At 48.1% G+C, this 71,752-nt stretch overlaps 1 protein-coding gene and 1 non-coding gene across 2 annotated transcripts; one reads left to right on the top strand and one right to left on the bottom strand.

Moving 5' to 3' along the window:
* Window positions 1-38,053: 38,053 nt before the first annotated feature.
* Window positions 38,054-46,465, top strand: CXCL14 (C-X-C motif chemokine ligand 14). Its single transcript, XM_019964954.2, has 4 exons — window positions 38,054-38,349; window positions 38,524-38,629; window positions 42,255-42,368; window positions 45,288-46,465. The coding sequence occupies exons 1-4, from the start codon at window positions 38,286-38,288 to the stop codon at window positions 45,301-45,303; spliced, it is 300 nt and encodes a 99-aa protein (XP_019820513.1). The 5' UTR covers window positions 38,054-38,285; the 3' UTR covers window positions 45,304-46,465.
* Window positions 46,466-52,848: 6,383 nt separating this feature from the next.
* TRNAA-AGC (transfer RNA alanine (anticodon AGC)) lies at window positions 52,849-52,920 on the bottom strand. The gene has a single exon. It is a non-coding gene; the product is annotated as a tRNA-Ala (tRNA).
* Between the last annotated feature and the right edge of the window lie 18,832 nt (window positions 52,921-71,752).

Raw genomic sequence — 71,752 nt, 5'->3', positions numbered from 1 at the left:
TGCACGGAAATGAGTTGATCTCCTTTGACAGAGGATCAGCTATATTTACAATTCTATTTAGAACATGATAAGTAGGTCATGATTAAGCTTTATCTCTGATACCTACTTTTTCCCCATTGATAATTCATGTGCTACAGTGCAGAAATAAAAAATAAGAAAAAGAAAGGAGCTGGAGAACATGCTAACCCAAGCTGAGGAATCTGGTGAATGCTTTGGAGAAGCAGCCCCTCTGAAGGCAGCCACCAGGCATGAGAAGAAGAAGGAGACAAGCCAACTCAGTGGACACATGGAAGTCCTGGGGTCCAGGTGAAGTCCAGGAATGGTCAAGTCAGGACACATGATGCAGAGAGGGGGTGAGAGGAGCGCAGAGGGAACAGAAGAGAATTACGGGTTTCACCAGCAAGGAATTCTGCTCTCTTTTCTCACTAGCCACGGTGGTAATTTCATCCATTTTACTGTTCCTCTGAACTATAAAAGTATGCACAGTGCCTGTTAAAAGCAGCTTCACCGGGCCTGGAAAACCTCTCCTTTATGGTTGGGGGGGTTTGTTCAGAGGCCACAAAAACAAAGGCACCTATTTCCAAGGAACTCCCTTGCTGACTTTTTGTTGAGCGCACACCCCAGCAAATTTCCCTTGCCCTGGGAGAGAACACGACCTGTGTACCATGGAAGCAGTGGAATTCAGGGTGTCTGGGAGTCAAAAGAGCTGGGTTCTAGTTCAGGGCTTGCCACTCATAGGCTGGGGACCATCAGCCAAGCCACTGAACTTCTCTGAGCCTTGGATTCTAATCTCCTAAACAAATCTGACTATGCTGCTGGCTCACAAGTGGTGCTGAGGAGGAAAAGAGCCTGCAGGGAGCCCAGATGGCCGCTGGGTGACCTTGAAGGGCTCGGCAGATGTACAGTCATGTCATGTGCTTATTTACAAGATTAAAAATCAGATACGGTTTGTCTGCAGATAAATGTTTCCCAGATATTTTAAATGGAAAGTTGAAAAACAAAGTCAGATCCTACCAAATTATTACAATTTCTGGGAGCTCACATTAACTTTGAGTTTAACCAAGATTAACACATTCCATTGCTTTGTCAAGTCTCTTGTTGTTGTTCAGTCACTAAATTGTGTCCAACTCTTTACGATCCATGGACAGCAGCACACCAGGCTCCTCTGTCCTCCACTATCTCCCAGAGTTTGCTCAAATTCATGTCCATTGAGTTGGTAATGCTATCTAACCCTCTCATTCTGTGCCACTCCCTTCTCCTTTTGCTTTCCATCTTTCCCAGCATCAAAGTCTTGTCCAATGAGTCAGTTCTTCACATCAGGTGGCCAAAGTATTGGAGCTTCAGCCTCAGTCCTTCCAATCAATATTCAGGGTTGATTTCCTTTAGGATTGACTGGTTTGATCTCCTTGCAGTCAGTCCAAGGGACTCTCAAGAGTCTTCTCCAGCACCACAATTCAAAGCATCAGTTTTTCGGCGCTCAGCTTTCTTTATGGTCCACCTCACATCCATACATGACTACTAGAAAAACCATAGCTTTGACTAGATGGACCTTTGTTGGCAAAGTGATGTCTCCGCTTTTTAATATGTCTAGGTTTGTCATAGCTTTCCTTCCAATGAGCAAATATCTTCTAATATTGAGGCTGCAGTCACCATCTGCAGTGATTTGGGAGCCCAGGAAAGGAAAATCTGTCATGTTTCCAGTTTTTCCCCATCTCTTTCCCATGAAGTGATAGGACTGGATGCCACAATCTTTGTTGTTGTTCAGTCACTCAGTTGTGTACAACTCTTTGTGACCCCATGAATGGCAGCAAGCTAGGCTTCCCTGTCCTTCCCTATCTCCCAGAGTTTGCTCAGACCCATGTCCATTGAGTCAGTGATGCCATCCAACCATCTCATCCTCTGTCACCCCCTTCTCCTCCTGCCCTCAATCTTTCTCAGTATCAGGGTCTTTTCCAGTGAGTCAGCTCTTCCTATCAGGTGGCCAAAGTATTGGAGTTTCAGCATGAGTCCTTCCAATAAATATTCAGGGTTGATTTCTTTTAGGATTGACAGGTTTGATCTCCTTGCTATCCAAGGGACTCCCAAGAGTCTTCTCCAGCACCACAATTTGAAAGCATCAATTCTTCAGTGCTCAGCCTTCTTTATGGTCCAACTCTCACATCCATACATGAACTGGAAAAATCATAGCTTTGGCTATATGGACCTTTGTCAGCAAAGTGATATCTTCCCTTTTTAATATGCTCTCTAGGTATGTCATGGCTTTCCTTCCAAGGAGCAAGCGTCTTTTAATTTCACGACTGCAGTCACCACCAGCAGTGATTTTGAGCCCAAGAAAATAAAATATGTCACTGCTTCCACTTTTTCCCCTTCTATTTGCCATGAAGTGATGGGACTAGATGCCAAGATCTTACTTTGTTTTGATATTGAGTTTCAAGCCAGCTTTTTCACTCCCTTCTTTCACCCTCATCAAGAGGCACTTTAGTTTCTCTTTGCTTTTTGCCATTAGAGTGGTATCATCTGCATATCTGAGGTTGCTGATATTTCTCCCAGCAATCTTGATTCCAGCTTGTGATTTATCCAGCCTGGCATTTCCCATAATGTACTCTGCATATAAGTTAAATAAGCAGGGTGACAATATACAGCCTTGACATACTGCTTTCCCAATTTTGAACCAGACTGTTGTTCTATGTCTGGTTCTAACTGATGCTTCTTGACCTGTATACAGGTTTCTCAGGAAGCAAGTAAAGCGGTCTGGTACTTCCACCTCTTTAAGAATTTTTCACAATTAGTTGTGATCCACACAGTCAAAGGCTTTCACATAATCAATGAAGCAGAAGTAGATTTCTTTCTGGAATTCCCTTGCTTTCTCCATGAGCCAATGAATGTTGACAACTTAATCTCTGTTTCAATCGGATATCTGGTTGGCTTTGTCAAGACAGACCTACAAGTCAAACCACAGCCCTTCAGTCCTGAAAATGTGGACATTTTCTGTGGAAGAAAAATGTAAGGCTGATAGACTATGAACCACTGCAAACAAGCAAGTCTCTGCCCAGACACAGGCCCAGGCTTGACTAATTGCACGTCAATACAATTCCAAGAGAAAGATCTTTGAACCCAGTCCACCCTGGATAAAAAGTCTAATTTTTTTTTTCTTTCCTCTGGGGCTGACATTGTTCTTACAGCCCTCTAAAGTGGATTCCTTAGGAAAGAGTCTAACCCACTGTAGGTAATCAATGCACATTTCTTGAACTCAATCTTAAATCTGAAAATAATATCTTATGAAACACTAGCTTCAACCAACAAACTTCTCTTTGACAAACACCCTCCCAAGCCAGGTATCTATCTCCCCAAATTTGCATTTTCTCGGGCAACACAAATATCTCTCTGCTTATTTCTGGTGCTGGAGTAAAATCAGCATCCTTGCCAAGGAGTCATCAAGACAATGCAGAAGAGCCTCACAAGACTTTCCATTGGCTTCAAACTCAGGACAGTTTCCAAGTTTAAGTTCACTACCAGTTTTAAAGATGTGCAATTCAGGACGGTCAAACTGCAAGCAAGAAAGTCAGGCAATGACAGCGAAAATGTTAAATGCTCATGCTTCTGGAAATCAAGGGCCAAGGTAAGCTCAACCAAGAGAATCCACTGTTTACATGTACACGTGCAGCATTTCTTCAGGGGATAGGGGCCATCTAGGATGATGAGACCCTAGAAGACCTATGTGCTAGCCATAGACAAGGACATCAACCACACTGTTCCTAAACCTTCCCAGCCAGATCCTCACACTCAGAAGACAAAAAGCCTTTGAATGCTTCCAAACAAGAACTCCCAACCTTTCAGAGGTGCACACTACTCTTACCACTTAGAACTGATTTTATAATGTGAGTGGTGCTGTGGGGGAGGGGGGAGGGGTAGAGCCTAGCATGGAGGAGTAGCCTTTGTTTTGTAATTTTAATAGGATTTTTTGGTTTAATTTTGAAGTAATTGATGTTCATTGCACAAAATAGTGAAGAGAGAATGCTATTTAAAAAAAAAAAGAAAAACCATCTTAATTCCCATGACAGAGATAATTATTATGAACATTTATATAAAAGCATAAATATATAAATAAAATTAGAAGCAAATATACATAATTTTGCATCCTGCAGTTCCCACCTAAAATTACTCAAAAGCCTTTTCCAGTGGCATTGAATGTTTTTAGTTCATGAACACCCACATAGCACTTACTCTGTACCAGAAACTGTTCTAAGTGCTTCACAAGAATTAATTCATCACAGCAGGCTTTGAGGTGAGAATTATTATTATCTGCATTTGCAGTTGGGGGCCCTGAGGGATCAGAGAGCAGGCAAGTGGCAAAGCCAGAGTTCACCTCTTGCTGTCCAGCTCCAAAGGCAAGCCCTCGACCATCATGCTGAGCTGCCTTTGCGGTCTCTGGAAACCTGACTTCTTGACTCCATAACATTCTGGTTTGGCCTCCCACAAGTGGGGCAGTGCCACCTCAAAGTCCCTTCCAGCCAAGTTCCCTGAAGCAGTCTAAATTACTCTTCTACTGATTGAAGGAAAAGGCAAGGATCCTGAATATCAGGTGCCTCAACTGTTGACTTGCAGGTTGGGGGTGGGACCCACTGGGAAAGGCTATTTATAGCAAACAGGGGAAACAGTGCCAACAAAACACTCCTTTCAAGAACATTAGCTGTGACCCCTGGCCTCCCACACCTCGTTGCCCCCAGGCAATCACTGTTCTCTACTGACTGGCCAGGCAAGTCGCCTGATTTGCCCGAGCCTCATTTTTTATTGCTAAAACAGGGGCACTTATACCTGCCTGACAAGGATGTCTATGAGGCTTAAGAAGACAGATAAACCTGAAGTACCTGGCCCTGGGCCAAGGTTGAGGCTGTTTTGCTTTTGTTTTTAATTTCCCTGTTGATTCTGGTCAATATCCACTCATGCCTTGTCCAATGGGATGGAAAGGACCCAGTCGTCAAACTGGCTGGGATGGACTTCCGGCCCTGCTGCTTCTGATAGCCGTGGGGCTTTGGTTAAGTTTCTTATCAACTTTGAACCTCTGTTTCCTCTTCTGTATGATGAGCATAATAATAGAACCCACCACACAGGGTTACTATGAGGATTAAATGAGACAATGCATGTCAAAGAACTTAGCCTCTAGGAAGGACTCGATAAGTCATGGCCATGTATCATTTCCCACCACGTCTGCTTTCCTCCATACTTACTTCATTTGCCTCTCCACTGAGGTGCAACTGGGAAGGGGACAGAGTAATGGCCCACCGGGCCTCAGTCTATGACATAAGAACCCTCGAGGAACCAGAGTCCCAGGAGAGGTCAGGGACCTGGTCACCCTCCACTTCCTTCTCCCACTTCATGGCTCAGACAACCTAGCCACCATCACGGAGCACCGGTGGGGCTACAGAAGCCTATTCCAGCACCCAGAGAACCGTTAGAATCTTATTCCTAAAGAAACCATCTTCTCTTTTCAGCAAACACTTTTTGGGTGCTCTGACCTGCCAGAGGCTGGAACATGTGTTTCTGAAGCCCCCTTCCTTGGGTCCTAAGTGAAGGATGCAGGAAACTGGCTATTACCACCCAAGCCTACCAGTTTCAGGGGATAAGGCTCCCTGCGGCTCTGAGCTGACCTGCCCCTGAACGCTACCGCACCAGCAACCCCAACTCTAGGGAGGGGAAGTCTGCAGTGATGTGCCAAGACAGGGCTGGGCCTGCTGGGGGGTGGGACTGCCTCTTCTGTATTTCTACTCAGCCCTGAGGATGCAAAAGAGGAATGGGATACTCCTCAAAGCCAGACTGGTAATTGCAGGAGGCATTAACCTTAATTAGGCTAACCATCTGCCTGAAGTCATTCACCTTCAACCTTCAAAAAAGCATCTTTAGGGGAAAAAAAAAAAAACATAGCAGCTGTGGAGCTGGAGGGTGGGGTGGAAGGTTAGGGAGCTGGAGTCTGGAACTCTTCAGAGGAGTCTCAGTTTGCAGAGCTAACCAATGAAATCTAAATCTATGCCCAATATAGACAAAAAGGGAGACTTCTCAGCTGTTAGTCCCCAGTCAGGATCCAGGCCTGGACTACAGGGTTAGGGACTTGTCTGGTCTCCCTCTGAGCCTATGTGACTTGGATCTTGTGCCCTTGCTCCTTCCCACAGTTCCCACAGGTTGACTTCTGCCAGCTGTTTGGCCTCCATAGCAGTGCCTCCTATGAGCCAAGGCTGAATGGATAGACAGTGTTGTCTGATTTTATGTAACTGACCACCTGACAATCAGAAAAAGCTGATTGGAATAGAGCTTTACCCAGGAAACTGCATGCAGGGGGTTGACGGCTACAAAGCTGAGCTGAGAACAAGCAAATCCTTTGCAACTGGAAAAACACAAACACAAACAAAGCATCTCTTAGCAGCTAACTAGAATCCCCAACCGCATAGCTCAAAGCCTTTAGGGAGTAGAGGTGCAAGAAGCCAAACCATTGTGGACACACCCTTTGCTGTGACTGGGATGTGGGGAATGAATCTAGAAGCTGGCTTCACCCCCAGATCTTCTTAAGTCTACCCACCCTCACTAAAAGTCTCACTGAATCAAATCGCATCCAGAATTCATGACAAATGGAATACTGAATGCCTGGATACTTCCTTTGTGATGGTTTAGGGAAGACACAGTGGTGAACGCAATCGTGGGACAATGTTTAGCCTCGAGTCTCCCCAGGCACCTCAGCAGCACACACAGGTATAGTATATGAGGAGCTAGACATCAACAATCCTCTTTTGTCCATCAGAGCTGACTCTGGCTGCTGGAAGGCTCACGCAACTGGCCATGGGCCCTGGCTCTGTGTTCACTCTTTACAAAAGTCAAAGGCAGGAAATTTATTGATCTACGCCAGCCAAGCGGTGGAAGTACTTAATCCTCTGTGCTCCTACTAAGTGGCAGACCCTGGGTCAGGTGACTGACACTGAAGTCACTCGTCACAATAAACCCATGGGGCAGACGTTGTTGACCCAGATTTATAAAAAGACAAAAGCAAGGCCCAGACACATGATGTAACCTCCCAGGGTCACTGAGCAAGCGAGCACATTGGACTCAAACTCAGGTCAAAGCCTGCACACATGACATCTCTGGGGCTTCAGTAGTGTAGCTTCCTCTGGCCTGGCTGGGCCCTTGCTCTGGCAACTGGGTGGAGGCTGACAGACTGGAGGTACCCCTGATCAGTCCCCATGATCCAGCAGGAAAGGGCAAGAGCCCAGTGGAGGTGAGAGCCTGCCAATCAGAGCGACAAGGAAGCTGAAAGCTTGGGGAGGGAGGGCAGTCTCTTTGAAGACGTATAACCTGTTGTCCCCACCAAGAAGAGGAGAAGGAAGAACCACACTTTCTCCCAGGAGTTAGACAAAGTGAAGACAAAACCTTCCAGCACACACAGGCTGCTCGTGGAGAGAGAACATTTCTCTGGAAGGTTCCCAGGCCTGTCCAGGAAGGCAGAGAATGAGCAAAAGCCAGATTCCCGGGGCAGGGCAGCAGGAGGTGCCTCGGGAGACAGCAGCCCTGGGCAGTGACGACCTCTCCCGCGTGCATAAAACACTATGCACGGAGTTTCCCCGTGGTCCCCAGCAGAGCCCTGCAAGGACAGTGGGCAGTGAGATCACCAATGAAGACCTTGTACCTGAAGTCGTTAACTCAGCCCCCCATAGATGGGTGAGCTCAGGCAGCAGTCAGCTCTTTGCTCTTAGTGCCTTCTTCGCAGTTGGTTTTTGACTTTCCATGTATGTGACCAGGGAAGGGATAATTTGTTCATTCATTCAGTCAGTCAACAAATACTTGAGTGCCTCCTATGTACCAGACACTGCGCTCGGTGCTGGGGTTATTATAGTGAAAAAATAGCAGGGGCAGGCACTCCAGGAAGGGTAACAGGAGTGCAGAAGTGGGGGCTACAAAGTGGTAGGAGCAAGCAGAAGGTCAGTGGGGAAGACGGCATGGAGGCATGACTGTGCGCAGGCACCAGCCCGTGAAGGGGAGTAGAGGAGGCTTTCCCCTTCAGCCCAGCCACTCCTCGGGGAGTTCAGCTAGGTCCTGGGGTACACCTCCCCAGGACACCCCAGCACCACTGTCCCTGAGCTGGGGAACCCTCAAATCAACAAACTGACATGCTCAGGGCTTGGGCATGGAGAGCAGAGAAGGCAAGGATGGGGACCCTGCCCACATGGAGAAGGAGGACCACGTTACTCTTCTACTCCCCACAGTGCTCCATGTGGAGTGTCCCAGCCATCGCCATGTCAGCACCAGAGCGGAAAGGCCTTGGATAGGCCTCTTCTACCTTATTACATTAACCTACTTTCAATCAACCAAACACCACACCCAAAGACACAGTTCCCAGCATGAGAAGCTGTAATGAGGCCAGCAGAGGTATCCTTGACAACTCCAGCACAGCACAAGCGCTGAGTGCTATATTGAGCCCCAAGGGGGTTGGCCAAGGGAGAAAGGAGAATAGAGAAATACAAATGGATTTTTTTTCCTTAGATATGTTCTGGCAGGGACAGACAGGAATAGACTTCTCTTTCCAAGGTCATTGCCATGACTTCCCCAAAGTTTCTGAAGTTCCACAAGTTTCCCTGATAGGCAGCCCCATTCTGGACAAGCCTCTGAGTGCTAGAGGCCAGGACTGAGGTTGTGTCCTCTGACTCCTGGCACAAAGACAAGCCACGGGTGGTGCCAAGGAAGATTTGCTGGATAAAATTAACGAGGGCATGGATGCTGGAAGGAAGGAGTGACAAGCAACCTATGAGGCTGGTCTGTGGTCAGGAATTGGGAGGCAGGGGCATGCAGTTAGAGACATGAAAGCACCCTTAATACCAGCAGTGCTGGCTGTGTCCCTCCAGCCTCAGTTTCCCCAGCAGCCCTCCAGCTACTGTGAACCCTGATGAGGGGCAAGGATAGCAGCAGAGCCCAGCCCAGAACCATAGCACCCTGCCTGTGCATGGTAAGGAAGAAGCAGATAAAGGAGCAATAGGTGCTCTGAACATAGCAAACCCCAAAGGCTCCCCACCAGAACCTGGCCAGAAGGGCACACCCCCAGGAGCCATCAGGTCTAGGAATCCAACTCAGGCAGCCTGGGAGGTATGTGCATAGCCATACAATCAGACAGCGGTCCCCAAAATGAGAAGTACACATGATCATCCAGGTGGGAGCCCTCCTGGCTGTCCCCATGCAAGAGGGACCCTTGCTGAGCACATGGTCCCTCTGGAACCATGGTTCTAGGGGAGAATTAACAATAGTTATAGATGGCACTGCAGATGGTGACTGCAGTCATGAAATTAAAAGACACTTGCTTCTTGGAAGAAAAGCTGTGACAAATCTAGACAGCATATTAAAAAGCAGAGACATTACTTTGCTGACAAAGGTCCATCTAGTCAAAGCTATGGTTTTTCCCACGTATGGATGCAAGAGCTGGACCATAAAGAAAGGTGAGTGACAAAGAACTGATTCTTTGAATCATGGTGCTGAATAAGACTCTTGAGAGTCCCTTGGACTACAAGGAGAGCAAACCAGTCAATCCTAAAGGAAATCAACCCTGAGTATTCATTGGAAGGACTGAAGCTAAAGCTTCAATACTTTGGCCACCTGATGGGAAGAACTGACTCATTAGAAAAGACCCTGATGCTGGGAAAGACTGAAGGCAGGAGGAGAAGGGGACGACAGAGGATGAGATGTTGGATGGCATCACCGACTCGATGGACATGAGTTTGAGCAAGCTCCGGGAGTTGGTGATGGACAGGGAAGCCTGGTGTGCTGCAGTCCATGGGGTCAGAAAGATCAGACATGACTGCGTGACTGAACTGAACTGATAGTAACTCTGGGGCTTCCCAGGTGGTGCTAGTGGTGAAAAACCTGCCAATGTAGGAGATATAAAAGATGAGCGTTCAATCCCTGGGTCAAAAAGATCCCCTGGAAGAGGGCATGGCAACCCACTCCAGTAATCTCGCCTGGAGAATCACATGGACAGGGGAGCCTGGCGGGCTACAGTCCATGAGGTTGCAAAGAGTCGGCTATGACTGAAGCGACTTGGCATGCACGCACACACACAGTAACTCCATCATGTGTTCTTGATGGAGCCAGCTTTCCCCACGGGCACCACTTCCCCACGGGCCTCTTGCACAGAGGCTACTCTTTTCTGCGTTGGCAGGTGGCTCCCAGCGGTCTTCACTCCCAGGGCTGCTTCCAGATCAGACCTCCCTGTCAGCGCCCCAGCTCCCATCCATCTGAGACTTCTGCAGTCTCATGCTCCTCTTCCAGCAGAGGTCGTCTGCCTACTCCCTTCACAACTCCTCTTTCACTGGAGACTTGGGTGGGGCCATCCAGGGTGCCTCAGCCTCCATGGGTGCCATTTGCCCTTTGACCTCCTTGTTGCTGGTGGCTTTCACCCACCTCAGCCCCAGCCTCCCACATCCACAGCCACACCCTGTGCCATGTCAAATCCCAGACTCACTGTCTTCCAGGTCACCAACTCAGATACACCTCACCCTTTGCCCTGCAGTCTCAGTATCCTTCACCTATCTGGGGGAGCCCTGACTCTGGAACCACACTTGACCTGAACTCTGACATAGAGCCCACTGGTAAACTCCAACAGTTTCCCAGGGAGCTGCCTGGGGTGCTCCTGTGGTCCCCTAGGTCAACACTCCCCCTCCTAACTGCTCTTCTCCACCCCCCTGCTCTCAAGTTTCCCCCATATCCTGCCCCCTTCCTGCCAGCTGCAGATCTACCCTGACCTCATAGAGAAAATATTCAATTTTTCATTCAACAATTATTGATTTAATATTCAGAACACATGCAAGGCAATGTCCTCAGCACTGGGCAATGAACACAACAGACAAAAACCCCTGTCCTCTTGGAGCTCACAGCCAAGTGAGGGAAATCATATAACAAGGTAGACAAAATTAGTCTTGGACAGGACAGGACAGTACAAGGGCTAAAAGAGAGTACCAGGACTGAGGACAGAGACACGAAGACATACTTCATACCTGCCACCTGGGGAGGCACCTGCGCCCTGCCCATGGCCTCTTGCTCCTGAACTCTGCACCTCTCCCCGCGGCCTGACCTCACCGCAGCCAGTTCCATCCCTGGGCTCTGGCTCCCCACTCTCCCCATCTCTAGGGGGCGCCCTCCCATCAGCAGTTCTGTCTTGCAACTCCTCCAACTCGCTATCCATCCTCTGTCTCCTCTCCTTGAACATGCTCAGGCCCTGCTCACTCACTGAGAAACAAGAGGACACAGCTCTCCTCATAGCCCACTTCTCCACCCTCACCCAGCCTGGTACCCACTCTCCTCCCATCAAAGCTAGGGTACTTCGAAGAGTTGCTTACATTCCCTCGTTGCCCTCTGCCACTTTAACCACTACAAGCTGGCTTTGCCCCATCGCTGCCCTGACATTGCTCTTGCCAAGGTCATGGACCGCTCCTCGTGGCCACTTCTGATCTCTCAGCAGCATTTGCCCAGGAACATCGAGCTCCATAGCAGGAGCACTGTCATAAGAAAGGTGCACGTGGTGATACAGCCCGCACTCTTGAGTCTGACCATCCCAAGCTGGCGGTCCTGCCTCTGCCACTCACTAACTGCTGCTGCTTTAACATCCTCCTCTGCACAACAGGGCTGGCACTTGTGTGGAGCACTCAGTGCTTCCTGGTATATACTGATAAGGGCCATCTCTACATACACAAGATCCCCAAATTCTGGGTTCCCCCTCCAAGGGGCAAGCTGAGGTCTGTATGTCAAAGGAGCAACTCCTTTCATCAGTAACAGGGAAACTGGAACTTTGCTGACAAGACAGCCACTGGGAAACTGCCACTGGGAAACCAGGAGGCAGGACCATTCTGGGGAAGGTGGAAAAGGAAGGGCTCCGAGCAGGCCGCTGGCCAGAAGGAAGAGGGCAGCATGGGAGAGTCCCCCACTGAGATCGACCAGCTCTGCAGAGACTCCCGGGTTACCTTCTCTGCATTCCTTCCTGCTTGCCCACCTACGGAGGACCCCATGGCACTTTCCTTGCTTGTAGTACTGGACCTGCTCTCTTTTTCTCTCACTGTCACTTAGACTTGCTTTCCTCTCTGGCTGTGCATCCCCAGGGCACAGGCCTGGAGTTTACCTAAAGGCCCACCCTCTGCAGCCCCACCAGAGCCTGTTTCTCAGGGACAGCAGGTGTCCAAGGCCACTGCTGAACCAATAAGGGGACAGTTGGAGAAAAAGTCTAGATGGAGTAACAGTGAGGGAAGAGGTTTCTTAACCTCTGGCAGAGAGGTTGAGCCAGCAACAGACCAAGGGAGATGGGGACTGGGGGTGAAAATAAGAAAGTTCTGGTCTTACATCCAAGGAGCTGTCTCCTGGTGAGGTAGCCATCATATCTGATGTTAAAGGGGCAGAGGGCCCCGACAAAGATGTAGGAGTAGGAACATGCACAGGAGGTCATGGGGGACTGCACCAGGAGGCAGCCTCAAGGAAGTCCTGAGGTATGATCCCAGGGGCAGAGTCAGGAAAGATCCCAGGGGCAAAGTCAGGAAGGACATTCCGGGCAGGGGCCACATGGAGAGGCCTGTGCGTGTAAGAGTGCCTGGCATGTTCAGGGAACCACAGGGGCTGCAGGGCTAAATGGAGTGTGGCAGGGCAGATGAGACCAGGAGACCACGAGACTAGAAGGATCAGACAAAAGGAGCCCTGGGCCAGGCCCTGAACATGGGTCCACCTGGAGGCCAGGGAGCCACTCAGGAGCTCAAAGCAGGGGAGTGAGGGACAAGATTTGTGTTTATGAAAGATGTGCATGCTGTCAGGGGCACAAACAGCTTAGGGGGGCAAGCTTGGAATCCTTCTCGGCAGTCACACTCTCCAGCTCAGAGATTCTGATGAAGACTTGACTAGGACTGTGGCAACAAGGTGAAAGGATGGGTAGGACACTGCAGGCACTGTACAGGGCTCCATGGCAGATGGAGGTAAGCACGCTGGGAGTTGAGGAAGAAGTGTACGCTGGAGGGACCCAAGTTCCCAGTGTGGCGGAGTGAGGCATGATGATGCCATTACATGAGCCAGTTCTTCAGGGAGAACCACTGGGTAAGGGAGGTCCTCAAAGAGAAAGGCAAACCTTAGCAACGTCTCACAGAGGCTGATCAACCAGGTGAGCCTTGAAGCCAAGCTGCCTGAGACAGCCATGAGAATAACAATGTCAAATATTCTGAACAATCTCAACAATACTAATGGGTACAAATACTGGATTCTGTGGTCTGGTTCTCTCAAACTCTGTTCACTCTCCTTCTAGCTGGGGAGGTCGGGAAGCTAAAATGCTTCCCCGATTCTTGCAGCTAGGGTTGAGGGTGTCAACTAGGCTGTGCCACCTGGATGCAATCACACCAGATTTGAGAAGCAGAAGGGAGGTGCAGTTCTAGCCTTCCATCACTTTGGGCTGTTTCTATCAGCAAGCAAGATCCTAGAAAATTGGGGGTTCTTGCAGCTGGTTCCAGCGTTCATTTGGCAGCTTCCTGGTTGTCAAGAGGCTACTGTGGTGGCAGTGCATGTGGGCGTGCTAAATTGCTTCAGTCGTGTCCAACTCTTTGCAACCCCCTGGAGGTGGGTTATAGCCTGCCAGGCTCCTCTGTCCATGGGATTCTCCAGGCAAGAATACTGGAGTGGGTTGCCATGCCTTTCCCCAGGAGATCGTCTCAATCCAGGAATCGAACTCACATCCTTTACCTGCGTTGGCAGGTGGGTTCCTTACCACAAGCGCCACCTGGGTGGTGACGCAGCAACAGCGGTTTCCTGATTTCAGCTTCCTGGTACTTGGATCCCAGCCACAACAGTGAATCCTGTGAATCCTGTGCTCTTAACCCCAGTTTCAGAGTCAGGACAGAAGCAGGTGGCCCTGCTCTGGAGCATCAGTTCTGAATTGTCCCAGGAATCCACCCAGAGGCCCATGGGACCCGCTCCTCTGCCCTCCCCTACAATGCTGTTGCTCAAAGTCAGTAACTTGGTTTCCGTTTCTAGTATGGAATGGAGACTGATATATATGTGCCTGGCAGTCCTCTATGGGCGTTAAACACATTAGCTCATTTAATTCTCAAAGTAACCTTCCAAGGTTAAGCACAATCTTGAGCAAGTTGCTTACTCTCTGTGAACTTCAGTTTCCACCACTGCAAACTGCCTTGCTCCGTTGTGATAGAGCATCAAGCTTAGGGCTTTTGTATGCACTGTGGGTGTGCTCAGTTGCTTTAGTCACATCCGACTCTTTGTAACCCTGTGGACTGTAGCCCACCAGGCTCCTCTGTCCATAGGATTTTCCTGGCAAGAATACTGGAGTGGGTTGTCATGCCCTCCTCCAGCTGACATTCCCAACCCAGGGATCAAACCCTCATCTCCTACATCTCCTGAATTGCAGGAGATTCTTTACCACTGAGCCACTGGGGAAGCCCTTTATATGCATTATCCACTAACAACAGATCTATTTTTTTAAAAAGAGAACTGAGTCATAGAGATGCTAAGTCTCATGGAATGTCACACAGCTGGTAAGTGGCAGAGCTGGATCTCAGCTCACTGCCAAGTACACCCCGAACCACCACACTACACGGCAATGATGGACGTGCACCCCCAACCACTACACTACACAGCACTGGTGGAACTACACCCCCAACCACTACACTACAGAGCACTGATGGAACTACACCCCCAACCACCACACTACACGGCACTGATGGAAGCAGATTGACACTGTCTCCTGGAGGCTGCCATGTAGGCATGCCTTTTCAGAGCTTCCAGTGAGCAACGGGAGGAGCTTGACAGAAGGAGACAGGAGACACTTGCTGGGATAGGCACTCTTTCAAAGGGATGGTGCTGTAGATAACAGGGAGGACACTCAGGTGGGTCAATCTATTTAAAAGTTAAAAATGTAGTCACCTTGCTTAGCGGATGATATAGATGAGAAAATTCCCCCTTTGTAAAGTAAAGTATGGGAAAGGTGGTACCTGGAGATTACAGGCAAAGGGGGTTAATGACCACTCACTCCTTGGCAAATTCATAGCTGAGCTTTTCAGGCCATTTCCTTTCCCACATCCATGAGCTCTGGCCTGGTGGACCAGCAAAAAAACACCTGGATTGTGAAGTGAATGGAAGAGATTCAAGATGACTTTGAAGGCTACAGAGGTTAACCCCTTTTGGCCAAACCTAAGGCACCTCAAAGGCCCTCCCTCTGGTTGGGATGGGCGACACAGCTTTGCTGGAGAGCCTTTGCTAATCCTTTTCCTCCCCACAGAGATTTCTTCTTGGCTGCTTAGCCTATGAGTGAATTCATGTGTCTTGTGCATAAGTTCAATAGCTATAATTTTCAGGGAGTTAATTACCTTCATACTTTGATCTGATAGAGTTTCATCTCTATGGTTACCAGCTGAATAGAAACAGTTATCACTAGTCTCTTACGTAAAATATTCTTGGAAGGTACCTCTAGGCTCCAGTCATGGAAATCAAATATACAGAATACTAAGAGTCTCTTATAAAAATTTTTATATGAAATGCCTCTCTACATGAAAAATCAATAAAATCAGAAAATCATTTGGCTATAAATAACAATGCACTGGTCATAGCAAACACCCATTTCCAACCACACAAGAGATGATTCTACACATGGACATCACCAGATGGTCAATACCAAAATCAGATAGATTATATTCTTTGCAGCTGAAGATGGATAAGCTCTAAACAGTCAGCAAAAGCAAGACCACGAGCTGACTGTGGCTCAGATCATGAAGTCCTTATTACAAAATTCAAACTCAAATTGAAGAAAGTGGGGAAAACCATTAGACCATTCACGTATGACCTAAATCAAATTCCTTATGTTTATACAGTGGAAGTGACAAAGAGATTCAAGGGATTACATACGATAAGAGTGCCTGAAGAACTATGGACAGAGGTTATTAACATTGTACAGGGGGCAGTGATCAAAATCATCCCCAAGAAAAACAAATACAAAAAAGCTAACTTGTTGCTTGAGGAGGGCTTATAAATAACTGAGAAAAGAAGAGAAGTGAAAGGCAATGGTAAAAAGGAAAGATATACCCACCTAAATGCAGAGTTCCAAAGAATAGCAAGGAGAGATAAGAAAGTCATCCATCCTAATTGAACAGTACAAAGATACACAGGAAAACAATAGACTGGGCAAGACTAGAGATCTCTTCAAGAAAATTGGAGACACCAAGGGAACATTTCATGCAAAGATGGTCACAATAAAGAACAGAAATGGTATGGACCTAACAGAAGCAGAAGATATTAAGAGGTGGCAAGAATACATAGAAGAACTATACAAAAGAGATTTTCAGTTCAGTTCAGTCACTCAGTTGTGTCTGACTGTGACCCCATGGACTGCAGCATGCCAGGCTTCTCTGTCCATCACCAACTCTTGGAGTTTGTTCAAACTCATGTCCATCGAGTTGGTGATGTCATCCAACTCATCTCATTCTCTGTCGTCCCCTTCTGTTCCTGCCTTCAATCTTTCCCAGCATCAGGGTCTTTTCCAATGAGTCAGTTCTTCGTATCAAGTGGCCAAAGTTCTGGAACTTCAGCTTCAGCATCAGTCCTTCCAATGAATATTCAGGGTTGATTTCTTTTAGGATCAACTGGTTTGATCTCCTTTCTGTCCAAGAGACTCTCAAGAGTCTTCTCCAGCACCACAGTTTGAAAACATCAATTCTTTGGCGCTCAGCCTTCTTTATGGTCCAACTATCACATCCACACATGACTACTGGAAAAACCATAGCTTTGACTAGATGGACCTTTGTCAGTAAAGTAATGTCTCTGCTTTTTAATATGCTGTCTAGGGTTGTCATAGCTTTTCTTCCAAGGAGCAAGGGTCTTTTAATATCATGGCTGCAGTCACTGTCCACAGTGATTTTGGAACCCAAGAAAATAAAATCTGTTACTGTTTCCCCATCGATTTGCCATGAAGTGATGGGACTAGATGCCATGATTTTAGTTTTCTGAATGCTGAGTCTTGACCAACTTTTTCACTCTCCTCTTGCACTTTCATCAAGAGGCCTTTAGTTCCTCTTCGCTTTCTGCCATAAGGGTGGTGTCATCTGCATATCTGAGGTTATTGATATTTCTCCTGGCAGTCTTGATTCCAGCTTGTGCTTCATCCAGCCCAGCATTTCTCATGATGTACTCTGCATATAAGTTAAATCAGCAGGGTGACAATATACAGCCTTGATGTACTCCTTTCCTGATTTGGAACCAGTCTGTTGTTCCACATCCAGTTCTAACTGTTGCTTCTTGACTTGCATACAGATTTCTCAGGAGATAGGTCAGGTGGTCTGGTAGTCCCATCTCTTGAAGAATTTTCCAGTTTGTTGTGATTCACACAGTCAAAGGCTTTGAAGCAGTCAATAAAGTAGAAGTAGATATTTTTCTGGAACTCTCTTGCTTTTTCGATGATCCAACAAATGTTGGCAATTTGATCTCTGGTTTCTCTGCCTTTTCTAAATCTAGTTTGAACATCTGGAAGTTGATGGTTCACATATTGTTGAAGCCTGGCTTGGAGAATTTTGAGCATTACTTTGCTAGCATGTGAGGTAAGTATAATTGTGCAATAGTTTGAACATTCTTTGGCATTGCCTTTCTTTCGGATTGGAATGAAAACTGACCTTTTCCAGTCCTGTGGCCACTGCTGAGTCTTCCAAATTTGCTGGCATATTCAGTGCAGCACTTTCACAGCATCATCTTTTATGATTTGAAATAACTCAGCTGGAATTCCATCACCTCCACCAGCTTTATTCATAGTGATGCTTTCACTATGAATAAAGGCCCACTTGACTTCGCATTCCAGGATGTCTGGCTCTAGGTGAGTGATCACACCAACGTGGTTATCTGGGTCATGAAGATCTTTTTTGTATAGTTCGTCTGTGTATTCTTGCCACCTTTTCTTAATATCTTCTGCTTCTGTTAGGTCCATACCATATCTGTCCTTTATTGTGCCCATCTTTGCATGAAATGTTCCCTTGGTACATCTAATTTTCTTGAAGAGAGCTCTAGTCTTTCCCATTCTGTTGTTTTCCTCTTTCTTTGCATTGATCACTGAGGAAGGCTTTCTTATCTCTCCTTGCTATTCTTTGGAACTCTGCATTCAAATGGGTATATCTTTCTTTTTCTCCTTTGCCTTTAGCATCTCTTCTTTTCTCAGCTATTTGTAAGTTCTCCTCAGACAACCATTTTGACTTTTTGCATTTCTTAATGACCCCGATAACCACAAAGGTGTAATCATTCACAAAGAGCCACACATCCTGGAGTGTGAAGTCAAGTGGGCCTTAGGAAGTATCACTATGAACAAAGCTAGTGGAAGTGATAGTATTCCAGCTGAGCTATTTCAAATCCTAAAAGATGTTGCTGTTAAAGTGTTGCAATCAATATGCCAACAAGTTTGGAAAACTCAGCAGTGGTCACAGGACCAGAAAAGGTCAGTTTTCATTCCAATCCCAAAGAAGGGCAATGCCAAAAAATGTTCAAACTACTGTACAATTGCACTCATTTCACATGCTAGCGAGGTCATGCTTAAAATCCCTCAAGCTAGACTTCAACAGCTTGTGAACCAAGAACTTCCAGATGTACAAGCTAGATTTAGAAAAGGCAGAGGAATCAGAAATCAAATTGCCAACATTTGTTGGATCATAGAAAAAGTAAGAGAATTCCAGAAAAAAAAAAAACATCTACTTCTGCTTCATTGACTATGCTAAAGCCTTTGACTGTATGGATCACAACTAACTGTGGAAAACTCTTAAAGAAATGGGAATACCAGACCACCTGACCTGCTTCCTAAGAAACCTGTATGCAGGTCAAGAAGCAACAGTTAGAACCAGACATGGAACAACAGACTGGTTCCAAATCAGGAAAGGAGTACCTCAAGGCTGTATATTGTCACCCTGCTGATTTAACTTATATGCAGAGTACATCATGAGAAATGCCCAGCTGGCTGAGGTATAAGCTGGAATCAAGACTGCCAGGAGAAATATCAATAACCTCAGATATGCAGATGACACCACCCTTATGGCAGAAAGCAAAGAGGAACTAAAGAGCCTCTTGATGAATGTGCAAGAGGAGAGTGGAAAATGTTGGTCAAGACTCAGCATTCAGAAAACTAAAATCATGGCATCCAGTCCCATCACTTCGTGGCAAATTGATGGGGAAACAATGGAAACAGTAACAGACTTTATTTTCTTGGGCTCCAAAATCACTGTGGACAGTGACTGCAGCCATGATATTAAAAGACCCTTGCTCCTTGGAAGAAAAGCTATGACAACCCTAGACAGCATATTAAAAAGCAGAGACATTACTTTACTGACAAAGGTCCATCTAGTCAAAGCTATGGTTTTTCCAGTAGTCATGTGTGGATGTGATAGTTGGACCATAAAGAAGGCTGAGCGCCAAAGAATTGATGTTTTCAAACTGTGGTGCTGGAGAAGACTCTTGAGAGTCTCTTGGACAGAAAGGAGATCAAACCAGTTGATCCTAAAAGAAATCAACCCTGAATATTCATTGGAAGGACTGATGCTGAAGCTGAAGTTCCAAAACTTTGGCCACCTGATGCAAAGAACTGACTCATTGGAAAAGACCCTGATGCTGGGAAACATAGAAGGTGGAGGAAAAGGGGACAGCAGATGATGAGATGGTTGGATGGCATCACTGACTCAATGGACATGAGCTTGAGCCAGCTCCAGGAGATGGTGAAATATAGGGAAGCCTGGCATGCTGCAGTCCATGGGGTCGCAAAGAGTCAGACACGACTGAGTGACTGAACAACAATAACAAATAATATAAGGATTGTTGAAGCTTACTTTTTGAGCCCTAGCCTCCAGTGAATGCATCAGATCTCCTTAAGCGAGGCAGGTGAGGATAAGAGCCTGGCTGAGACAGGTCGGGGGTGCCCAGAAAATGATATCTTGCACATGATGATGTTCACTCTAGGGGTACCAGAGCAGGGAGACTGCTGCCCCCACACACACTGAGGGACCATTCAGGAAAGCCACCATCTTTGTGCTTACTGATTGCACCTACTAATGCCTGTTAAGTAGATACAACCATGTGGAATGAATGAATGGATGATGATGAAAGTTCTTATGATATAGTGCCAATCACTATATCATGCACTTTACAAGTATTTCCTTATGTAGTCCTCAGAATATCATTATGTGGTAGACACAATTATTGTTACACCAAATTTCAGGATGAGGAAACACAGGCACAGAGAGGTCACAAAACTATTAATAAAAGAAGGACAGCCAGGATTTACACCCAAGCCTGTCTGAATCCAAAGCTCCTGCCTTCTCCACTCCCTCCTGTTCAGACTCTACACAACAGGCCCACGATCGTGAATGTCACAACTGCCCAGCAAAACTCTGAAGTTTGCCACAGGAAACTCCCTAGACGGGTGACCCTGATGGGAAGATGCTCCTGGACACCAGAAACAAATTTCACCACTGGAATTTCTGGGCAGCGGTGTCTACCCATTGGTATCTCTGTGTTTCTGTGTTTCCCTTGGGAGACGTTCCCTCCAGTGTGGGACCCTCAGCAGCTCCAGTCTCCAGGAGCCTATGAGGTTGAGCATGGTCACCAAGTGTTTTGCACATTTCCTTATCTATGAAATGAGTCTAATGATCACCAGGCCTCTTGTCTAACAGGGGAGCAAAGAGGCTCCTCTGATATCACGTATGAATGTGCTCTTCACACTGTAAAGTGCCACCACAAGAGGGATGTGGAGCCACTGCTTGGAGATTAGTGGAGGTGCTGCCAGGCTTTGTATCCACTTGCTCACTTCCTCCAGCCGCTCTGGTGGTGATGCCATCCTCACTGCTGGCTTGCTCTGCTTCTACCCTTCGCCTCCAGGGCCAACCTCTGAGCAGTGGGGCTTAACTCAACCATGACCTCCCTATAGACACAGTTCAGACCCCTCCTGTGTGGCCGGCACTGGGATAAGTGCTATCAACGTTACCTCATACAATCCTCCCAGCCATCCTAGGAGGGTTCTGAACACTCCCGTTTCACAGATCAGGAAACTGAGACCAAAGGAGTTAAGTGACCTGCCCAAAGTCACACAGCTAGGCAGTGAGAGAGCAGGATTTGAACCTGGTGGCGTCCAGCTCCAAAGTCCCAGACCTCCCACTGCATCACGTGGCCTCTTGCTGCAGTCTATACTGCCACAGGGTTTGAGGGTTAGGGATGTGTCAGGTTTCACCAGTCCTCTTGTTCTGGCCAAGTCTCCCCAGCTGAAGTCACTTTCTCCCGAGGGAAATTTAAATAAATAGCAATTCTGCAACTAAATAGATATATATCCCAACAAAGACCAAAATGTAAAAAGAGCTGGCTTTTTAAAATTCAAGTCCTCAGAAACCAAACATGAAGTCATTGTGGCAACTCCTCTGCCTCCTCACCCGCTGAAGTCACAGTATCTGAGAGATTCTAGATGGAGCCCAGTCCTCACTGGTGTCATCCCACCAGGGCAGTGTGCACTCACTCAGTAATTACCCATGAAGCCCCTGCTGTGTGTCAGACATCGTACCAGGGAAACCAGATGGATGCTGTCACTGCAGTCACCAAGCTCACAGTCTGGGCCAGCACAAGCCTAAGGAGGGCTGGTATCTGAAGCTATAAAGCCAGGACTCTGGCATTTCTCCCAGGCCTCAATTCCAAAATGAACACCGGTTTCTACATTAACTATTCTTCACATTTTCAGAACATTTGTTCATCGTTTAGCTTCTTAGTGATTATAACTGAAGCTATAATCAGACTTCAAAGATACACTGATCATATCTTCAAGACCCAAAATCAGGGAACAAGGTCTGACCTATGTTTAAAACAGAGATAGAATATTTGGAGGGAGGACTACCCCTCAAAGCCCTGGATGTCAGGTTCCCACAGAAACAGGTCACTGCGATGGCTTTAGCTCATCACTTAGGCCCTCGAGATGCTGTCTCCATCTGCCTCTTGGGGGAAGCCCTTGGAACTCCGTCTGTGGTGCCGGAAATTGCAGATGCTGCTTAATCAACTGCAAATGCGGCTTAATCAAATGAAATTGCTTCCCCAGATCCATCAAAGCCCCTTTTTTCATTTTCCATTCTGGATGGGATCTGCCAGAGGTTGGAAATGATACACACTTGGTGAGTGCTGAACTGAGGTTAGGACACGTGGGCTGTGACTGAGGTTGACACACGGTCAGAGCACAGCCAGCCAGCTGACGGGAGCCTCTCCAGGAACAGGGCGGTCAGGCGCAAGGGCAGACCAGCATCTTGCTGGTGGCCTGCTGTGTGCTTTACCCTCTGGATGCAGAGACTCTGGCTTCTGGCCCAGGAATAGAGGATGCTGAGGACTGTATCAGCCACGACCAGGAAAGGAGGGAACTGGTGCATCAGAAGAGAAGAGGGAGGAGGGGCCAGCGGAGCTGGATGGAGTAGCTCTTCCTGTAGTACAACCTTGAAGCCTAGACGGCATCCCGAGCCCTTGGACCTGAGCCCTGGGCACCTCACCAGGAGTTCTGCTGCATTCTGGTGGGGAGTTTCCCCCTGGGCTGCAGGGCTGGGCCTCAGTCTCTCTAACACAAGCAGGACTGGGTGGTTTTCAAGGCTCCTTCATGCTGTCACTCTCAGGCCCCAGGAGTTCTCCGCTGGCTCTGAAGAGTTGGGGGGGTGGGTCAGCCAAGGGGGGTTCTTAGCTTAGGATCTGCCCTCACAGAGTCTGAGACCAGGACTTGAGTATGAGTGGTTCATCTAGAAGGAATTCCAGGAAGCAGGCGTGAGGCAGCAGGGAGGGTGAGGCTAAAGAAGAGGTCACCATAGGGTGTATTATCCAGGTCAAAGATAGAGACAATGGGGACTTCATTTTGCTAGAGTCTCTGGAAGCATGGAGAGGATCCCCAGAACCAGGCCTTTGAAAGACAAAGCCAAGCATTTATCTACCGGCTCTCACTCCGCAATGACAGGGATTTGCTTCTAGAGGCATAAACTTCCAGGCTTTCAGGATGTACTGGTGTAAGGGCAATAGTAGTTCCCAGAGGCTTGGAGAAGGTTCTGGGGGAGAAATAAGCAGGACACAAGGAAGACTTGAGGTTGAGTGAGGCAGGGTACTGCCCAGAGCACTTCAAACCAAAGCAGGGAGCCAAGGAAGGCAGCGATGACAAGCAAGTGTGGGCCTTGGTCACCCTCCTTCCCACAGAAGGACCAGCCGTGAACATCTAAGTAATATACAGATCCTGTGCAAGCACCAGGCACACAGCCACAAGCTGCCGCCCCACGCCCGTGCCCTGACTGAGCAGCCCCTTCTCTGCCCTCTGCCTCCCAAGGGGGATGGGAATGCCTGACCTGCAGGGTGTCGTCAGGCTCTCTAATGCTTTGTACTTGCATCACCACCAGGGGAGGCCCTGCCTTCACCCAGATCAGTGCAGTCTAATAGTGGAATCGCAGCCACCTTCAGGTAGGGAGAGCTTTGGTGACAGGCAGCCTTGGCACCTGGACACCCTGGAAGCTCCTCCCTGAGCACCAGATGGTACTCGGGTGGGAGTTGGGAACAGTATATGCTTGTGGCAGCACGTGGGTCTTGGAGTCAAGGAGATGTGAGTCATAGCCCAGTTCTGCCCAGATGCTGAGTGATTTTAGGAAGGCCATTGACTCTTTCCACCAGTGGGGAGCACACTGAACACGGGGCTGGGTTGAGCATTAGAAGAGACAGTGTGTGCGAGGCAGCACTACACAAGGCCTGGCACAGAGCAGGCCTACAGCAAACGCCCCTTGCGGCTGTCGAAGCTTAGAGCACCGGGGTATCCGAATGTGAGGCCTGACAAAGTCAGGCTGCTGTCTTTCCGACAGAGCCTCCCGCCCTCCTTCACAGGATGGAGAGCAGTGCAGCCCCCAGCCCAGGTGCTGGGGTGGGGGTGGGGGTGGGCCAGCAGCAGACCTGGAAATGCTCAAGCTTTACAGTCCCCCAGCAGGGTCTGTGTTCTCCTCCACTAGCTCGGGCCCTCAGCTCTTTCAGAAGTCCTGAGCTTAAGGGAACCAGGTGCCTTCATTAAAAAAGAAAAATCCACAAATAAAGGGCTCCTTTGCATTCTTGGGGGCCCCAAGCAGTTTTACAGCCCCAGACATGGAGCAAAGGCATTCAGGGACTAGGGAGCAGTTCCCAGGCCCCAGCAGGCTGGCCAGAACCCAGGCCCAAGGGCAGGAGTAAAGTAGGAAAGCCCTCCCCTGCTCCTCATCCTCTCCACGGCAGAGCCCTGGCTGCCCATGGGTGGGTGTGGAGGAAGGAGGGGGAGAGGTCCCGCCTGATGAGAGTCAGGCTCATACGACTCTTCTGAGTGAGAGGTCTTATGTGCCCAGGACAACCTTTTCCCTACAGTGGTTTATCTGCCACCCATAGGTGTGGGATGGATATGTGTGAGCCCTGGCTGAGAACACCCCAATTCCCACTGTCCAGATACTCCCAGAAATGCCATTCCTGTCTCTACCTCTGACAAAGCAAATCAGGAGATTTATAATCAGGAGAATCAACAAGCTGGACTGAAAATTCATCTATAAAATGTTCCTTTTTGCAACACATTAACACATTCCCTAATTCAAACTACATAAAAATGTGTTCACCACCAAATACACTGAAAATGGGCAGCTTCGGCAAGACCCAAACACCCATAAGTGTCACTAGTAGTGACCTGAAACCACATTTTTAAATATTTATTTACTTATTTGGCTCACCGGGTCTTAGTTGTGGCACGTGGGATCTTCGTTGCGGTGCACAAACTCTCTGGCTGTGGCTCACAGGCTTAGCTGCTCCCAACATGTGGGATTGAACCCGTGTCCCCCTGCATTGCACGGTGGACTCTTAACCACTGGACCACCAAGGAAGTCCCCAGAAACCAAGTTCTGATAGATCAGTCTTTCAGTGCCTCAGCCCTTCAGCATCTTGGCTTTTGGAGAGCCGACCTGGGGCCTTGCAGGACTGCGCCCAGTGCCGGCTGTACGAAGGAGTCTTCCCAGAGCATGACCATCAGCCCTGGTCCTGCTCCAGACATGTTCCAGCCCAACCCAGCCCCCTGCTCTGGACCTGGGCAAGTGGGGACACAAGGTCTCTTTTCCTGGCACTGCGGGGGATGTGGTTGAGTGAAATGGGGAAGAAAGCCTCGAGAATGCTCCAGACCACTACAGATGAAAACTGGAGAAACGTTTTGAGAACCCCAGATTGAAACCATCAAGTTGGGAACTGTTCATAGTTTAGAAAGTTTTTATTTTACTGCAGGGTCCTTTTAAGACTCCCTGGGCCATTTAAAGTGGGGATTCAATAGGGCAGGGGTGGTTATGAGTTAATGTGTACCACAGAAAAACAAGCATACCCAGACTGTACAGTATGACTGCAATGATGTGGAAGTCTGCCTGGGCTGAGACTGGACTAACTCTTGGTAAAGTGGAAGCTTCCATCGTACCTTTTCTTCTCTTTGGTGCTCCTGTACTGTTTTCAGAATAGTGCAGCTGCTTCGTTTAGGGAGTTTTCTTCTTTTCAGAACCCTCAAACAGATCCAGGCATCAAATTCAACTTTCCAATCAGCGGTAATTACAAGTTCCTGACACCAGCGTTCAAGGCTCTTCTCAACACCTCTACTGCCCGCAATCTCACTTCTTATGCTGCACCATCTCATAGCCACTCCCTGGCTCAACACCTTTTCTGGCCTCCAAGCCTGTGCCACTGCTGTCCTGTCCCTGGGGCCTGTGCTTCCCTCACTCCTTCTCTGCCCAAGTGAAACCTTCTTAACCCTTCAAGGCCCATTTCAAGCCTACCTACTCTACAACAGCTCTCCTGCCCACCTTCTGAATGAGACTGTTACACCATCCTCTCTGAACTCCCAGAACTCGTGTCAGGAGCCCTGTTCCAGAATTCCTCTCAGACTGCTGGCCTTTGGCCCCCTCTGCTGCAGACATCTTGGGAGGCCTCTGCAGCCCCGCTATAGTGCCTGGCACAGAGCGTGTGCCCAGCAAGTGTTTACCTTGATGCTTCCAAAGGACTTGACACATCATAACAAAACATATCCCCCTGCCCCCATCTCAAGCCAAGGAAGATCATTTGGGCACATGCTTTCTACCCCATCCAAAGGGATTTCCATGTATTAGTTACTCTTTCCCTCTACAGGATAAACAAAGTCTTTCTGTCTTATTTCAAATCCATTGTTAAAGAACTGCTCCAAGTGCTGTGTCTTCAGTGGCACAGATTCAGAATAAGTTTGTAAAATGCTTGTGTCGGTCCAGCTGAAGAAGCAGCAACAAGCCCTGTAACCTAGCCTCTGCCTTTTCCCCTGGACTCTGACCCCCTAGCCACACAAGCCTGCCCGGCACCCCCAGGCCTGCGCCCCTGCCAGCTCTCAGTGGGCGGCATCTCCCCATGCACAGGGCCCTTTCCTCTGCGTCTCTAGCCCCAGAGCTCCCGCTGCTGCCTCGCTCCCTCCTGCCGCCTCTCTCCCCAACATCCACATCTGGTTCCCCTTCAGCACAAGTTTCACCACAGACAGATTTTGCACTTCGAGGATTTATGGATCCTGCCGCCCCTCCTTGCTTTTGATATGATTCCATTATGTGCTTAAAATGTGGGCTGTGCTCTTGGCTCCGGGGAGCTGTTTATGACAATTCTTTTACAGCCTTAAATCGCTCACCGTTAAGAACCTGAATGTGTTCAGAAGCAATGGCCAGTTGCTAAGACAGAAAACTGCAATGTGTCTCAGATAATTGCTTCAAGAGTGTTCTTTATACAAGATGAATTAAGGCCAATGTTCACCTGGCAGGTACATCCTCTGAGCAGCGCCTTTGACCTTGTCCTCCTGCATCTGCCTGAGACGCTGATTTAGAAGCAAATTAGGAACAACCCCACCCTCACCCCAGGCCCCTCCTTCCCTCTGCTGTGCTCCTTCCTCTGGGTGCTGGAGACCCACTGACAGAGGGTGGCTAGAAATGAAAAATACCAAAATTGGAAACATCTCCCTCTGGATAACAAAGAGGACTGAAAACCATCTTTTATGTTCCCTCTCTGCACCACATTCTTTCGGGAAAAAGCAAAGAATTCCAGGGATAAGGGTGCAAAGTGCTATCCCCTGTCCTTTGGGCAAGGACTTCCCTTGACCAGGTTTCTCTTGCCTCCCACCTCCAGCTCTATCTCTCCTTCACCCAATAGATCATCCTACGAGACAAAACCCAATCATATAGCCCTCCAGATTGACATCCTCCAGTGGATCCTTATGACCTAGGTGATGAAGCCCAGACTCCTCCCGGCTCAAGGCCCTGCACAATTTGGCCGTGATCTACATATTCAGCCTTCCAACCCTCCCCTTCCCACCACAATCCCTGCTCTGAACTCTCAGTGCTCTGTAGATGTACTAGCATGCCCTTGGCCTTCCCCTTCCTGAGCAGTTGCTTAACCTGTTGCCTCCACCTGGAAGGTCCTCCTTCGTGGTCTCCTGCCTGTAAAAAGTCTTCCTCCCTCTCCATGAGAGCCTGAAGGCCCACTCTGCCCTCCAAGAGAGTTCACACGTGTGCCTTCCCTTCCTCTCCCCACCCCTACCATGGCAGACCCCAGGGCACTCCACATCTGTGTCCCCGACCACCACTTGAACGTGGGTGACACCAAACCATGCTGCCACCCTCTGTACTGGATGTATGGTGGCCAGTTAAAATACAGGAATCTCAGTTAAATATAAATTTCAAAGAAACAATGAACACTTTTTTAGATTGAGCATGCTCCCAAATGGGGCTCCCCCAATGGCTCAGTGGTAAAGAATCCATCTGTCAATGCAAGAGCCACAGGAGACGGGGGTTTGATCCCTGGGTGGGGAAGATCCCCTGGAGGAGGGCATGGCAATCCATTCCAATATTCTTGCCCAGAGAATCCCACGGACAGAGGATCCTGGTGGTCTACAGTCCATAGGATCACAAAGAGTCAGGCATGACTGAAGTGACTGAGCATGCACACACATGCTCCCAAATATTGCATGGGCATCCTGTATTTTGTTTGTTAAACCTGGCAACCCCAGCTGGATGGAAGCCTGGGACACCATCCAAGGAGAAGAGCTTGGTACCAGATGCCAGCAGCACAGGAGAGGAAAGCAGCAGGAAGACCTGGGCAAAGGAAAAGGGAGTGTTTCTCATTCCCCCTCCTAGTCAGCAGCATACAGCTGTTCTGAGCAGATCTCTAGAGTAGACTGCATGAAGTCAAAGATCAGGTCTGCCACTTGCCAGTAATCTTGGGCAAGCTTCTCAACCTCTCTGTGCCTTGGTTTTCCCACCTGTAAAGTGGGTATAACCTTTTATACACTTTATAACAGATGTGGTTGTTATGAGGATTAAATAAATATTTGTATAACATTTAGAATACTCCTTGACACAGAGTACATGCTATATAAGCATTTTATAAATATAAAGCAAAAGGAATTAGCCAATCAAACCCACAGACTGGGGTGGGGGTGAGTCTAGAAGATAGTATAATAAAAATTATTTTAAAAACAGAACAGACAATTATGGAGCACTCTGTTGTTGTTGTTCAGTCGCTCAGCCATGTCTGACTCTTTGTGACCCCAGGGACTCCAGCACGCCAGGCTTCCCTGTCCTTCACCATCTCCTGGAGCTTACTCAAACTCATGTCCATTGAGTCGGTGGTGCCATGCAACCATTTCATCCTCAGTTGTCCCATTCTCCTCCTGTCTTCAATCTTTCCCAGCATCAGGGTCTTTTTCAATGAGTCAGCTCTTCGCATTAAAGTATTGGAGCTTCAGCTTCAGCATCAGTCCTTCCAATGAATACTCAGGATTGATTTCTTTTAGGATTGACTTGTTTGATTTCCTTGCAGTTCAAGGGACTCTCAAGAGTCTTCTCCAGCACCACAGTTTGAAAACATCAATTCTTTGGCGCTCAGCCTTCTTTATGGTCCAACTCTCACATCCATACATGACTACTGGAAAAACCATAGCTTTGACTAGACGGACCTTTGTCAGTAAAGTAATGTCTCTGCTTTTTAAAATGCTGTCTAGATTTGTCACAGCTTTTTTTCCCCAAGGAGCAAGCATCTTTTAATTGCATGGCTACAGTTACAGTCTGCAGTGATTTTGGAGCCCCAAGAAAATAAAGTCTGTCACTGTTTCTATTGTTTCCCCATCGATTTGCCATGAAGTGATGAGAGTGGATATCATGATCTTAGTTTTTTGAATGTTGAGTCCTAAGCCAGCTTTTTCCCTCTCCTCTTTCACCTTCATTAAGAGGCTCTTTGTTCCTCTTCACTTTCTGCCATAAGGGTGGTATCATATGCATATCTGAGGTTATTGATATTTTTCCTGGCAATCTTGATTTCACTTACCATGCACTTACTGTGCAACATAACACTATGCTCTGTGCTTGTCCTGTATTAGTTCATTTAATTCTCACCACAATCCCATTTGTAATATTATTATTATTATCCTCTTTACAGACCAGGAAGCAGAGGCACACAGAAATACTGCGTGGTAGTCTAGGGTTCTGAACCAGAAAGTCTGACTCCAGAGCTCACTAGACTGAAGTAAAGTGTGATACATGTCAATTTATTCATCACTCATTCATTGAGAATCTGCTGTGTGCCAGGCGCTGAGCTGGTGCCGGGGCACCGGTATAAAAAGGAAAGAAACAAAACAACCACCTTGCCCTTTGGAGCTCATGAACTGAAGAGGGAAAGTCCTTGAAGAAGGCTTTGCAGGAGTGAGGAGTGGTACTACAGAGAAAATGGGGCTATGCACCATGCAGAGAGCCATGGGCCCTCTCAGACCGAGACAGGGTGGGGAGAGGAGGGCAGAGGTGCCTAGGCAGGGAAGGCGTCCCTGTGAAAAGACCTCTTTGCAGATTCATTAGGTAAAACAGCAACCAGCCTGGCCCAGAGGCAAAGGGCCTTCAGGAAGAACAAGCAGCCAGCAAAGGCCTGGAGCTAGGAAGCAGCTTAATGTTTTCCAGAAACTCTTACAGAGGCCTGGAAAAGAAGCTAGAACCCAGGCTGCCAACACAAAGCAGTGGTAAGGCAAGGCGGGACAAGGCAAGGTGATGCTGCTGGGATAGGTCATGAGCTATGCCAAGAAAAGTAGGGACAGCACCAAAGATGGGGCCTGGTCCTCAGTGCAGGGTTTACCTGCACCACCGAGGACTCTATGTGTCTCTTCTGCGGGGCCAGCGCATGGCAGCCATGCCCAACCCCTATCATGGGGGTTTGCCCCAAGCCTCGCTCTTTCACTGAACGCTCCTGAGTTCCTTTTATACTAAGAACATTCAAATAAGTTGGAAAGCAAGGAGAGAAGCTTTAAAAGACGCCCGAAGTCCCACCACTCAAAGAGAATGATGTTTGTATCTCTGTCTTTGCCATGTTTTATACAGTGGTTGCTGTTTTACATACTTGCAATCACAGGGTTTACATGACCTTATGTGGTCTCTACGTACTACATGAGCATTTACTCCGTGGAATTCCTCAGATCCTGTAATCATGAGTTCACACCCATATAATATTTCATTTAGAACTTTCATTGTTTAGGTAACAATTCCCTTGCGTTGGGCTTTCAGGTTAACTGTTTTTAACAAAGAATATCTTTGCATGTGGCATTTCTCCTTTGTCAACTTTTAAAACAGATTTTCTGAAGTGGATTAAAAGGATGAAATAGTTTTACGTGAAACACTCTGGATACATTCAATAAATATGATTTCCCCGAATCTCACCCTGCTAGTAATGGTTATGTGGCCTTTCCTCAGTTTGCAGCTTTAGACATTACTATTTAAAATAAATATTTCACTATTGTATGCCACAATACTGAAGCATTAATGTGCTTTACCTCGACCGTTAATGAGGATGAACATTCTTTCATGGGTTGGCTAATCACTGCTTTTCTTCCTTTTTCCCCCAGTTGTCCTCTGATGGCCTTTGCTCATTTGTACATTAGGGCCTTCTTTGAAAATGCATTTGCCTTCATTCTTAATGTAGTAAAGATGCCTGTCTGCAATGAGGTAGTGTTGAATGAATAAATGCTACCTGTCTGTCTGTCATATTTGCTGCCAGCATTCTCTCGCATGTTGGGAGAATCCACAGCACCTTCAGTCAACCCTCAGCTGCCATGGGGCTGCTGCTGCTGCTGCTGCTGAAGTCGCTTCAGTAGTGTCCAACTCTGTGCAACCCCATGGACTGCAGCCTATCAGGCTCCTCTGCCCATGGGATTTTCCAGGCAAGAGTACTGGAGTGGGTTGCCATCGCCTCCTCTGGCCATGGGACTGACTGGAGCCTAATTCAACACTGCCTGGCTACATCCTGCACCACTTTTTCTGGGCTTATGATGCTCAGGCTCCCTAAGCATTCCAAATGTAAAGAACTTGGGGAACCTCAGTCCTACATCCTCTCCACTTCAGACCAAGGCCCTGGGAAGGAGGTCAGTACACAAGACTGCTAAAGAAGAACTATCAAAGATGAGGCAGCTGGTTGCCCTGGGTTCCACGGGTTGGACACTCAGAGAGAAGCATGCAGACTTCAGCAGAAGGAGGGGCTTAGAGGATGGGGCACCCACCAGGCTCACACACAGCCAGCAGTTACACCACCCAAGGAAAGCAGGTATCTTGGGGTGCTTCCCATTGTAATGAGTGGTTGTCAGGGCCAGACAGGTCTTTGGAGCCCAGGATTTCACTGTGGTCTAAGCAGATGGGGCAGGACCTGGCTGACGTTCATGCTCTGGAATGCTTGTGTGATGCCCACCCCCATTTCTGGGTCTCAACATCGTCATCTGCAGAATGAAGGCTAGGTGGGGCACCAGCACCTTTCAGTTCTGGAATCTAGGATGGCTCTGTATCATCGGGGAAGTACAAAGGGATTCTCCCTCTGAGAAGGTCAGTACTGGGAAGGCCCAGGGGTAGAGGCAGAGAAGAATCCATATGTCTCCCAGCTCCCAGGGCGGGAAACCGGCTTTGACCAGTCAAGATGCACCTTCTCAGCAGACTTAGGAGTGATAGATGAAAGCTTACACTTTGTCTTGGGATCCCAGATGAGCCCCCAAGATGATAGCTTACTGTGAACAGTGCTGCCAGATTCATAGCCTCTGAAGAAGAAGATTTAACCCTGGGACCAAAGACAGTCTCAGTCACTCAGAGTTTTGTGTAGATTTTATTAAAGCAACAGGGATAGAGAAAGATCCCAGCAAGAGGCACTGGAAGGGGGCAGGAGAGTCCTCCCCCTTGCCAGTTTTTGCAAGGCATCTTATACTCATTAGTAAACTGTTGATCATAGATAAAAGACACACCTCAAGGCTGAGAGAGTTCCACCAGGTGCAGCTCTCTCCCACAACATACATATCTGCACAAGGGGAGCCTTCTCTGAACTAGATGTCTCTGGACAAGATATATTGTCTAAGTCTTAAAGGAAAACAGACTTTTAAACAAGATACATAGTTTCATTAACATAGGTTCAGTTGCTCAACTGGGTCCAACTCTTTGACCCCATGGACTGCAGCACACCAGGCATCCCTGTCCATCACCAACTCCTGGAGCTTGCTCAAACTCATGTCCATGGAGTCAGTAATGCAGACTCATTAAGTTCATTAACATATCTTAAGAAAAGCATTTCCATGAATAAGATGTACTATTTTGCAGTTAGCAGTTCAAGGCTGGAAAAAAGTTACTTTCAGGAAGAGCCGACTGTCGATTGTTTTTATAGCAACACAGAATTAAAGGAGCCTCCTACATGGTTAAAGCGTAATAAAGGAATGCTGAAAAAAAAAAGTACCTTTGTCTCCTCCTGTGGCTTGGGGAGCTCTGGCCTCCCTAGCGAGACCTGCCTAGCCTTTAACCCTTTCAGGAGGCCAGTGCCCAGATACCTGTGGGGTTTCCTAGAAAACCACACTACTGCTCACTCACCTCCTTCTCCTCCCCAAGGTCTTTTTTCTAAAGCCAATGCCCTGGGGAAGAACTGGTTTGCCTGGAAATATGGCATTACCAATGGGCACCCTTAACCACCCCCTACACACACACTCACACATGCATGTGTGCACACACACACCCATGACCTTATAGTCTACACAGCCTGAACTCAGCAGTGCTCTCTCACATCTCTGGGCTTTTGCCTGAAACATGCTTCTTAAATTTACTCAGAAGGTACGGAATAAGCCGCTACTACGTGCCACACACTGCTGCGGGCACAAAGGACGAGTAAGACAGATCCAGTACCTACCGTCACAGAACCAGGAAATCAGAGGATGACCACGATATACTCCAGAACAAACATGACAACAGTGCAATGCGAGGGCTTCCCTGGTAGTCTGACGGTTAAGAATCCACCTGCCAATACAGGGACACAGGTTCGATCCCCGGTCCAGGAAGATCCTATATGCCTCAGAGCAACCAAGCCCATGTGCCACAGTTACTGGAGCCCAGCCCACGCCCAGAGCCCATGCTCCAAAACAAGAAAAACCCCACCACCACAACGAAGAGCAGCCCCCACTCACCACTAGAGAAAGCCCACAATGAAAACCCATAAATAAATAAATCTTTTAAAAACACCATAAATAAATAAATCTTTAAAAAAAAAAGTGTAACATGAACTTGTTGTCCATACGATATAAAAAGTAACATAGGTCAATGGCACAGAGAGTGACTGCTGGGAGGGAGAGGGCTGGGGATGCCAGTGCAATGGGGTCTGAAGAGTGAATATTCGAGCTGAGGCTTCGGTAAGAAGAGGGCCAGCTGCCCACATCTGACTGGGGAAGAGCAGGTTGGGCAGAGGGGCCAGCAGGTGCAAAGCTGCTGAGACGGGGACAGGGTGGACACATGTGAGGGGTAAGACAAGGCAGTGTGGTGGATGCTGGTCACGAGACCCCATAGAGACCTGCTGGGGATTTGAGTGGGGCTCTGGGTGAGCTCAGGAACAGAAGGGCTTTAAGCAAGGGGTCCTCCTGAAGATCACTGTGTGAGGAGCAGGGACTGGAAAGGGGCAGGAGTGGCCTCCCTCCCACTGTCACCTGGTTAACTCCTTCTCATCCTTCAAATGCCAACCCAATGGGCACTTCCCCGGTCAGGTCATAATACCAGCTTCCCTTTATTGCACCTAGCTCTGAGGTAATCTCATGTGTGTCTGTGGTCACTTGATTAATGTCTTTCTTCTCCACTAGACTCTTTGCTCCTTGGGGTCAGGGGCACATCTGCCTCACTCATCCTCACACATTTTTGTCATTTGGCGGCACCAGGTCTTGGCTGCAGCACACAGGATCTCTAGTTGCGGCATGCGAGCTCTTAGCTGTGACACATGGGATCTAGTTCTCTGACCAGGGATTGAACTCAGGTCCCCTATACTGGGAGCGCAGAGTCTTAGCCACTGAACCACCAGGGAAGTCCTTGCCTCTGCTCATCTTAAATCCCCAGCACCATGCAGGGAGCCTGGCGTGCAGTGTATGCTCAATGGATATGATCACATCAAGACCCTGGGGCAGATCCCCAGTCTCAGCCCATTTTCCACTTCCTCAAGGGATGGCTCCTTGCTTCTGCTTCTTCCTTTTCGTCTGCCTCTTCTATAGAACCCAGCATGACTGTAAATAGCTGTGGCATTGTCACACACACACACGTGCACACACACATACCCACTAGACTGAGCTCCAGAGAGCAGGGCATGTGTGAGTCCTTCACTGTATGCCTAGGATCTCCTCAAGTCATGTGATGCCATTGTACATACAAAGAAGTACCTCACCCATTTGAACCTCCACCTACTCAAAGATTTCCCACTTGAGCTTGGTAAAAACTCTGTGCCCTGAAGTTAGGGTCAAACCCCTCTTCCTTCTCCCAGCTGAGCAGCTTCACCCACAGACCCACCAGCAGCAGGGGCCCCTGTCCTTCCCTGGACCCACAGTCCCAGAATTGCTCACATAAACAGGGATGAGCCCTATTTGCAAAGATACAATGGCTATATTTTGCAAACCAAAAATGAGCATGCACAGACTAAGGCTTAAACCTGGGGACAAAACACTGGAATGTCTGACCTCTGATCTGGTCCAGAAAGTTGGAGAAATGTGGTCCCTATTTTTAGGGTCAACTACTTCCTCCTATTACAGCACAATGCCCATGGTCCCTAGTGCTGTTAGATCCCACTTAATTAATCAGCATATTCTTGAAATAAATATGATAAAAATAATTTTGTTAAATATATATATATATTTCAGAGGCTCTGCAAAAGTCATGTATTAAAGAAATTCCCTTTGGAGAATAAAAAAGTACTATATTTTTGGAGGGCAATTTGCAGTAAAAGCCTTAAAATGGGCATGCCCCAAGGCCTAGTGATTATATTTCTGAGATATGATTCAAGTTTTAAAAGGCTATGGCAAAACTGAGCTACAAGTATATTTGTCATACAGCTCTGCTTATAAAAGTATATCATTCAAAATAACCCAAATGTCCAGCAGAGAGCAAGTAATTAAAATAGTTACGGTGCACCCATACAATGGGACATACTGCATCCAAAATACTAATAATCATCACTTATTAAGCATTTAGTTTGTGCAAAAGACCCCCTTAAAAGCTTTACATGCACCATCTCATTTAATTCTTATCAAGCTGTAGGTACCCTTATCATTCCCATCTCACAGATGAGAGAATCAGTACCCAAAAAGGTTTGGTTACAAGTCAAGGTCACACAGCTAGTAGCTAGGACTCACACCCAGGCAGTCTGACTCCAGACTCCAAGCTCTTAGCCATTATACTATATGGCCTCAAACAATACCATTAAAAGAGATATTGTAGAAGCAAGACCAGTCACATGGGACAATGCTGATGATGTAATGATAGGTAAAACAAGCCAGTTATTATATAGGACATGCAAGCTGATCCCACTGATGCACATGCATGGTAAGCAAAACAGAAGGGTTTGCAAAGATAACACTGTAGCATCTTGGTGTTGATTGCTGAGTGGATGGAATTATGTGTGTATTTTTTATGTTTTCTTAGGCTTGTGTTTTCTGATTTTTCCGTAACAAACATGCTAATTTTGTATTATTTAAATTTTTTAAAAATTAACATAAATGACAAAAATCACTCCCTTGCACTTATCCTCTGCATAAACCCATCAGTTGGCCTTGCTTTAAGTATAGAGACCACTGCTTGCATAGGATTCAGGACATGGCCTGAAGCCCATTCACAGGCTCTGCTGGCTCTTCACGGCTCAGCTTCCCCACCAGGCAGCCAAGGCTCTCTCAGGAGGAAGAGACGGCAGAGCCTCTTCCCACCCTAGCCCTCAGCAGCCTGTTCATCCCATCCCCCCAGGATCCTCTCTGGCACTTGAGCCCCCAGGGAGCTGCTGAACTGACAGCACAGAGCTGTGAGAGCTGCCAGAGCCTGGCAGCTTCTGCCCTGGCTCCAGCTCTGGTCTGGAAGCCAAGTCCAAGGACCCTCGGAGTCTGAGACACTCTGTCTTCTGTTGCCGGGTCTTTCAAGGAAATGCTTCACCAAGTGAAGGGCACACAGGCCTGAAGGAAGCCAAATGGCCCAGGGACAGGAGCCCCAGATCTGCAGCCACACCACCAGGGCCCCTCCTGGCCCCACCTGCTTCCTGGCTATGTGATCTTAGGAAGTCATTTCTTCTCTCTGTGTGGGTATTCAGGTGCTTCAGTCGTGTCCAACTCTTTGTGACCCCACGGACCATATCCCACCAGGCTCCTCTGTCCATGGGATTCTCCAGGCAAGAATACTGCAGTGGGTTGTCATTCCCTCCTCCAGGGAATCTTTTCGACTCAGGGACTGAAACTTCATATCTTATATCTTCTAAATTGGCAGGTGGGTTCTTTACCACTAGCGCCACCTGGGAAGCCCTTCTCTCTGAGCCTGTTCCAATAATACCCATCAAGTAAGGAAATTAAAATACCAACTTCGAAAGAAACTTGTAAAAAAAAATGGAATTTTATGTGCGTGTATATATATACACATATATATAGACACACATAGACACACATCAACACGACTGAAGTGACTTACAGCACAGCACATAGACACGCATATACACATGTATATACACACATATATACTATATATAAGTATACATAATATATCATAGATACACATAAAATAATGATGCCAGTAGGTAACATTTCCTGGGCACTAACTGCTGGTCAGGTACTCAAACACTTTTCACCTCTGATCTTACGGAATTCTCACAGCTGCACTGTGACTCCTCCCACCCTATAGACAATGAGAGTGGCTTAGAGTGGTTAAGTCACCACTGGTAACTCATGGAGCTGGAATTTCTGTCATCATGCCTGGGTCCACACTACACCATACATCCTGGCACAATGTCCATGGCATGGACTTCATCCAGATGGTTATCACTGTCATGTCTCCCTGCCCAGCCACCACCTAAGTTTTGAGAATGATGTGACAGTGGAACCTGTGATGGCCTGTGGGACCACATACTTTTGGAAGCCTTCCTTTCAGAGTAACCAAGCGTCTCACACACGTTCTTTGAGCCAGTTCCAGGATCACAGGACACGGCTGCGCTGCTGTACATCCTTCCCGTGACCACTCTCCAAACCTGGCCTGTGCTCTGGCCACGAGGGCTGCTGGCCCAATAGAGGCAGCTCACGCCCTAGAGTCAGGCCTGCTGGCATTCACACCTGGCACTGCCCCAAATCCCTTTCAGGTCTCAGAAAATCTGGGCCTCGGGCCTGGGTCTCCCCTCGCGGCTCACGACAGCAGGCCAGAGGGAACCTTGTGAATCAGAAGAGCGTGCCCTTAGGCAGCCTCTCTCCACCGTCAAGTGGCGCCGGGCACTGGCTCTGTGTGCTTGCCAGACCCTGCGTGTGCAAGCGTGTGAAGGAGAGAGCGTGTGACAGCGAAAGGGTAGCGGATGTGAGCTTTGGAGGAGCGAGTGCGCGCGTGGCTCCGAGTGTGCGCTGCTGCGATCGCGGTCCGGGGCGGGCGGCGGGCGGGGAAGGTCTCCTCCCCCCGCCGCGTTGAGAAATCTCAGTGAGTCACCGAGTGGTTCTGCATATTAATGAGCTCGCTCGCAGTGAGGGCAGGAGCGGATTTAAAAGAGGCCTGGGCGGGCGGAGGGAGGCTGTGGAGAGAGCCCAGAGCCGAGCGCACAGCGCAGCGCGCTGCCACAGCCCCGAAGCTCCCACCGACGGGCGCAGCGGGAGTGAGCGGAGCCGGGAGGCGCGCTCCGGGCAGAAAGAGCCGAGCACAGCACACGGACGCGCGGGCGCCCTCCCCGAAAACCTGCTCGCGCCGCGCCTCTCGGCCAGCATGAGGCTCCTGACCGCCGCGCTGCTCCTGCTGCTCCTGGCGCTGTGTGCCGCGCGCGTGGACGGTGAGTTCCTGGGAGGTCCCTGGGCGCCTGCCCGGCCCGTCCTGGGGAACCCCCGGCGCCAAGTGCTAAGCGTCCCGGGATCCCGGAGGGTCTGGGCGGGCATCTAGGGTGGTCAGAGTTGCGACGGAGACCCCGCGCGCAACTGAGCGATCCCCCGCGCGATCTCTCTTTCAGGGTCCAAATGCAAGTGCTCCCGAAAGGGACCCAAGATCCGCTACAGCGACGTGAAGAAGCTGGAAATGAAGCCAAAGTACCCGCACTGCGAGGAGAAGATGGTTATGTGAGTTCTCGCTCTTCGCCGTGAGCCTGTGCGCGCTGCTCTTAAACCCGGTGCTGGGGCACAACTTGGGGCTGGGTCAGCCTAACAAACCTTTCTCTCAGCCTTTGTCAAGGCCTTGGCGAGCCTTTGCAATTGCCCAGCGAGTCCTTAGGACGCTGGCACGGCAGTCTGGAAGAGTTTGAAAAAAGGGTCACAGTACTGTGCTCCGGAAACAGCCTCTCCCCTGAGTTCACCCTTGCTAGGTGACGGATAGCCATAGCCTAGGTGTGGCACAGTCCACCTTTCTAGGACAATCCAGGGTTAAATGGTTTCCCTGTGCCAACTTAGAACAACCAGATTGAAGTCACTCAAAATACACCCAGAACTAGTAAACTTGAACCCAAACTGAGGCGTGCTGCCTTCCTGTTACTGGGGAGAAGATTAAAACATTGTCTGAAGTCCTAGGAACCTCCTTTCAGGGCCTTTTTCTGGATGGGGGACTATGGCCATCTGGTTTTTGGCTTCCAGCGATTCCTCAGTCTTCCAACACCAGCTGGACTTCTGCGGGTTCCTGTGGAAAGGGCTCTGCTGGGGTTAACATGCCATGAGGCTGGAGCACTGCTTGGTGGGGATGCAGAGAATATTTTAAAAAGTGGGGCAGAGCAAGAGAACACTGAGTTTCCTTGCTCCTCTGCCTTCCCAATTAACCACTTGAGGCCAGCACCACTGTTTCCCCATCAATACGCTCTTGGCCAGGAAGGGAGCCCTTGGCAAACCCGCTACCAAATATCTGCCACGGACCATTGGCCCCTCTTCCCCTCCCCCAGAAACAGGACACACTTTATTCTCAGTCTGGGCAAGTGCCTTCCATTCTCTGGCCCTGCTGGCCCAAAGGCCTCCACACAGTGTCTGCACGGCAGCTCCCACCCACCCCCCGACCCCTCCCACTGCCACCTGGGGGCTGCACAGTGGCGCTGAAGTTAGGGAAGTTCAGAAAATACTGGGCCTGAGCTGAATCCCTCTGCCTTCTTTCCTGGGTACCTAAAGTGATTCCTGTCCCCGCCCCTTACCTTGCAGACCAAGGTCCAGAAAAACTACCAGAAAAGGGTAGGGGGCCAGAGGTCACACAGTTGAGGGAAGAGCTACAAGCCCCTCAGGGTTTTCAGCTCTCTCAGGCTGAAAATGACAGGGACATGGCAAGTTAACTCTGCATTCCTCTCAGTGCTGAAGGATGCCCCACACACCAAGCTGAGCTACTGAGTCCTCACAGGAGAAATGGAATAGGATATGAGATGTAGTGACATCTCCAAAGGACAGAACCTGCCGTCAACAGGCTTGCTCTTTTTCGTGGCTACACTTTTCAGGATAGAAAGGAAACTGACAGCAGGCAAGTGTGTGAGAAGGCTTTATGTAGCCTTGTGAAAACTTGCAGGGGTCTCAGGACACCCCTGCACACACCCTCTTCTAAACCTCCACTTCACACCCAGGACCCAACCCCGGTCCCTGAAGAGCTGGAGGTCTTCTCCCTTCTTAAGCTCCTAGAGCTCTTCAGACTGCACGAGGGACCAGCATTTTTGGCCAAAGCAGGTTTTTAGCCCCAAAGCGGAACTAAAGAAAGTTTTCCAGCTCACCCTGTGTCACCTAGACATCTCTGATGAGGCTCAGGGTGCAGCCTGCTTTGCAAGTGGGAGTCCTTGCACTCAGAAGGATCCAGGAGAGTCAAGAATCTAGAAAGGGCAATCTGTTTCACGTACCCCCTGAGCTCTTACTGAAACCCTCAGTATCCCAGAATGGCTAAGGACAGGGACACAGGGCCCAGAATTTCTGCATAATTGCTGGGGGCAGAAATCCTCATGTCTTCACCCCACAACTAAGTTTCCAAGTCCCCGTGTTATAACTGAGCATTTGAGCTCCGTGGGGTCCTCCCCTGCTGCCCCAATCTTCAGGATGTGGGATCCTCAGCCTGCACACTGACCTAACTGAGGAGGGGGTTTTTATCTGGCTTGGCCACAGCCTTTTATTCCAAGTGCAAAAGCAGCATTGTAGGCAGAGAGCAACACACAGGCTAAATTTCTGTGGAGCGACCAGGTACTACGGGGGAGGGAATTGGACTCCACTCCACAGCAGTGCCCCATGCTTGAGATCTGGCACAAGGGACCCAGGCAGTCCCAGGTCTCATAGAGAGGGCTGGCGAAGGCAGAACCCAGCCACCTGGCATTAGCACAAGGCCTGTCCCTGCCCTGGGAGGCTGAGGCCATGGTGAGGGCCCTGGAAACTCAGAGCACAGGGAAGGGAAGAGAACAGGCTGCCCATAAATACTCTGTCCCCACTGCGGTATCACAATTCGATTTCCTCTCCTGGTCAACTGGCAGACCTAGAGTTCATGGCAACCCTGATCCTTTCTAGAACCTGGCCCGGGCACCCTAACACTTCAGTTAGGAACCCACAGAGTGCTAGCGGACTGCACTCCCTCCCTTGCCACTCCTCCCACCCCATCCTCCAACCAGCTCTCTCTGCCCCCTCAGCCTGCACCCCAGCACCCAGCATGCCTCCCTCCTGCGTGCGACCTCCCAGGGAATGGCATCCTCACCTCTTGCCTTGCCTTCCCTTCTCCCATGTCCACTAGCTGGGCCCTCATTCTTGAACACCATCCTTCCTCCTTACCTGAGCTCCTGCCACCCTGGCCCAGTCCTGGCCGAGAAGGACACAGCAGTTCTGGGCAGCAGCCTCTCCTGCCCTCCCCCGCTCCCAGCCTGGACCTCACAAGGCTTCTCCTTGGCCATCCTGTCTTCCATGACAATGGCTAATAACAGTAACTGTTCATGGTGCTAGGCAATTTACATAGATTATATCTTTAACCATCTCAATAACCCTAAGAGGTAGGTCCTATCATTATACCCATGTTATGGATGAGCAAACTGGGTTCAAAGAGGCTCCCAGAGATAGATCTGGAATGCAAACCCAGGCTCTACACTCTGTACAAAGCCACCTGCTTCTCTACCATGTGGCTAGATCTCCACTGGTGTTGGGACACTGGTGGATAGAGACCTGAAGGGCAGTCTTATTTTCCTTCCCAAGGGTGAGATAACTGGGACTTCACACTCAGGAGTCAGAATGGGCTTCAAGGCCAACAAGACAGCTTCAAGGTCAACAAATGCCCAGCCCCAGAACAATCTGCAGAGGATCCAGGGAACTAGGGTTTAGAAGATCAGACAGAGACCACAGCACATTCAAGCCCAGCCATGGAGTGCCTCAAATCCAAGGAATGAGGTCTTGGCACATATACCATGCTGGCGTTAGCTCTTTCCACGTCTCCATCCCAGGTTTGGAGAAGCTGGAAGGGTCCCCTGACATCTGTTCCCTAAGGGAGGCATGAGTGCTGTGGGGGGTGGGGAGGGACTCTCCCAGACTCTGGGGGCTCCAGCAGAAAAAGTGACAGCCCATCACTCTGTACAAGGCTAGACCTGAATGTGGAGTCAGAGATTAAGGGGACAACCAGAAACTTTTATGAAGGAACCAGGGAGGGCACATATGGGTAGGGCGCTTTGAAAGGAGGCCACAGTCTCTCAGTGTCCTGACCGGGAGCCACACGGAGGGGCTGTCATTCTGGCTTCTCAATCCTCCACCTCACCTTCCTCCATTTCAGCATCACCACCAAGAGCATGTCCAGGTACCGGGGTCAGGAGCACTGCCTGCACCCCAAGCTGCAGAGCACCAAGCGGTTCATCAAATGGTACAACGCCTGGAACGAGAAGCGCAGGTATGGCCCACCACCCCTCACCTTCCTTCCCACCATCCTACCAAAGCCAGATCCTCGACTCCCTCGAGGTCATCTAGCCTTTCTAAGGCATGAATGCCCACCACAGTTGTCACAGTAAGCAGATACCCAGATGCTGCTTACGTACTCCCAGGGACAAGGAACTCACCACTTAGTGCTATACTTACTGCTCTCTTGGACAGCTGTAAGCATCGAAAGTTCTTTAGTGAACTAAAGTTTGTGATAGTCTTAATTCCTCTCCTTATTTAGGTAACTTAAGTTTTCTGACCCCTAGTTTCCCCTGGTCGAACGGCTGGATGAACACCTGGCGTGGATCTCTCGGTGATTTGTGTGGTTTGGTGAAACACAATTGCTTAAGGTTCATTAACTCTAAAACTGGCTACAACCACAAGATGATGAGGATAACTCCTTGCCAACCACACCATCTTCCCTCAAGGTGCCCCATGCCCCTCTGCTGCCCAGAAACCTGATAAACTCCTTCTGCGGCAGGTGCAGGGAAGGACCTTGGGCTTGACCCTTTAGAATCAGAGCCACTCTTACCCTAAGGGGCAGCAACGGCCAGCTGACCAGAGCCCTGAAACAGATGTCTGCCCTCTTCGGGCTGTTTCCCCATTTTCAGAAAAGAGCTTTCCGAGTCAGATCTTCCTGGCTCTGATCGCCTCAGGTCCCATGTCTGTCCTCAAAGGGCAGACAAGTTCCTGGCTCCCCTGTGCTTCCTAAAGGTGAGCCTGTCCTGGAGCAGACCTGCCTCTCACACACTCAGAGACTGTTTACACTGTGTTCGCAGAGCATGATTAGGAAGCGTGCACACACATGTACACACGTGCATGCACACACACACACACACAGGTGAGTTCCTCAGGAGCTGGGGCCTGCACCTCATCCCACAGGGGAGCTCAATGCGGGTGGGGAGTGACTCGCCTGGGAGCACAAGTCAGGGAGCTAGGTCTCCTGGTGTCACCGGAAGGTGACCTCCTACAGCAGTGCCAGCCCCGCCCTCCCACCCAACTTCCACCTACCAGCAGGCCCTTCCAGCCTAAGCTCTGCCCATGACCAGCTCTCCAGTAGCTGACGCTTGGGCCCATCCCCAGTACCTGGGCCTTTTGTGCTGCTCCAAAACTGCCTCATCTGCAGTTGCTTGAAATAGAAAGTGATGAGAGCGAGAGATGATTTTCTATAAAATCTGATGAGAATGAAGCCCTTTTTCTGGTCAGGGCAGGCAGCTCACATGACACACGCAGGACATGTCCTGTCCAGTCCCGTCCAGTCACCCTCCGGGCCCTGTGTCATCAAAAGTGGAACGAGGCTACTGCAGGGCCAGTTCGCAGAAGCGCTGGCAAGTCTTCGTCAGGTTGCTGGGAGATTCAGGCTTTTGTGCACTTTGTCCCCTACCTCTCCACCTGGGCTTTGAGGAAAAGGGGCAGGTCTGGCCCATGCAACCCTGCTTTTTTTGTTCCTGCAGATTCCATGGATGAGAGCATAAGGGCACCTCTGCTCCCAGGCCTCCTATCACTTTCTTACAAAAGGAGTTCATCCCTCCTTCCTAACTTCCCATGGGGCACTAATGGCAAAAAAAACCTGCCCACCAATGCAGGAGACACAAGAGACGTGGGTACAATCCCTGGGTCGGGAAGATCCCCTAGAAGAGGGCATGGCAACCCACTCCAGCAGTCTTGCCTGGAGAATCCCATGGACAGAGGAGTCTGGTGGGCTACAGTCCATGAGGTCACAAAGAGTCGGACACGGCTGAAGTGACTTAGCACCACATGCCCTCCTTCCTAGAATGTCGAGGTGTCCTGGAAAAGGATGTGGGCATTTCCTTGTCCTCCTCACCTCCCCTTCCTCTATAAAGGTTGAAAATGTCTCCGTGGAGACAAAGGAACTACTTTTTTTTCTTGGCCACACCGCACTGCATGTGGAATCTTAGTTCCCCCATCAGGGATCATACCTGCATCCCTTGCATTGGAATGCATAATTTTAACCACTGGACTGCCAGGAAAGTCCCAATAAAGGAACTATCTTGAAGTCATCTTTGCAGAGAGAGGAGAATGCTGAACCTTGAACAGAGGCAGGGTAAGGCAGCAGCCAACCCAGGCTATGGGCAAGACTAGAGAGCTCCCAGAAGCTCAGAGCCCAGAGCCTTCACTGCCACCAGAAGCGGAAGCATAAGGCATTTGATTTCAGTGCATAATTACTCAGAAATCAGAACCAAGGCAGAGGGAGTGATGGACTCTCTGAATGTGACATGTGGCCCCACGGCAGGCAGCCATGAGGCAGGAGGGAAGGAATTTAAGGACATAAACAGAGCTGGCTGGGGAGGTGAGGGGAAAAGGCAGCTCGGGAGCGCTCGCAGGCCTGGTAACTGCTAGAGGAAGTGACCTGGCACCCCTGGCCTTGGTGACAGCTGCAGCCCTGCCAACCATCCTTGGGTCTGAGGCACTGCCTGCTAGAAGTGGGATTTTTTTTTTCCTGGAGGACACGTATGATTGACAAAACACAAAGATATAAGCCTAAATGGGGGGCGGGGGTGCCCCTGTCCGCTCCCCTCCGCATCCACACTGGAGACAGATGTCATTCCCACCACTGACATTCTGTGTGCATCAGGCTGACTTTAAGTCTCCTGTGCCTGGTCTCCTCATACACCAGGATGGTTTGCTTCCTAGAGCTTTGAGGATAAAAAGAAACTGCAGAGGTGGAGGCTGTTTAGAAAGGTCAAAGCCGGGTTCAGGGGAGCTTTCATGGCCATGTGAGGGCCTCCTCTGTGATGTCCCTGCTCCTCCCCGGCTCCTGCGGTCCTGGGAGAGGCACTCCCCAGGCCAGGAACAGAGCAGCTCAGACACCAGCCTGCGTGTTACCTGCCTCATGTCCTGAGCCACTGACGTGGGTGTTTTCTCTTCCCAGGGTCTACGAAGAATAGGGTGAAAAATCCCTGATGGGAAAACTTCACACCGGTTGGGAAACAAGCAAAGGACTTTGCAGATTCAAAAAACAAACCCTTTCTTTCTCACAGGCATAAGACACAAATTAAATATTGTTACAAAGCACTTTTTACCGAGGGTCAGTTTTTACATTTTATAGCTGTGTGCAAAAGGCTTCCAGATGTGAGATCCTTCTCTCGCGCTCCAGATTTCATCACAAGCCGCTTTTTACTGAAAAGTGGGGAAACTCATGCCTTTCCTTTGTATTAAAAAAAAAAAAATGCTTTTTTTTTTTGTCCAGACATCACTGTACATCTGAGCTTTATAACCGCCTGGGAGGAACAGGGAACTTGGTTGAGACATTTCATAACAGCATCGCTCCCTTCCTAGTGCAGGAAGCTTCCGCTCAGAAGTCCTGGCGCCTCGGCACAGGGGCCACGAGCTCTCCTGGGCTCATAGCCGGTCACAGCCTTGGGGGGATTCGGCAGCGGCCCCAGTCACAGGGCAAGCCAGACCAGATTTCTCTGCATCTGCTCTTTGACGAACTCAAGTTTGGCTGTCAGAGAAATATGCTTCATCCCTGCGGTTAATTTTTACACATCCTTGAAAACATTTCCAAGATCCTCAGATGGTGAAGCAGATAGATGGTCCTTAAGGAAGGGGTTGGGTCTTCTCTCTAACGTGAGCATTTGTGAAAAATTCACCGCTTCAACCTTTAATGCTTTGAAAGCCCCTGAAGTTACTGACACTGTCAGTGAAAATCTTAGGAGCAAATTTAAATCTACACAAATACATGCACAATATACAACTACAGACACACGTGCTGTTGACGAGCAAGAGCCTTCAAAGCCTGTTTCTTTCCCTCTCGACAATGGAATATGCAGTACTAAAGCAATCTCTCTGTGATTCCCGACGTAACCCTTCAGTGTTAAACAGTGCAGTCTTCTGGTGCAGTCCTCTTTAAGATGACCACATGCCCTTCCCTTTGTAAATATTCTCTTAGGAAGGCCAGCCCTACATGGGCCCCTTCGTTATATGCCGCATTGCTCTATGGTGTCATATGCTATGTAAATGTCAGGAACCATTAGCATTGCATGCAGGTTTGATATTCTTTCTAAGACAAAAAGAAAAGTAATAAAATATATTTGAAATGTACCAAAATTCTAGAGTACTGACTTTTTTTTCTATTTAATTAAAGCAGGATGACAATCAAATGTTTACTACATCCTGAATAAACAGGGACAAAGGTACTGGGAAGGAAAACTGGTGTTTCCCAGATACCAGTCAGCACTGCCACCGCTATGGAATGTCCTGAAGACAGAAACCCAGGTCTCAAGGCTGTTGATTCTTCCCTGCCTGACTCCCACACCTGGGCCAGGTTCATCAGAACAGAAAAGTAGGGTCAATTTAATGTTCCCACTTAGGGAAGGGAACAGAAAGGGGACCAGTTAGGAGCCCTGTGGCCCAGGGCCCCAGGATTCTAGTGGGACTCAGGCAAAGGCAAGAAGTGCCCACCTGGAGGTTCCAGGGCTCCAGGACCAGGCTGTGTGGGAGCCACAGCCAGCGCGATGTTGGAGGTGCCTTTCTGCTCCGGCAGGATGGAGATGATGTGTGCACACACCTCATGGAGCTTCTGGAAACTGAAGGAGGCAATCCAGGGGAAGCACTCAGGATGCTGGGGCACGGTGAACACTCACTCGGTAAACGTGAGCTCCTTTAACATCCACAAGACCAGGCCACTTTGTGTTCTGCAAAAACCATCCACGGCCCCGCACTTCACGTATCCCAGTCAGCCAGGCCTTGAAACAGGCCCCTCTGTGCCCACCTGGACCCCCACTCTCCACAGGACTGCCCAAGGGAACATGCCTGGCTCTGCAGTTTCTGTCTGCCTCACCAGGAGCCAGGCACCCATGTCTCTCCACCTCTGAGGATGGCTTCCCGGCTCTGCCAGGACGCACAGCAAGGACCCTGCCCAAGCACCTCCTCAGCAGGGCGCTTCTGCCTCCTTTCTGTCATCTCCTGGCACTACCAAGTCCCACCAAGTGTGAGCCTGACAAAACTAAGGCCCAGAGAAGTCACAGAAGCTGCCCAGGATCACCCCTCACACCACTGCAATGGCTGGCAGTCTCTTTGCTGAGAGAAACGGGACAGGGTGGGCCAAGGCCACGCTGGGCAGGGTGACCGTGAATGCCTGGCGTGGTCCTGCTTTCCCTCCCTAATGGGGAAAGAAGGGAGACTAGACAGGGAAGCCGAGACACCAACAGGCAGAACAGGGGAGCCACAGTGTGAGGGCGGGGGAGAGCAGAGGCCGAGCCCCTCTCTCCCAGGAGCTCTGAGACCTCTTGACCCCAGATCAGCACACCATGCTGGGGTGGGGCCTCTCCAGAACAGGGCCCCCATAAGAAACTTGACTGCAGGATCCTCCCTGGTCTCCCCCAAATCCCACCCTTCTCAAGCCCAGCCCTGCCAATGCAAAGGCCTCTCCACCTGACGGCATGACGACCGGGGGTGTAGGATTCTTGGTGCCGATCCCTGAGTTGCAAATTTTGCCCTCCACTCACTCTAGACACACTACACTCATCTCCCGACTCGAGTTCAGGGTTCTACTTTATCCCAGCATCTCCTCCTCCAGCCCTGCTGGCCCATGAGTCCTGTCCCTTCTCTGACCTTGCAAGTCACTGACTGGCTTCTTAATAACAGTAACAATGCCCCCAACAGCAGGTCAAGCACTAGCCCAGGGATTGGCCCTGCTGCTCATTCTCTACCCTCCCAGAAGTGCTGTGTCGAAGGTGTCCAGACAGGGGACACAATTTGCATGAGAAACGCAGATAGTAAGAGTGAGGAGAGCTGGACTTCAAGCCCCAGGGTGTCAGCGGAAGGAGCGGAGGTCTTATGGGCAAACATCTCATCCCCTGCAGGGACTGTGTGCCCCTGGAGAACAGAGGTTGGGAATGCTTCGTGGATGACCTGGACCCTGTCCTACAACAGACAGGTACTAGCTAGACCACTAAGAACGGGCTCTCAGTTCCAAACTTTGCCAAACATCAACAGGGCCCCGCAGTGCCAGGAACTGTGCTTGGCTCCAGGGAAAACACCCTTTTTCCCGCTTACAGAACTGCTTCTCATTGTTTCTCTTCTCTGAGCTTCCCAGCAGCCTTATGAGCATCCACCCACTGCATTCCAGATAGGAGGGTAACTCTAGTGTGGCAAAGCAAAGCCAGGCTGCCTTCTAAGCGGTTCTCCTGGGCCTCCCTGGGGAGGTGTGAACACGCTCCTCTGCCCACAGGCAGACCAGGTCCCCTGCAGGCCCCACCTCCAGAGCCACACTGCTTCCTCACACATGGGCATATTTCGGGATCCAAACACCAGGTCCCGGACTCCGCACTCTTCCCAAAGGCAGGTCCTGAGCAGGTACGCAGTGCTGCCCAGACCTGACACCAGGACGACCGCATCCTAGGAGAGCTCCAGCCCAGCTCTGCTGCTCATCTGTACCCAGCCACACCTCCCTCATGGAGCTTTTCCTGATCATCTTGGACCTGCAGCCAGAACCAGATACATAACTGGGGTTGGGACCAGCTACACAACTGCAAGCCTGGTACAAAATAAGATGCAAGGCCCTCTGTTCAAATTTGAAGAATTTCAAGATGGCAACAGCAGAGCATGAAGCCCCAGCACAGGGCTCTGTGCAGCTCTCACACCACAAGCCCATGGCACCTGCCTTACCACTTGGGTATCAACTTTAACACCCATCTGGATGGCCCATTTGGGTCCTGCGTTACTATAGGACTTTTCCTACAATTTAATGCCTTTATTTGAACTTGAACAGCTAACAAGACATAGTCTTAGACACCAGGGACTATGTTTTACACCTCTTTGTAAAAATCTCCCAGAACCTATGATAGCTCTTAGGACATACTCAAACACCAGGAATTAATCTTAGTTTTAGGGAGTCCCCTGAGAACGTGCATCCTGCACTCACTCACGGAGACACCACTGCAAGCAAAGCCCTCTGCTGAGCACTGAGGGGAGCCAAAGCTTGGTGAGGTGTTGTCCGTCACCCTCAAGGGCAGACTGCCTCATTCACGAGCCAGCCACTGCTCCATCATGAGGTATTTGCTATGCGTCACCAACTGTTGGATGCTGGGGACAACCCCTCTAGAAACAACAGGTCCACAGTGAAGACAAAGAAGCTGCTGAAATTTCCTATCAGTCTAACACTAAGCCAGACGGCTACATGGCAGGCTCTGGGGACACCCCAAAGAGGTGTCCCACCCAGTCTCAGAGAAGGGGCCCCCTCTGACCAAGGCCTATCAATCTGGAGCAGGCTCCTGGCAAATAGTAAGCTGTTCTCAGGCAACGGCAGGAAGTCCTGATTGCATCCTGTCCCTGACGTGGCCCATGACTCCTGTGTCCATGTGCGATGAGACAGGCCAGCAGAAACAGAGCTCTGGGGCAGGAAGTAGAGATGTGAGGGAATTCACAGGGGCCTCAGGAATACCAGCCACGCCCCAGTTGAACATCCAGGGAAACCAGGCACAGCTCCAACCTCTGCTTCCAGCTCATCCGTCTCCCTTCCTCTCCCTCTTCTTCACCTCATGTCTGGTCTGCCAGGGAACCATGGCTGGGACCTCCCTAACCTCACTGGCAAGGAAGCCCATCATAGGTTTTCTGCTCACTCTCCCACACGAAGAAGACACCATACTACTTTTAGAACCCTCCCCTGTGCTCCTGTTTTTGAAAAGTTGAACAGATAATTTTGGAAGTCATTCAGTTCAGTTCAGTTCAGTCGCTCAGTCATGTCCGACTCTTTGCGACCTCATGAATCGCAGCACACCAGGCCTCCCTGTCCATCACCAACTCCCGGAGTTCACTCAAACTCATGTCCATTGAGTGGGTGATGCCATCCAGCCATCTCATCCTCTGTCGTCCCCTTCTCCTCCTGCCCCCAATCCCTCCCAGCATCAGGGTCTTTTCTAATGACTCAACTCTTCGCATGAGGTGGCCAAAGTATTGGAGTTTCAGCTTTAGCATCAGTCCTTCCAATGAACACCCAGGACTGGTTTCCTTTAGGATGGACTGGTTGGATCTCCTTGCAGTCCAAGGGATTCTCAAGAGTCTTCTCCAACACCACAGTTCAAAAGCATCAATTCTTTGGCACTCAGCTTTCTTTACAGTCCAACTCTCACATCCATACATGACCACTGGAAAAACCATAGCCTTGACTAGACGGACCTTTGTTGGCAAAGTAATGTCTCTGCTTTTTAATATGCTGTCTAGGTTGGTCATAACTTTCCTTCCAAGGAGGAAGCGTCTTTTAATTTCATGGCTACAGTCACCATCTGCAGTGATTTTGGAGCCCCAAAAAATAAAGTCTGACACTGTTTCCACTGTTTCCCCATCTATTTCCCATGAAGTGATGGGACCAGATGCTATGATCTCAGTTTTCTGAATGTTGAGCTTTAAGCCAACTTTTTCACTCTCCACTTTCACTTTCATCAAGAGGCTTTTTAGTTCCTCTTCACTTTCTGCCATAAGGATGGTGTCATCTGCATATGGTTATTGATATTTCTCCCAGCAATCTTGATTCCAGCTTGTGCTTAAGGAAGCAATAAAACCTAAAGCAATTTTTTTACTCATAAGGGACTTCCCCGCTGGTCCCAGTGGTTAGGACTACACACGATGGAGGGGGGCTGGGTTCCATCCCTGGTCAGGGAACTAGATCCCACATTTTGCAATTAAGACCTGGTGCAGCCAAATAAATAAATAAAAACAAATATTGATAATAATGTGTTAAGGTAACATCTTCCCAGCTTCCTCCACACCAGACCATGACAATTCATGACACCAGAAGGCAGCATAGAGCCAGCAAGCCTCCGCCAAGGGCTCTCCAAGTTCCCGGGGGGCTGTGTGAGACAGGGACAATAGAACTGGTACAGTCCTTACTTACTCTGAGCCAGACTCTGTGGTGAGACCCTTGCAGCCTTATCCCATGCAATCCTGGTAACCACCACAGCAGGGGGGAGGGGGAGTCTGTCCTTTAGCTCCACTTTACAGATGAGGAAATGGAGGCTTAGCAAGGTGAATACAGATTGCCCAAGTTCACAAAGCTAGTAGACAGTAGACGGAGAATTTAAACCCTTGTGTCGGGCTCCAGAATAGGCTTCTGCCCCAAGAGGACACGCTGTCTTAGAGCTCCTGCCGACCTCAGCCCACGAGACTATACTGTGCCCTCACCCAGGCCTCACCTACTGTTGACTAAGTAGAGATTCATCGTCCACTGAGCTTGGGCCACATGGCCAAGCAGCACAGCCCCATACGCTTCGGGTGTGCCTCATTTCGTCTTTCAGAAACAGAATACGACAGCCACATGCTCCCCTAGGGCTTCTCCCACTCATCCGACAAAGCAAAGTGAGTCCCACAGCTGTGGAATCGCTGCTCTGCCCCACCTCTGATAGACACAAATTCAGTCTAAGTAGAAGCGGTCACAGATTTTTCCCACCACCACCAGGCAGCACAGCAGTAAAGAATCCACCTGCCAATGCAGGAGACACAGGAGACTCCGGTTCGATCCCTGGGTTAGGAATATCCCCTGGAGGAGGAAATGGCAATCCACTCCCATATTCTTGCCCAGGAAATTCCATGGACGGAGGAGTGTCAGACATGACAGAAGACACAGGTACCAAATACGTGGAATAAGCAAAATGACTCTGATATCAAATTCAACTCAATGTTTTGGTCAGAAACAAGTTGAAACCATCAAGATGTTGACTTAAAAAATTAATTCAGAACTGGATTTAAAATAAACAGCCTGTTTCACAACGAAGAGAGCTGATATTCTGGGAACAGTAGTAGGATGTCTAATTAGATGCAGATGAGACACTCATCTAATATGCAAGGATATTCCCCCAGGAGCAAAAGGGAAGGTGAAGCAACAGGCTCTTTCTTTCAACCCATTGTGTCTTTGAAAGCAGCCCTCGCACAGGAATCATTTCTACATTACAAAGGCTTTTGTCTTCTGGAAATAATGGCCCGAAAAGACAGACAAGAGTTAAGTATTTGCATTAGTAAAGCCAAAAAGTATTATAAACCAAGAAAATGATGACAGAAAGAATATCCCTCAATTCCTTTACAGCTGCTAAGATACCAGCCTGGCTGATTCCCATACTCTGCAGGGCAATAAAGTTTAATAAAAATAATAACCACCACCACCACCAATACTTGAGTGCTTTCTCAACAAACTCTATGTTAGTTAGTCCATTCTACAGATGAAGAGTTTCAGGCAAAGAGAAACTGAGTAACTTGGCCAAAGTCACAGAGTGGCCAAGTAGTCTTACGCTTAGATCCTCAGTCATGTCCAACTCTTTGGGATCCCATGGACTGTAGCCCACCAGGCTCCTCTGTCTGTGGGGACTCTCCAGGCAAGAATACTAGAGTGCGTTGCCATGCCTTCTTCCAGGGGCTCTTCCCGACCCAGGGATCAAACCCAGGTCTTCCGCATTGCAGGTGGATTCTTTACCATCTTAGCCATCAGGGAAGCCTGAAGATGGCAGTACTGGGGATTGAACCCAGGGTCTCATGCATGCTAAGCATGTGCTCTACCACTGAGCTATACCACCAGGTCTAGGCAAGTGGTCTTGAGCACAGTTAGATCTTGGTTTGGACACTCCTAGTAGGTTGACCCTATGTCCTGGTTTCCTGAGATAATCCAGGTCTAGGACAGTCATCCCAGTATAATTATGAAGAGGGTTCCCTTCCATGCTCTTAAAAAAGTTCTAGTGTGGTTGATAAATTATATGATCCTCCCACTTTCAGGGCCTAGTGGGGGAGTACATAGGGTTTGGGATTGTGCGATGTCTAAGAAATGATTTCTCTCCTTGGACAACCTGAGTGAGTATGGGCCTTTGGGAAGTAATAGTGACCCTTAAACCCCACAAAGCACTTTAGAGAATCTTCCTGGGCCATCTTCTGGCTTCCCTGTTTCACTCTGGCCTCCCTCTTTTGCCAGACAAAGATTGGAGTGGATGCCCATAGATTGTTTACTGGAGGAGTCCCATCTGTTGAATAAAGACCCAAATCAAAATCCTTGTCCCCCTCTCTGTGTGTCTGTCCACATGGTATTCCCCAGACAATGAGAGTATCAGATTCTGGTTTCAGGAGAACAAAAGTCAGTTAAGCAGCTGTATTTCCCAGAGGACTGAGGAATAGCTTTCCTTGACAATTAAGTTGGCATGTCCTGTAAGGGAGGGATTAGCTACTTCAGAGAAGTAGTAACGGGATATGGGTCTTTGACATCTTATTCCCCCAGTGAGCCTGGGGAGGGCTGATGCGCATCAGGAAGCTTGGGGAAAACTATGGAGTCCCAAACTTCTTCCCCTCACGGCAGTCCCAAACAACACATGACCCCTTTGAATGCTAGCTGTGGGCAAGTCTGAAGTATTTTCCCACCATAAGGCTATTGACTCACTTCCTTCCCTGAACCTGGCAGGAGCTGGGGTGGGAGAGAGGACAGAATCCCAAGACACAGGTCATGCTAGAGCCTCAGGCTCACCAAGCCACCTGGAGCCTAGGCAGCTCTGGGGATGGGGGGCAAAGAGGAAGGGTCACCTGGGCACTTAAGGTTTATTGATTGTTGTCCTCTCCATGTTCAGTCCTTGGGCTGGCTTCCTGTTCTGAGGTTTCAGGATATGACCTCCTGCCACTCTATCTGAGCTGACTCACCTCAGATGCTAAGGGATTTTCTGCACTTCCCTCCAAATGTACTGAAAGTATCCCTCATCGGATAGATACACAGAAGACACCCAGGCCCCAGCCCAGTGTTTATGCCCCATGTCTGCAGAGCTGAGAATGCAGGCTTCTCTCCTGCAACCATGAGCAAGTTACTTTATTTCTCCCAACCTCTTAATTTCTCCCAGTCTCAACTTTACAGGGTTACCATGAGAACGGAATGAGATGAAAGTCTCAACACAGAAAGTAAGCAGTCGCTACATGGTAGTTATTATTATCATCCTGCCTTTAAAATTTCCAAGGGACGGAGAAGGAAACGGCAACCCACTCCAGTATTCATGCCTGGAAAATCCCATGGACCGAGGACCCTGGTGGGCTACCATCCATGGGGTCGCAAAGAGTCAGACATGACTGAGCGACTTCTGTGTTTTTGAAGCTCAAAGGGATATGGGTCACTGAAAAGGATATAAACCAGGGCAGAATTTCTTAAAGAAGTAACAGATTAGTTAGTTACAACATCAAGATAAATGGAATTGAAACAGAGATGCTACCAAGAGAGTTGGGCAGTACTGCTTAAATAATGCTCAAGAGTTTCTATTCTTAAATTGTTTCCTCTTGAGAGAAGATGAGCAGCCCTGGGCCCACTCAGCTCTGCCTTTTCTGTTCCCCACTTTGGTTATGTGTTGTCACTTTCAGAATTGCACTTTTTTCACCTTGTCATAGTAGCTGCCAAAGTGTGTTTTTATAAACATGGGGTTCTAGAGTGCTGGCTTCCTGGGGCAGAGGAGAGAAAGAAATGCGTGTTGTACAAAATCAGTACGTTCATATGTTTAATAAAATAGTTGTATTATTGAAAAAAAAAAATTTCCAAGGGAACACTGTGGTTTTCTACCCTATGTGGACCTACTTGGATTAACATCATATCTATTAGACATAAAAAGGCCAAACTTGGGGCACATATCTATCCAGGGAACCTGAACATTCTGAGAATTTGATCAAATTTCCATACCTCAGTTTCATCACTTGTAAAATAGAAATAATAGTAGTGCTTAATCTCAAAGTTATTTTTAATACTAGATGAGATTATTCAAATAGAATATGTAAAATTTCATGTGACACATACCAAGCAAATAAATGACAGCTAATAATAACAAAAATTTCATGTTACAAGAACATATTTAACAATCCAAAGACTCTTGAATTCCAGAAGGAAAACACCTTAGAATCTAGTCCTACCTTGTATCCAAATTTCTTTGAACTTCTGAATTTTTTAACTGCTTTTGGACATGGGGGCTTCCCTGGTAGCTTAGTGGTAAAGAATCTGTTTGCAATGCAGGAGACCCAGGTTCGATCACTGGGTTGGGAAGATCCCCTGGAGAAGGGAATGCCAACCTACTCCAGTATTCTTGCCTGGAGAATTCCATGGACAGAGGAATAGTCCATGGGTCACAAAGTCAGACATGACCGAGCAACTTATCACTTTGGACACTGGGTGCCCTTGAAAAGTTGACGAATACTCTATTTCTTTTTCCGTCAAAGAAATGCACAACCTTGTAAACAACTTCAGAAGATTCTTGTATTCCTCTGAAGTTATCCTTATGGTGTCTTGGACCCTATATAAATCCTGCCTTAGGTCATCCCAGATAGGGCCTCCAGAGGCTGCTTGAATGTTTTTAGTAACAGGAACCTCACAACTCATAAAGCAGCTCACTCTATGTTGGAAAAGTCCAAGTCAGCTAAAAAGTTTTAAAAGTCATCCTTAAATCAGAAACCTAAATGAGGCCTCCTAAGGTCCCCCTGTGGGACAACACAGAGGAAGCACAATACCTTTTTCAGGTGCCAACGCCTGATGTTTTTGGAAGGCAGTGACACATGTGACCCTCTCCAGGTGAAAGCTGCCTGTCCACTCAGTCATTCCAGACAATGGCTTCTGGGTCCTTAGCCATCCAGGACACCCCCACTCCCCAAACAGTCTCCTATACAGAGGTGGCTCATTTCCTTTGTCAGGACATCAGATTTCTATTAAGCCTTGTTAACTGTGCTAGTGACCCCATCACATCCATTAAGCAGGCATTTAAATGGTCCCCAAGGCCTCTTCATACAGGAGCAGAGTGTCAGGCCACACAGACCCGCATTCCATCCTTGAGTTTGGGCAACTGATCTTTTGAACCCAAGCCCACCACTCTACATCTGTCCCAATTAATTATTAAGTCTTACCAATTTCTTCCCTAGCACTCCAAACCTTCAAGCACAGTCTGGCTCACATTCTATCACCCAGTATGTTCATTCTGCCTCTTGGCTTTGACATATACAAGATAAGAAAATCAATGAGACCTGCATATCCTTCTGTCTGAAGCTCAAGACAAGGTGCCTTACACACATTCTCAATCACTCTTCACACCAACTCTATGAAATAGGCATTGACGTCTATAGTATCATCCCTACTTTACAAACAAGAAAAGTCTGATAGAGACTCCATCACCTGCCTAACATCCACTTACCAACTAGCCAACCCAGGATTTCAACCCAGTCCTGTCTGACCACACTATCGCGCTACACCCTCAGCATGTCCACACTGAATGGTGTTTTTCTACATATGTCCATCTCCCCAACTGGGCTGTGGGATCTCTGACAATAGTGAATAGGTTTTGTCTCTGAATTCCCGGCCCCCAGCAAGTGCCTGGCACAGAGCAGGTATTTTATGACTAGTGGGGGAGGGAAGACAAGGGAAGGGTCGCTGTGGCCACTGGGGGCTAGTGTGTGAGAAAACGCTTCTTAGAGTGGAGCCCTGAAGTTCAGGTCCTTCTTTTCGAGCCTCTATTCTTCCCTGCTGGCCGCCAGGTTATAAGGTCTGTCCAAACGACCAGAAAGTTCTGGGTCCCTAGCCCACAGGACCATGCTGGCCCTAAGACTGTAACATTCACTCACCCGAGTTACGGGGAAGCAAATGGGAAGCAGCGGCCCTGTGTCCTCCCATGCCCTTGTTCACCCCTGTGCCCGGCAGTGGGCACCTGCAGTGTGCCCCCCACTCCCCATCGCACAGCTGGCCTCCTCAAGGCAGCAGGCTGTGCACTGGGAGGGAGAAGGTTCAGGAAGCCTCTGGTTTGAGATCTCTCACTACTCTTGAGAGGATAGCCAAATTCCTGACCAACTCAGACATTTTCATAAAACACATTCTTAAGGGAACTCACAGAATTTTGTACTGAGGAGTCTGGCTAAAGAGAGGAAGCTTAACAGAAAATAACCAACCACCACCACTGGAGCCAAACTACCATCTAGGTTTTGAGCCCGTTCCATCCATAGGTCCGTCCACTCTGTACTGCTTTTCCACGCTCCCGCATGGTATATAACCCCCACTAGGCTTGTTCCTTTTCTTACAAACTGCAAGGCCTCAATTTTTCTGAAACCTATCAAGCAGGAGTTCCACTGAACATATCTCTGAACGTTCAGTTCAGTCATTCAGCCATGTCCGACTCTTTGTGACCCCATGGACTGCAGCACAGTCAGGCTTCCCTGTCCATCACCAGCTTCCAGAGCTTGCACCAACTCTCTGCGGGTTAAGAGATCTAAAGAAAGACCCAAGGAAGGCGGTCTGGGTCCAGCTGCCGCCTGAAGGTGAAAGATCGAAAGTGCCATCTGGTGGTTACTTCACAACTTGCATGCTGTTTACCTTAGCACTTCCTCAGTAACAATATCCCACTCTTGAAGCCCCTTCCCTAACCTGTAAAGCCTGAGGGGTTACATATTATGATACCCACCCTCACCTAAATGGGTAAATTGATGAGAAGTCAATGAAGAAATATTTACTTTTAAAAGTGCATCCACTTTGGGCTTCCCAGATGACTCAGTGGTAAAGAACCCGCCTGCAAATGCAGGAGACTCAGGTTTGATCTCTGGGTCAGGAAGATCCCCTGGAGGAGGAAACAGCAACCCACTTCAGCATGCTTTCTGGGATAATCCCATAGACAGAGGAGCCTGGCGAGCTACAGTCCATGGGGTCTCAAAGAGTCTACAGGACTGAGCACTAATGCCATAGGCATACCCTCACCTTACTCCAGGCAGAGAAGGCAATGGCACCCCACTCCAGTACTCTTGCCTGGAAAATCCCATGGACAGAGGAGCCTGGTAGGCTGCAGTCCATGGGGTCGTGAAGAGTCGGACACGACTGAGCGACTTCACTTTCACTTTTCACTTTCATGCCTTGGAGAAGGAAATGGCAACCCACTCCAGTGTTCTTGCTTGGAGAATCCCAGGGACGGGGGAGCCTGGTGGGCTGCTGTCTATGGGGTCGCTCAGAGTCGGACAGGACTAAAGTGACTTAGCAGCAGCACCTTACCCCAGGAGTCCACGAGCACATTGATTGGCTGAGACATAAACACATGACCTAGGAAAGCCAATCAGGGACTTTACAAGATTTGCTGGGTGGAAGATGGAGAAAGGCTTCTCTTCTGGTTGATCACAAGTCAAAAGGGTGTGGTTTCTCAGGACTAGATGTCATCTCTGGGATCCTCTGAAGAAAATCTGTCCAGAAGCACAGCCAACACACAGAAGGATTTAAAACAGAGAAATGGAAGGACAAAACTATGGCCACATGGGTTAGCCCCTGGATCCAACTTTGCCTAAAGTTGTACCAGCCCTTCTTTCCCGATTACAAGAGCCAGCTTATTCTGGTTTTGCTTAATCTAGTTAGAGTCAATTCTCTGTCCCGTTTATAAGGGACATAACACACTAATAAAGGCAGAAAGGGGGAAAAAAACCCAAGGTCTAGTTGCATAAAATAGATAACGGCTACATTAATTATTATAAGCAATAAGCCTTTTAAAAACAAATAACTATGCATAATAGCTCTACTGAATAAAAAAAACTGAAATAATTACATATCATAAAAATTTTAAAGCCATGGATTTTCAACCTAGCTAAAATGAGAAGTTAAATGGAAGCAAGACATCCATCAAAAGATCAAAAAGAATTGCTTAGGACAATATACATTTTCTGAGTATTTTGTATTGTTAAATTTCTCTTTGTAGCCTATGTGGCCAAATGGAAACATCCTCTGGAAATGCTGAATAAGCCCTGTAAACCAATAATCTCATTCCTAGGATTCTGTCTTAAGAATTCCATTCAAGGAAATCAATACTTGCATGGAGATGTTCACTGCAACTTTATTTACTATAGGTGAAAATAAAGAACTAAAAAGGAAAGCAAACTCAAAAGGTTAGGATACAATTGAGAATGCTATGGTACATTAATTTCACTAAATACGTGTAGACAGGCAAGCTACTCATATGCTGACTACAGAAACATTTACTCAAACATTCATTGAAGACCAACAATAATTTATTCAATTCTTATTATGGGCTATGCATTAGACATGTTTGTTTGTCATTGTTGTTTGGTTGTTAGGTTGTGTTTGACTCTTTGCAAACCCATGGACTGTAATCTGCCAGGCTCCTCTCTCCATGGGATTCCCCAGGCAAGAATACTGGAGTGGGTTGCCAGTATTCTCTGGGGGATCTTCCCGATCCAGGGATCAAACTCAAGTCTTCTGCTTGCCAGGCAGATTCTCTGCCACTGCACACCTGGGAAGCCCTATACATACTTCATATAATTTAATCCTAAAACAATTTAAACTGTTAGGAACTGTTTTGCAAACTCTTTTAAAGGTGAGCAATCTAAGGCTTGGCTTCCCCTGAGACTCTGTGGTAAAGAATCTGCCTGCCAATGCAGGAGACTTGAGTTCAGTCCCTGGGTCAGAAGATCCTCTGAGGAAGGAAATGGCAACCCACCCCAGTATTCTTGCATGGAAATCCCATGGACAGAAGAACCTGACGGGCTATAAACTGGGGGGTTGCAAAGAGTCAGATGTGACTGAACGTACACACATTCCAGTCAGGGACATGGTCCCTTATCCCTGTGGGTACCAGGAAGATAAACAGGAGACATCATGGACACCTATTCAGTCAAAGCAGAAGATATAGAGCTGGGAATGGTCTGACGAGCTTCGAAAGTCAGACAGAGTATCTGTGCCATAAAGCCTAGAATGGAGAGAATAACAGTACTCTATAAATGGTTACCATTATTACATCTTTCAGTTCACTTCAGTTCAGTCACTCAGTCATGTCCAACTCTTTGCAACCACATAGACTGCAGCACACCAGGCCTCCCTGTCCATCACCAACTCCTTGAGTTTACTCAAACTCATGTACATTGAGTTGCTGATGCCATCCAACCATCTCATCCTCTGTCCTCCCTTTCTCCTCCTGCCTTCAATCTTTCCCAGCATCAAGGTCTTTTCAAATGAGTCAGTTCTTCGCATCAGGTGGCCAAAGTATTAAGAGTTTCAGCTTCAGCATCAGTCCTTCCAACGAATATTCAGGACTGATTTCCTTTAGGATGGACTGGTTGGATCTCGTTGCAGTCCAAGGGACTCTCAAGAGTCTTCTCCAACACAACAGTTCAAAAGCATCAATTCTTCAGTGCTCAGCTTTCTTTATGGTCCAGCTCTTACATCCATACATGACTACTGGAAAAACTATAGTTTTGACTAGACAAACCTTTGTTGGCAAAGTAATGTCTCTGCTTTTTAATATGCTGTCTAGGTTGGCCATAACTTTTCTTCCAAGGAGGAAGCGTCTTTTCATTTCATGGCTGCAGTCACCATCTATAGTGATTTTAAAGTCAAAGAAAATAAAGTCTTTCACTGTTTCCACTGTTTCCCCATCTATGTCTCATGAAGTGATGGGACCAGATGCCATGATCTTAGTTTTATGAATGTTGAGCTTTAAAACAACTTTTTCACTTTCCTCTTTCACTTTCATCAAGAGGCTCTTCTTCGCTTTCTGCCATAAGGGTGGTGTCATCTCCATATCTGAGGTTATTGATATTTCTCCCAGCAATCTTGATTCCAGCTGTGCTTCATCCAGCCCAGTGTTTCTCATGATGTACTTTGCACATAAATTAAACAAGCAGGGTGACAATATACAGCCTTGACGTACTCCTTTCCCGATTTGGAACCAGTCCGCCATTCCACGTCCAGTTCTAACTGTTGCTTCCTGACCTGCATACAGGTTTCTCAAGAGGCAGGTCAGGTGGTCTGGTATTCCCGTCTCTTTAACAATTTTCTACAGTTTGCTGTGGTCCACACAATCAAAGGCTTTGGCATAATCGATAAAGCAGAAGTAGATATTTTTCTGGAACTCTCTTGCTTTTTCAGTGATCCAATGGATGTTGACAATTTGATCTCTGGTTCCTCTGCCTTTTCTAAATCTAGCTTGAACATCTGGAAGTTCACAGTTCACGTACTATTAAAGCCTGGCTTGGAGAATTTTGAGCATTACTTTACTAGTGTGTGAGATGAGTGCAATTGTGTGGTAGTTTGAACATTCTTTGGCATTTCCTTTCTTTGGGATTGGAATGAAAACTGACCTTTTCCAATCCTGTGGCCACTGCTGAGTTTTCCAAATTTGCTGGCATATTGAGTGCATCACTTTCATAGCTTCATCTTTTAGGATTTGAAAAAACTCAGCTGGAATTCCATCACCTCCACTAGCTTTGTTCATAGTGATGCTTTCTAAGGCCCACTTGACTTCACATTCCAGTTATCTGGCTCTAGGATGGTGATGACACCATCATAATTATCTGGTGCATGAAGATCTTTTTTGTATAGTTCTTCTGTGTATTCTTGCCACCTTCTGTTAGGTCCATACCATTTCTGTCCTTTATTGTGCCCATCTTTGCATGAAATGTCCCTTGGTATCTCTAATTTTCTTGAAGAGATCGCTAGTCTTTCCCATTCTGTTGTTTTCCTCTCTTTCTTTGCATTGATCACTGAGGAAGGCTTTCTTATCTCTCCTTGCTATTCTTTGGAACTCTGCATTAAAATGAGTATATCTTTCCTTTTCTCCTTTGCCTTTCACTTCTCTTCTGTTCACAGCTATTTGTAAGGCTTCCTCAGATAGCCATTTTGCCTTTTTTCATTTCTTTTTCTGGGGGATGGTCTTGATCCCTGCCTCCTGTACAATGTTATGAACCTCTGTCCATAGTTCCTCAGGCACTCTGTCTATCAGATCTAATCCCTTAAATCTATTTGTCACTTCCCCTGTATAATCGTAAAGGATTTCATTTAGGTCATACCTGAATGGTCTAGTGGTTTTCCCTACTTTCTTCCATTTAAGTCTGAATTTGGCAATAAGGAGCTCATGATCTGAGCCACCGTCAGCTCCTGGTCTTGTTTTTGCTGACTGTATAGAGCCTCTCCATCTTTGGCTGCAAAGAATATAATCAATCTGATTTCATGACTCCATGAACTAAACCGTCCATGGAATTCTCCAGGCCAGAATACTGGAGAGGGTAGCCTTTCCCTTCTCCAGGGTATCTTCCCAACCCAGGGATCAAACCCAGATCTCCCACATTGCAGGTGGATATTTTACCACCTGAGCCACAAAGGAAGCCGATTACCTCCTTACCCTGAGCCAACACTATCTACAGTTATCTCAGCTTACCCTAACAGCAGGCCTTCAATCCAGGAATTTTCATCCCATTTTACAAATTAGGACCTCCAGCAAGTAAAGATGACACAACCACTTTTTTTTTTAAGTGGTTACAAAACTAAACAGCAACCCACTCTCTCTAATCCACAACTCATGGCCTCTCTGGAGCCCACCACACTCCACACCCACCACACTCCACAGCTAAGTCTATGGCACATTTCCAAACCCTGAAGATGGAGAAAGACTGGGGTGGTGCACCCCACATGGCTCTGGAGTGTGGGGTCCAAGATTCCGAATGGCAGCAGCATAGCTGGTGGGAGACAGCAGCCCAGCTCCCCACTAATTGTCCCCCTTTGTGGTGTTCAGTTAAGGACTCAGAAGAAACCAATCTTTGTATCTTTTCATGGTTAAAATTCTACATGGAACAGAAACCTCAAAGCAGCCACCAAGCCAGTCTTTGTTGGGTTTCTAGGCAGTAAGGATGCTGCCTCTCAACACTTAGTGCTCAGAGAGAAAGCGCCTCGGTTATTCAAAGGGAAACTCAACAAGAGCCTTTTTCTCCAAGTTCTTGCAATTTTGGACTCACTTTTAATCCCCGGAAGAAACACTGGATCCCTTTTCTCCTCCACATCACTACATTATTCCTGCGAGTTCAGCAATGGTCGGTGGAAGATTTTCATGAGTTGGGCGGTCCCCATTTTCTACCCCATTCTGGTAGAATCGGCATGGTTTTCAGAATCTTGAAACCTTCATTTTTGAAAAAGCTCAATATATTCAGGAAAAAAAATAGAGATAGATATAGATTGTTAAATACATGTTTCTAAATACAAAGAAATACATGCATTGTACCAGGTTGGCCAAAAATTTCATTCAAGTATTTCTCCACAACATCTTAACGGAAAAACCCAAATGAACTTTTCAGCCAATCCAATAGTTTCACAAACAAGCCTTAACTGCATTCCTCCAAAATAAGGTGCCAGGCAGGTTTCTGAAGAAGACACTCAATGGAAGCTTTGATTTAATTTACTTGTCCTAAAATAGCATATTTATCCTGAAAGAAAAGCCAAGGCAGTTTTAGGCTCCTGGGTTCTCTAAATACCCTCTCCCAGGTAGGAAAGTGGCTCTTTCCATCTCCACAAAGACTAAACAGCTTCTAAGGGCAAAGGCTTCATGCATTTTCCGGGTTCCCAATTCCTCTCTGAGCCGGTCATCATCATCAAAACCATCCCTTCCACAGCAGCTAAAATGTGAGGGTTTCCACCTGAGGATTCCAGCAAATCCTCATGCTTCCTGGAGAAGAGGAAAGCTTATCCCCACCCTGCAGATGTGAACCTGGAGCTTGGAGACTGTAAAGAACTGTGCAATCAGCAAGTGACAAAGCTGGAGCTGAGCCCACCTTGTCAGACTCCAGCCTGAGTTCTTTCTACCTCAGTCTCCTACCACCCTGCCCCTCTCCAAACCCTGTGCTCAGCAGAGAAGATCTACAGACCCATAGGATAGATTGTGGTGCTGACGTGGGAGATTTTGCTCCTTCTCTTCAAGAGGCTTTTTTCTCACTGAACCATCCAAACAGGCTGTTCCCAAATAAATGTCCTCTGACCTCTCTCCCCAAAGTAGTGCTTCAACTCTCTCTCCTTTATCACTTCCACCAGCCAACCAATTGCACACAAAAGCCCTGCTCAAGGATCCTGGGATCCTTGCAGTGGTTCAGCCATTTGAGAGAAGAGTTTACATAACAGTGTCATCAAAAACTCCCATTCTTGTTTGAAAAAGAATAGATACATGTGTACATATAAATGAATCACTTTGCTGTACACCTAAAACTAACATAACATTGTAAATCAACTATACTTCAATATAAACTAAAAAAAAATTTTTAAGCCCACTTATGGTATCCTACAAAATATCTGATCAGCACTCCTTAAGTGGATGATCACTGAAATGGGGCAATTAAAAATGTAATTGACCAGGACCCTATGGGCCTTGGGCTTCCAAGGTGGCTCAGCAGTAAACAATTCATCTGCCAGTGCAGGAGATGTGGGTTTGATCCTTGGCCTGGAAAGATCCCCTGGAGTAGGAAATGGCAACCCACTCCAGGATTCTTAACCGGGAAATTTCATTGACAGAGGAGCCTGGTGGGCTACAGTCCATAGGGTCACAAAGAGTAGGACACAACTGAGCAATTGAGCATGCAGGAAGCTATGGGGCTCCCTTGGGACAGATCCTTCCCCCAAAATCCTCTGCTTTAGTTCTTCTCTGAAGTACCTAGGTAGTCATATCTGATGCCCATCTCCAGAGCTGTAGTACAGATGCTAAAACTCCCACCAAATGGATTAAATTAACTATTTGAGGACCATGAGTACATAGCCTCGAGACCTGAGTGCATGAGTTAATTATATACCCTGGACTCCTCTCCCTCACATTGGCTTTAAAAATGCTTCCCGGACTTCCCTCATGCTCCAGTGGTTAAGAATCCACCTGCAAATGAAGGAGACATGGGTTCTATCTCTACTCCAGGAAGATTCCACATGCTATGAGGCACCTAAGCCCAAGCTCTGCAACTACTGAGCCCATGCTCTAGAGCTCACAGTTCAGTTCAGTCATTCAGTCGTGTCTGACTCTTTTCGACCCCATGGACTGCAGCACACCAGGCTTCCCTGTCCATCACCAACTCCCAGAGCTTGCTCAAACTCATGTTCATCCAGTCGGTGATGCCATTCAACCATCTCGTCCTCTGTCGTCCCCTTCTCCTCCTGCCTTCAATCTTTCCCAGCATCAGGGTCTTTTCTAATGAGTCAGTTCTTCGCATCAGGAGGCCAAAGTATTGGAGTTTCAGCTTCAGCATCAGTCCTTCCAATGAATATTCAGGACTGATTTCCTTTAGGATGGACTGATTGGATCTCTTTGCAGTCCAAGGGACTCTCAAGAGTCTTCCCCAAAACCACAGTTCAAAAGCATCAATTCTTCAGTGCTCAGCTTTGTTTATGGTCCAACTCTCACATCCATACATGACTACTGGAAAAACCATAGCATAGATGGACTTTTGTCAGCAAAGTAATGTCTCTGCTTTTTAATATGCTGTTTAGGTTGGTCATAGCTTTTCTTCCAAGGAGCAAGTGTCTTTTAATTTCATGGCTGCCCTCACCATCTGCAGTGATTTTGGAGCCCCCCAAAATAAATTCTGTTCCATGCAAAAGTACATATGTATATTTCCAGAAAAGCCCCCAAGGAACTGGTAATAATGGCTACCTCCAGAGAAGGATGTTGGACACTTGGGGCCAACAGACGGAGACTTTCTTTCCATTAGAAAACTTATTCATTAGAAAACTTCATTAGAGACTTTCTTTCCCTTTCATATTGTTTGACTTTAATTCCTCTGCATATATATTATATTTTTTAAAAGGAGCGAGTTTTTTAAAACAATAATGCTTTATATATTTGGTTTTCTAGAACTCTCTATTTTGGGGGACAGTAAATGGCTGCCATAGTCCATGGTTTCAGGGAGCATCAACTGCTAAGGAGAGATGCCTCCTGGAATAATTCAGTGCAGCAACCTATTGGGGACAATACTAAGTCCCCTCGATACAGGATAGGATGTACATCAGGGAAAGACGTGGACTTGGAGTTGTTGGGCTCTGCCCCAGGCTGGCTCTGGGAACCTGAAACCTCTCTGAGCTTCACAGCCCTGGACTGTGATGGGATAAAAACATCACTAACTTATTAGAGCAGAAAGTGGCTTGTCTGGGTGCCAAGAAGGGAATTTCCTTCAAGGCAGAGACCCTGGAATCCCTTTGAAGGAACTGTGGAGCTGCCCTCTGGGCGCTTTTCCTTGCAAGTCCTTTGCACCCACCTCCACACTTCCCAGTCTGGAAAAGCCTTCCAAGAAGGAGCAGATGCCTTCCGGAGGTGGACAAAGAGCACCACCTTGTGGTTGCTCAGACAACTCTCTGGAGGTGGCAAAGGATTTCTAAGTGATCCCAAGGCTGGCAAATGCTCCACAGACTTCATTCACAAATTCATCCAGCACTTTTCACACCTTCACCCCTCCTTCCTCACTCCTTTTCATCACTATGCCTACAGAAGAAGAGTCATCCTGCAAAAATTAGGCCAGGTCCCATCCAGGACCTGGTTGCTATTGTTGTTCAGTCGCTCAGTCGTGTCTGACTCTGTGACCCCGTGCACTGCAGTACACCAAGCTTCCCTGTCCTTCACTATCTCCTGGAGTTTGCTCAAATTCATGTCCATTGAATCGGTGATCCTATCTAACTATCTCATCCTCTTCCGTCCTCTTCTTTTGGCTTCAATCTTTCCCACCATCAGGGTCTTTTCCAATGAATTGGCTCTTCTCATCAGATGGCCAAAACATTGGAGCTTCAGCTTCAGCATCAGTCCTTCCAATGAATATTCAGGGTTGATTTCCTTTAGGACTGACTGGTTTAACCCAGGATCATGGTTGCACATCAACTCCTAAAAGCTCCTCTGCTATTCAGGAAGGAGCCCTTGGAGGCCCTCAGAGAAGGCTGCATCCACCCACTGAGGCCCTCAACAAGACAAAATACCAAACAGAATGCTATAGCATCTCCGTTCTATATTTAATAAATGAATGTTCTGAACCTCTGCCACAATACTTAATGAAGCTTTTCCACATGACCCATACAATTTTGGGCAGACTTTTAAAAACATTAATTCATACTATAATATGCTGTGATCTAGAAACAAAGATAAATTCAAAGTTGTGTGCTACCTGTCTTCTCTTCAGCCAGTTGCTCATGATTATAAACGATCTTGGGTAGCCTCTGCAGGGCTTCAGGTCCCCACCAGAGACTGAGGTCCGGTCATGGTGGTGAGAGCACCAAATCCTAGCCACTAGACCAGTGATCAGTGACAAGGGCCTGGTCCTTTGGCTTCGCTGAAAAGAATTTCCACAAAGATGGAAAGTAGTGAAGCAAGTAAAGTACTTATTAGGAGGAAAAAAGAAAAGAGTACGTGTGGATAGAAACAAGAGTGGACTCCAAGAAAGAGTCACTCCCTTGTGGTAGTTTAAATCACCTATCTGGGGCATTTCCTCCAGGTTTCCTTTGTCCAATCATTTTGATTTGGCTGGTTCTGATTTGGCGTTTGACATATCTCAGGATCCTCCCATCAGCCAAGATGGATTCCAGTGAAAAGACCTATGGGTAGTTTAGCATAACTCCCCTTTTGACCTCCAAGGAGCTTTCTAGTCAGTAAGGTCTCCTTGACTTGGAGAATGAGAAATATATTGTCTCTTATCTCTTTTCTGGGGCGGGCCCAGCCTCCTCTCTCAATTGTCCTGCTATTGATATTTTGTAATTTTTGTCCACAAGGAACAAACCCCTGTTGCTCACCCTGGAGGGGCCCATCTACCTCCTGTCTCATAAACTCACTGGGGACAACATTCAAATTTAAATGGCAGCCCATCTCTAATGGGAGGCTGGGCCAAAGGACTCCTCTGTGCACTGGTCCCAAGGTCCTCTCTGTGGAGCACTGCCTGAGTAAGAGGCTCTCATGGACCACTGGCACTCACAGCTCCAATTCACTCCCACAACATGTTTGAGAAAGCACATGTGGGAGGCAGAAGGGAGAGGCTGGCCTAGAGGGCCCAGATTCCATGTCTGCCACTGAGGGACAAGGGATCGTCCTGGCAAAGTTGGAGCTGGGACAGGCCTGATCCAATGGCCTCCTGTCATTAGACAGGAAGAGACGCCCAGAAAGGGGAAGGATCTCAGCTTAAATCCAGATCTGTCCTCAGCTCTCTTCCTGAATATGCTTTCATGGAATCACACTGCCTCTGATTGGGGCTTAGAAAGAGACACCTTTATTGTGCCAGAAAGGTGGAGGGAGGCCATGCCCACCTGAACATACTGGAGCCCATCCCCTGGGAAATGACGTGAACTTCCCCCTGAGTTTGGCATCGTGGTTGTAGGGGCTGAGTTCCAGAAGGCCTCCAACAGATCACTTTGTCCAGACTTCTTATTTCAGACAGGTCAACTGTGGTCACACAGGGAACACAGCCTAGTTATGAGGCCTCATCAGGGGCCAGGGGGACAGCAGTCTAGGAGTACCCTGTGCAACAACAGGAAGTGGCATTCCCCGATGACCGAGGCCCTGGCCCCAGTCTCATCCAGCCCCACAGTGTAGTAAGTCGGATCTACTAGAGCTGAGGGGGCAGGCTGCAGACAGGAAGACAGGGGCTTTCCCTGACCTCCTCCTGCTCCCACCATAAAACTGGAAGCAACAACTGCTTTTATGTGACCTGGGTGCAGAGAAAATGGTTTCTTACACTAATTTTAACAGAAACTACAAGAGATAAACAAAAGGCACATCTTTCTCTTTTTAAATGAATGTAGAGTCCTTGAAAAATAACACACACATCTTGGTACCCCTTAGTACATGCATCACCAAAAAAAAAAAAAAATGCTTACTCTGAGCACTAAAAACAAACTCAGCCATTTCTTCTTGGTTCTTGATGCTGGAGGTGCATTTGCTCAACACTCATGGTCTGAGTTTCCATTTAAGTGCTCCCTCCTCCCTGAAGCCTTCCCAGTTCTGCCAGGCAGATTAGAGTGATTCCCTCAAGTCAGGGACACCCACTGATCCTCTGCTCTCCTCCACCATGGTCCTGGTCACAGCCTGATCTCCTCATTAGATGGTGAGCCCTCCAAGGGCAAAACCTGGGGCCAAGGCTTCTTGGCGATACTTCTAGGGATCAAACTAGCACAAAAACTTCATAGGAGCTCAGTCAATATCTGAAACTAACCAAATGAACAGCTACCTGGACTCATCACTAATTACAGTAAAGCACAAAAAGCTTATGCTTGCAACTTTGTGAATCTCATGGGAATCAGAAAACATGGATGAACAAAGTCTAACAATAATGCTTCGAGGGACAAGTTATTCCACACATATAAAATTTACAAGTTTCCAATTCAGTGGATAAAAGACCTCCAGGCTGCATGTGGCCCACAGGGCTTACCAGTTCTGGACCCAAGGAGGCAAAGACCCAGTGGGGGAGAAGCAGTGCCAAGCTACAAAGGGATCAGAATTTCATCTCAGTTTTCATTTGTAAGTTTCCTTTTTAAAACCATCAACCTGAATATGGGATTTATACACTTAATTTAAAATTCAAAAAAATAAGAAGATATGAGATGAATGATCTCACTCCCGTTCCTCTCACTCGCACCCATTCACTCAGACAGCCACTATGTTAATATTAGTAGTCTCCCGTACATGTTCTGGGCTTCCTTGGTGGCTCAGTCAGTAAAGAATCTTCCTGCAATGTAGGAGACCCAGGTTCAATCCCTGGTTTGGGAAGATCCCCTGGAGAAGGAAATGGCAATCCTCTCCAGTATTCTTACCTGGGAAATCCCAAGGACAGAGGAGCCTGACAGGCTATAGTCCATGGGGTCGCAAGAGTCAGACACAACTTAGCAACTAAACCACTACCTTCATATGTGTTCCAGAGTTTCCTTTGGCTCAGATGAGCAAGATGAATATTTATTTTATATCCCCTCTCCTTTTTACATAAACCATGGCATACTGTGCACACTGTTCTACGCCTTAGTTTTTGCTATTATTTGCTTTTTCTCTCTTAATACATCTTGGGGACTTCCCCATTTTGGTGCATAAAGAGCTGCTCGCCACTTTCTCACTGCTGTGTGGCATTCTGTCATATGCATGTAACATACTTTATTTACCAACCCCCTACTGATGGGCACGTGGGACACAACTTTCATATTTCAAACAATACTGCAGAGAAAAGCTTACATCATTTCACAGTTATGCACAAATACGTGCTTGCTCAGGTTTTGCCTCTTTGCTGGAGCCTTTCCGAGCTTCTTGAGCCATTCAAGATCTCTCACTTTTTCCACATCGCCTTTCTATTTTCTGAGATCCTCTGGTGCCCATGAGGAATACAGAGTGGAGAGCCCAACCTCCCAACCCAGCCCTCTGTATTCCGGAGGCAGAGCTGTGCCTTTGAGTTCTCCTGCACTCCCTCCAGCCCTGGACCCACTCCTCTCACCACATCCTCACCCACCAGACCAAGAAACACTTCATCAGGGACGGATCCAAGTGCTCTCGAGTTGTTTTACAGCCATCACCCTTTTCCACCAACAGGTGGCGCTGCTTTCCACCGTTAGACTGCTAAAGGGCTCTACAGAAGCCCTGTTCATCAAAGAATAAACAACTCCCTAAGCTGCAGTAGAGCTTTAATAATCGTTTTTCCATCACATGATTATCCACACATCTCTCTACATGATCCTCCCAACATCCTAAAGCCATGACTACAGCTTTCTCTGGTTTCTCCTTTTTCTGTCCTTTTCCATGTCGCGGGTTTGTGCAGTCTGCACTGTTTTCCTGTGCACTGGGAGACAGAATCACTTCGAGGTTATGATCAATAATCAGACTTATGTTCAAAAGCGGATCCCACCGCTGACTTGCTCCACAGCCTGGGGCAACTGACTTCCACTGCCTCCTCTCCGAGATTAGGAGTATTCAGATGGCATGAAGATTCAATCAGGTGCGACAAAAGCACAGGGCTAGGCTCCCTGTGAGCAACCAGTAGATGTCCGTTCTTAGTCAGGCTGTGTAGACATACGTTGTTTGTCCACAGTTTGCCCCTCACTCCTGAAGCCTTTCTTAACCTACCCTGGTCTCCATCCGTTCTTCACACAATACAAGCTCATTCCTGCCCCCAAGTCAGCACTCGCTAGGGCCTCTGCCTGGAACGGTCTCCCTGCAGCTCTGTCCATGGCTGGCTCCTTCTCGTCCTTTAAGTCTTAGCTTCCACATCATCTCCGCAGAGACCCCTGCCAACTCAGCTTGAGTATGTTTCTCCTGTTTTTCCCCACAATGGTACCCTGTTCATTTAACCCTTATTATAACTGTCGCAGGGCTTCCCTGGTGGCTCAGTGGTAAAGGACACGCCTGCCAAGCAGGAGATATGGGTTCAATCCCTGGGTTGGGAAGATCCCCTGGAGGAGGAAATGGCAAGTCACTCCAGTATTCTTGCCTGGGAAACCCCATGGACAAAGGAGCCTGGCAGACTACAGCCTGTGAGGTCGCAAAAAGCTGGACACGACTGAGTGACTAACCCACTACCACCACCACAGATGCTGTGATCTTAGATGTTTATTCATTTTTGTGGCTGAGATCTGTTTTCCTGTTAGAAAGTAAATTCCAGAAAGGCAGAAACCCAACTCTGTTGGGTTTCCTT

The sequence above is a fragment of the Bos indicus genome, chromosome 7, assembly GCF_029378745.1.
Source record: "Bos indicus isolate NIAB-ARS_2022 breed Sahiwal x Tharparkar chromosome 7, NIAB-ARS_B.indTharparkar_mat_pri_1.0, whole genome shotgun sequence".
Lineage (NCBI taxonomy): Eukaryota > Metazoa > Chordata > Mammalia > Artiodactyla > Bovidae > Bos > Bos indicus.
Note: the sequence above shows the minus strand (reverse complement) of the source record. Positions and strands in the feature narration are given on the sequence as shown.

What these genes read in the sequence shown, in the direction of transcription:
- CXCL14 (XM_019964954.2), top strand. Translation starts at nt 38,286, where the DNA reads ATGAGGCTCCTGACCGCCGCGCTGCTCCTGCTGCTCCTGGCGCTGTGT. An exon ending in GTGTGCCGCGCGCGTGGACG is followed by an intron (nt 38,350 to 38,523) that starts GTGAGTTCCTGG and finishes TCTCTCTTTCAG; the next exon opens with GGTCCAAATGCAAGTGCTCC. An exon ending in TGCGAGGAGAAGATGGTTAT is followed by an intron (nt 38,630 to 42,254) that starts GTGAGTTCTCGC and finishes CCTCCATTTCAG; the next exon opens with CATCACCACCAAGAGCATGT.